The sequence below is a fragment of the Coregonus clupeaformis genome, chromosome 18 (assembly GCF_020615455.1).
Source record: "Coregonus clupeaformis isolate EN_2021a chromosome 18, ASM2061545v1, whole genome shotgun sequence".
Taxonomy (NCBI): Eukaryota; Metazoa; Chordata; class Actinopteri; order Salmoniformes; family Salmonidae; genus Coregonus; species Coregonus clupeaformis.
This window is the reverse complement of record NC_059209.1, coordinates 18441231-18508082: the sequence shown is the minus strand read 5'-3', so window position 1 is coordinate 18508082 and position 66852 is coordinate 18441231. Positions and strand designations below refer to the sequence as shown.

General features: G+C 42.9%; 1 protein-coding gene and 1 pseudogene across 1 annotated transcript; one reads left to right on the top strand and one right to left on the bottom strand.

The window, feature by feature from the left end:
* Window positions 1–13443: 13443 nt before the first annotated feature.
* Window positions 13444–51873, top strand: LOC121550699 (glycine dehydrogenase (decarboxylating), mitochondrial). The gene is made up of 25 exons (XM_041863058.2): window positions 13444–14250; window positions 14426–14504; window positions 18606–18741; window positions 19399–19563; window positions 19759–19836; window positions 19938–20085; window positions 20383–20579; window positions 22131–22227; window positions 23575–23680; window positions 23847–23986; window positions 24438–24518; window positions 24679–24776; window positions 25115–25199; window positions 25350–25391; window positions 25756–25898; window positions 26352–26427; window positions 32626–32751; window positions 33002–33151; window positions 48439–48551; window positions 48853–48994; window positions 49203–49314; window positions 49424–49519; window positions 49803–49975; window positions 50312–50392; window positions 50608–51873. The coding sequence occupies exons 1-25, from the start codon at window positions 13966–13968 to the stop codon at window positions 50746–50748; spliced, it is 3090 nt and encodes a 1029-aa protein (XP_041718992.2). The 5' UTR covers window positions 13444–13965; the 3' UTR covers window positions 50749–51873.
* An 11633-nt stretch (window positions 51874–63506) lies between these two features.
* LOC123493120 lies at window positions 63507–65009 on the bottom strand (annotated as a pseudogene).
* Between the last annotated feature and the right edge of the window lie 1843 nt (window positions 65010–66852).

Here is a 66852-nt window from a genome sequence, read left to right as displayed (position 1 = left end):
AAACAAAAAAACATGCGTTTTCAATTTTTGTTTTTTGTTCCATCATCTTTGAAATGCAAGAGAAAGGCCACAATACAATATTGCAGTTTAGGCGCAATTTAGATTTTGGCCACTAGATTGCAGAAGTGTGTGTGCAAAGTTTCAGATTGATCCAGTGAAGCATTGCAATACTGGACTATTTTTTATCAAGTCTGCCCAAATGTGCCGAATTGGTCAATTGATATATTTTCAAGTACATAACTATAGAGAACATACAAAAATGATATGGTAATACAAAATGTAAGTTTACACACTCCCAGGAATGTCATACATGATGGATCATTAGCTTATACACTAACTTTCACACATCTAGATGGCCTTGCGGGGTGGGTGTGGAGCCAGAGACAGCAGGGGTTCAAACTGTAAAACCCAGTTCCTACATTTTAATACAAAAATTGATTTTATCAAACAAAACAATGCTACATTTTATCTCTTGGAGCCTTAGGATGACAAATCAGAACAAGATTACTGAATGTAAGTACATTATTTACCTTCAGAGGTGAATGTATCAAACCAGTTGCCGTGATACGTTTTCTGTTGTTGTGCACTCCTCAAATAATAGCATGGTCTTTTTCACTGTAATAGCTACTGTAAATTGGACAGCGCAGTTAGATTAACAAGAATTTAAGCTTTCTGCCCATATAAGACATGTCTATGTCCTGGAAAGTTTTCTGTTACTTACAACGGTCATGCTAATCACATTAGCACACGTTAGCTCAACCATCTCGTATACGGGACACCGATCCCGTAGAGGTTAACCAACAATGCAGTTTTAAGAAAGAATACCCTAAAAAAGTAAGAAATTAAAGTAACAAATAATTGGCCTTGTGTTTTAGGTTATTGTCCTGCTTAAAGGTGAATTTGTCTCCCAGTGTCTATTGGAAAGCAGACTGAACCAGGTTTTCCTCTAGGATTTTGCCTGTGCTTAGCTCTATTCAGTTTCTTTTTATCCTAAAAAAAACTCCCTAGTCCTTGCCAATGACAAGCATACCAATAACATGATGCAGCCACCATCATGCTTGAAAATATGAAGTGGTTCTCAGTGTTGTGTTGGATTTGCCCCAAACATAACGCTTTGTATTCAGGACATAAAGTTAATTTCTTTGCCCCATTTCTTTGCAGTTTTACTTTAGTGCCTTATTGTAAACAGGATGCATGTTTTGGAATAGTTTTATTCTGTAAAGGCTTTCTTCTTTTCACTCTGTAATTTAGATTAGTATTGTGGAGTAACAACAATGATCCATCCTCAGTTTTCTCTTATCCCAGCCATTCAACTCTGTAACTGTTTTAAAGTCACCATTGGCCTCATGGTGAAATCCCTGAGCGGTTTCCTTCCTCTCCGGCAACTGAGTTAGGAAGGACGCCTGCATCTTTGTAGTGACTGGGAGTATTGATACACCATCCAAAGTGTAATTAATAACTTAACCATGCTCAAAGGGATATTCAAAGTCTGCTTTTCTTTACTCATCTACCAATAGTGCCCTTTTTGCGTGGCATTGGAAAACCTCTCTAGTATTTGTGGTTGACTCTATTTGAAATTCACTGTTCGACTGAGGGACCTTACAGATAGTTGTATGTGTGGAGTACAGAGATGAGGTAGTCATTAAAAAAGCATGTTAAACACTTATTGCACACAGACTTATGTGACTTGCTAAGCAACATTTACTCCTGAATTTATACTGAACAAAAATATAAATGCAACATGTAAAGTGTTGGTCCTATGTTTTCATGAGCTGAAATAAAAGATCCCAGAATTTTCCATACGCACAACATTTACATTTTAGTCATTTAGCGGACGCTCTTATCCAGAGCGACTTAGTTAGTGAGTGCATACATTTTCATACTGGCCCCCCGTGGGAATCGAACCCACAACCCTGGCGTTGCAAGCGCCATGCTCTACCAACTGAGCTACACGGGGCCCTGCACAAAAAGCTAATTTCTCTCAAATGTTGTGCACTCATTTCTTTACAGCACTGTTAGTGAGCATTTCTCCTTTGCCAAGATAATCCATCCACATGAAAGGTGTGGCATATCAAGAAGATGATTAAACAGCATGAAGCAAGGATTACACAGGTGCACCTTGTGCTGGGGACAATAAAAGGGCACTCTAAAATGTGCAGTTGTGTCACACAACACAATGCCACAGATGTCTCAAGTTTTGAGGGAGTATGCAATTGGCATGCTGACTGCAGGAATGTCCGTCAGAGCTGTTGCCAGAGAATGTAATGTTAATTTCTCTACAATAAGCTGATTTACCTAACTCCGTAGAGACCAAATGAATTTCCAGACTTAGCCATCCCTGAGACCAGGTGTGGTAATGCATAAGTCTAAAGTTTAGTAATGACGTTAGGTACAGTGGGAGTTTTTGTAAATGCATGAACACACAGCAATGTATCAACCTATGTTACATCAAAGAGGGCCAAACAACTTTCTGGTAGAGAATGCAGTGATGAGTACTAAAACATTTGCCCGTAATGAAGCGCAGCGCGCTATGATAAGCTGCATAGAAGCATTTCGCTACACTCGCAATAACATCTGTTAAATATGTGTATGTGACCAATAACATTTAATTTGATATAATGGCTTTAATGAAGTGGAAGCTGCGTTCATATAGATGATGTCGCCATAGTCTAGGACCGATAGGAACGTTGACTGAATAATCTGCTTTCTACTCTTTAGCGATAGGTGTGACCTATTTGTATAGAATTAGCACAAAAAAATGCTCAGCTTCCTAACTAACTCAATATGCTTTTCAAAAGACAGCTTTACATCTATCCAGATGCAAAGATATTTGTAAGCAGGGACACGATCAATATGGACACCATCCAAAGTACACATGTTTAAATCATCAGTTCTTTTTATGCGCTCTAGAGAACATATACATAGATTTACCTGCATTCAATACTAATTTCAGGTCAATAAAGTTATTCTGTAATACAATGAAGGCAGACTGTAGTTCAGATAGAACCTGGCCAACCGTGGGGGCAATAGCATATACAACAGTATCATCGGCATACAAGTGCAGGTTACAATTTTTTACAGACAACTCCATATTATTGATTGTTAAAAAGTTCAGGACCCAGAAAAACTGATTTAACACCATCAGTAGATACACATTGAGTTCTATAGATGGGTTAGCTGACAATGTCACGAAAGCAATGTGCATGCTTCAATGGGGCAGAAGTCCTTGAGTTGTTGTAATTCTGGATGACCAGATGGCTACCAACAATGACAAGAAATTGCCATGTGGGGAATCGTAAGTGACTCGTTTCATCTTGATCTTGATACCATGTCTTGTTTTGACTGATTTCATATCAATGCTAATATAGCAAAAATGTGCTTGCTAGCTAACCAACAACTCTAACGATGTATTTGAGAGACAAGTGCTCATTGTGCAAATGTATTTGTTTTCTATAGACATTGGAGGCAATATAGTTTACATATTGTCAACAATCTATGCCAACAACGTCTGTTTTGGCCCATTTGTTGATAAACAAGCAACCTGTCTGTCAAGTAATTTTCAGCTTCCAGGAATTGTGTACAAATCCTTGCGACATGGGGCTGTGCATTGTCATGCTGAAACATGAGGTGATGGCGGCGGATGAATGGCACGACAATGGGCCTCAGGATCTCATCACGGTATCTCTTTGCATTCAAATTGCCATCAATAAAATGCAATTGTGTTCGTAGCTTATGCCTGCCCATACCATAACCCCACCATGGGGCACTCTGTTCAGACACGTTGTTTGCCGTCTGCCCGGTACAGTTGAAACCGGGATTCATCCGTGAAGAGCACACTTCTCCAGTGTGCCAGTGGCCATCGACGGTAAGCATTTGTCCACTGAATTCGGTTACAACGTCGAACTGCAGTCAGGTCAAGACCCTAGTGAGGAGACGGTTTCTGACAGTTGTGCAGAAATTCTTCGGTTGTCTCACAGTTTCATCAGCTGTCAGGGTGGCTGGTCTCAGACGATCCCGCAGGTGAAGAAGCCGGATGTGGAGGTCCTGGCCTGGCGTGGTTACACGTGGTCAGCGGTTGTTCCAAATTCTCTTAAACAACGTTTGGAAGCAGCTTATGGTAGAGAAATGAACATTCAATTCTATGGCAACAGCTCTGGTGGACATTCCTGCAGTCAGCATGCCAATTGCACACTCCCTCAAAACTTGAGACATCTGTAGTATTGTGTTGTGTGACAAAAGTGAACATTTTAGAGTGGTGGTTTATTGTCCCCAGTACAAGGTGCACCTGTGTAATGATCATTCTGTTAATCAACTTCTTGACATGCCACACCTGTCAGGCGGATGGATTATCTTGGCAAAGGAGAAATACTCATTAACAGCGACAAACAAATTTCTGCACAAAATTTGAGAGAAATACGTTTTTTATGCGTATGGGAAATTTCTGGGATCTTTTATTTCAGCTCATGAAACATGGGACTAACACTTTACATGATGCATTTATATTTTTGTTCAGTATGTGTGTGTATATACACTACCAGTCAAAGGTTTTAGAACACCTACTCATTCAAGGGTTTTTCTTTATTTTTACTATTTTCTACATTGTAGAATAATAGTGAAGACATCAAAACTATGAAATAACACATATGGAATCATGTAGTAACCAAAAAAGTGTTAAACAAATCAAAAATATATTTTATATTTGAGATTCTTCAAAGTAGCCACCCTTTGCCTTGATGACAGCTTTGCACAGTCTTGGCATTTTCTCAACCAGCTTCATGAGGTAGTCACCTTGGATGCATTTAAATTAACAGGTGTGCCTTGTTAATTTGTGGAATTTCTTTCCTTCTTAATGCGTTTAAGCCAATCAGTTGTGTTGTGACAAGGTAGGGGTGGTATACAGAAGATGGTATTTTACCAAATAGGGCTAAGTCCAAATAAGCAAAGAGAAACGACAGTCCATCATTACTTTAAGACATGAAGGTCAGTCAATACGGAACATTTCAAGAACTTTTACATTTACATTTTAGTCATTTAGCAGACGCTCTTATCCAGAGCGACTTACAGTTAGTGCATACATTTTTTTTTTCATACTGGCCCCCCATGGGAATCGAACCCACAACCCTGGCGTTGCAAACGCCATGCTCTACCAACTGAGCTACATCCCTGCCGGCCATTCCCTCCCCTACCCTGGACGACACTGGGCCAATTGTGCGCCGCCCCATGGGTCTCCCGGTCACGGCCGGCTACGACAGAGCCTGGATTCGAACCAGGATCTCTAGTGGCACAGCTAGCAGTGCGATGCAGTGCCTTAGACCACTGCGCCACTCTGGAGACTTTTAACATTTCTTCAAGTGCAGTTGCAAAAACCATCAAGCGCTATGATGAAACTGGCTCTCATGAGGACCGCCACAGGAAAGGAAGACCCAGAGTTACCTCTGCTGCAGAGGATAAGTTCATTAGAGTTACCAGCCTCAGAAATTGCAGCCCAAATAAATGCTTCAGAGTTCAAGTAACAGACACATCTCAACATCAACTGTTCAGAGGAGACTGCGTGAATCAGGCCTTCATGGTCGAATTGCTGCAAAGAAACCACTACTAAAGGACACCAATAATAAGAAGAGAATTGCTTGGGCCAAGAAACACAAGCAATGGACATTAGACCGGTGGAAATCTGTCCATAGGTCTGATGAGTCCAAATTTGATTTTGGTTCCAACCGCCGTGTCTTTGTGAGACGCAGAGTAGGTGAACGGATGATCTCTGCATGTGTTGTTCCCACCGTGAAGCATGGAGGAGGTGGCGTGGGGGTGCTTTGCTGGTGACACTGTCTGTGATTTATTTAGAATTCAAGGCACACTTAACCAGCATGGCTACCACAGCATTCTGCAGCGATACGCCATCCCACTCACCTGTGAGGAGAACCATCCTACTGCAGTTTGAACTAGCCCTGCCGTCACTATTAGACATTGAGACCCCATATGCATTTGCCTGTTCTCTTTTCTTTGTGGGTTTTGTCTTACAGTCTAGTGCATTTTAGAGGTGAAGAGCACCAACTACAGATACACATGCTTGTTAGAGCATCTTGAAGACTAATTTCAATATAGGATCAGTTTGACGAGGTGAAAAACATATAATATATATTGGCTAAGTGGTCAACGGAGTTACCTCTACAGTCAAGACAATTCGCATTTCATGCTGCATATTTCAAGTGCACTTGAAAACAAATATTTATCTTATTTCAGTCTTCACCACAGACAGCAGCTCAAGTTTTCAGGTGAGGCTGTGTTTACATCTTAGATGGATGCAGGCCATCAGTAAGCATTTCACCTGCGTTCAGTAAAAACTTAATAGAATGTTAAATTGAACAGAAACAGTGCTGTACTGAACGGCCAGTTGAAAAACAGGTAGGTTATGGCTTCAAAATGCACCTCTGCCCTTTTTAAATAGGTCAGTCATTGCTCAAGCCAAACCCCAGCACATCCACCGAATGGAGCAAACGTACCTCAAAATCACTCCAAGAACCTTTGGGGAAACGTCTCGTTCAGTACAAGCGAACTGAAAGCGATTTCACGGTTAGTCCACACTTGTTGTTTACAAAACATGTGAGGAATAAAATTTGATGGATGGGTGGGTGTATAACGTGAACGTCTAGCAACATTTGAATTCGAATATCATCACGGACAAAGTGAACGTCTAGCAACCACAGAACTCCCAACCTTTGGGTTGCTAGACGTTCACGTTATACGCCCACACATCCACCCCGACCAACCACCCTACTTAAATTTTTGCCTTATGTAATCATACCAAACATAACATATCATACTAATTTGAGTGTTCCGGATTTACGTTTACTATGCTACGTCTAGTCTATGAGACTGGGCTGTGTAATTTTGTCCTTGAAACATTTAAAGCAGTAATATATCAATTTTTGGGCAACTGGAACAAATTCACATAGACATGTGTGACGACCCTCCCACTCTGTCTGCCGTATTCTCTCTTTGTTCTTGTTTCCTTGTTAGGATGCCGGTGGGCGGAGTTGGGAGGGTCGTCAGCTACATGGGAAACACCTGGGCCGGGTGTGTCCCAGGATAAATGGACCTCTTCCACATTCATTAGGGAGACTCTCTCCAGGCAGTTACTTTGATCTTGGTTGTGATATTTTTGAGGCTTTTTTGGGTTGTTTGCTTTGGCACTTTTCAACACTTTTCCATATTACATTTATGCATGCAAACACTCACGTACACTACTGACTACCGATTACACACGCCATTGTTATTTGATTTAGTTTACTTTAATTAATAAATATATACTTTGAGTACTCCTTGTCTCCACGTGTCTCCCTTTTGTTACGAACTTGAGCCGGTTCGTGACAAGTGGGGGCTCGTCCGGGATTTTGAACTGGTTGTGTTTGGGAGAACGTGGAGTTAATGTCCAATTCTGTAGGGTTTTTCTTTGTAAATTTTGTTAGTTTGTTTGAGTTTGATAGGGCAGTATTGGTTGCCTTTGGGTTTTGTACTGCGTTGGAGAGAGTACATTGGTTAGTTTCCAGTCCCTGCCCAGCCTGGAAACTCTTGCTCTACTCGCTGTTGGGACATCGGGCTGAGGTGAGTACAATCGGCTGTGTACCTCAGTGGGAGATTGGGTAGGGTAGTGACATTTGCTACCCGGAGCTATAGCTTTTTCCCCTGATAGGCTTAGTGACGTGTTTTGTTTTGGGATACGTTGGGCATGGTTAAATGTTTGTTATTTTTGTGTGGTGTCAGTGGACTGAGCAGTTGTCTCGGGGGCACATCCGTGGCTTGGGGAAATCTACCAGCGTGCTGGGGGGTTTAATTCCTTGCCAGCGGGCTACAGTGCGTAATTACCCACCGCAAATCTGCACGAAGACTAGGGTTGAGTTATTGTAGGTTTTGGGGAAGCTCCATATCCCAGCTCTTTTCTGTGGTGCTCGGTGTGATTGTATTTCTCTTGTGTCTGGTGTGCTCAGCAGAGGGGTTGAGAAAGATTATTATGATATATATATATATTTAATTTTTTTTTCCCTGATTATGGCGTCTAATGTAGATGAGTTCATTCGCTTTCCATCAGAAGAACTGTTAGAATTATGTACTAAAGAACAGCTGTTGAAGGTTGCTGAACACTACAAGGTTGAAATTAGTGATAAACGCCTAAAAAATTCTATTAGGTTAATATTGAAGGCCAATTTGATGGAGAGTGGTATTCTGGATGTTACCACTGGGGCAGCCTCTGCTGAGGACACGTTGTCTCCCCGATATGTTACAATGACCGCTCCATCGGTTAGTCATAGTAGTCTTCTTTTTGAACAGCAGAAAGAACTGCTTCTGTTACAGCTAGAGCATGGACAAAGATCTAAAATGGAGTATGAACAAGCTAAAATGGAGCATGAACAAGCTAAAATGGAGCATGAACGAAATGGACAAAGAGCTAAAATGGAGCATGAACAAGCTAAAATGGAGCATGATCGTGTAAAATATGAAAGGGAATTGGAATTTAAACAGGATATGGAGCGTGCTAAAATCAAGCTGCAACAAGAGCGACTAGAGTTGGTTAGGGAAGGAAAGCTCTCAGGGGAGAGTTTGCTCTGGGAAGGTGACCCAGAGTTACCTAGGGGTCGTTCCTCTTTTGGTCGTAATCCAGACACATTTGATATTGTTGGGAATTTACAGTTGTTGCCCCAGTTTAATGAAAAGGACCCGGAGACATTCTTTTCGTTGTTTGAGCGTGTTGCTGACGCTAGGAGTTGGCCTGATTCTGATCGCACTTTGATGTTGCAGTGTGTGCTGACTGGTAAAGCGCAAGAAGCATATTCAGCTCTTAGTGTAGCAGACAGTGTTAGTTATGAGAAGGTTAAAACGGCTGTGTTACAGAGTTATGAATTGGTCCCTGAGGCTTACCGCCAACGATTTAGAACTTTAAAAGGGATGATCAGCAGACTCATGTTGAGTTTGCGCGAATATTATCTTCACAGTTCAATCGCTGGTGTTCCGCCTCTGCAGTTATGACTTTCCAAGGGCTGTGTGATCTGATTATGTTAGAACAATTTAAGGACACAATCCCTGATCGTATAGCGACGTACATTAACGAACGAAAAATAAAGACTGTCGCTGAAGCTGCGGTTTTGGCAGATGAATATGTGTTGACTCACACACATTTTTTTGCAGAACCCCGTATTCGGAGTGAGTGGGGGTGTTTGCAGAGATTTGGGCCTCGCTCGCCGAGATACTTCGGTTCCCGGGCAGAGTTTCATTCAACTGGGGTTGAGCCTGATACCCGTGGTAAAACTGACTTTGGTCAAGAGTGTCACTACTGTCGAGAATTAGGTCATTGGAAAAATGAATGTCCGATTCTTAGGTCTAGGGGTAAATTCAGTACAGGTGCTTATGGTAAATCGAGGCCTATAGCGTTAGCAGCGCCTGTTCCACATCAGTTCACTCCTGACGCATTGTCTCATGCCCAGAGCCATGTGAAGGGCTATATTGATCCCAGTATTTACCTTTTGTTACGGAGGGTTTTGTGTCTATGGTAGGAAGTAAGAACCTAGTGCCAGTAAAGATCCTAAGAGATACAGGTGCCTCTGAATCATTTGTGTTGGAATCTGTGTTACCCTTCTCTGCGGAGACTGATTCGGGGAATAGTGTTCTAATTAGGGGAATAGGTTTGAACACTCTGTCAGTTCCATTGCATAAACTGATGTTGGATTGTGGACTGGTGAAAGGTGAGGTTGTTGTGGGGGTGCGTCCTTCATTGCCTATTGAGGGTGTTGACGTGATCCTTGGAAATAACTTGGCTGGGGAGCGTGTGTGGCCTATCGTGTTTCCATCTTTAGCGGTTTCTACTAAGCCTTCAATTGTAGGGATTCCTGATGAGAGTGCGCAGAATTTCCCAGAGGTGTTTTCTGCGTGTGCAGTGACGCGTTCTATGATCCCTGATGACTTGGTCACGGAACTGGCTAACGAGAATACCATAAAGAAGTCTGTTACTGTTTTCCCTGTTATCCCGTTATCCGTATCCCGCTCCGATTTAATCGAGGCGCAACGGGCTGACCCTACATTAGAAGAGTTGCGGGACCAAATTGTGCCTGTAGAACAGTTGGGAGATGTCGCACAGGGCTATTTTCTCCAAGAGGAGGTCCTGATGAGGAAGTGGATGTCTCATGGTAGTTGTTTTCTGGGGGAGGCGATTAGTCAGGTTGTGGTACCAGTTAGGCTTCGTGAGTTGGTGCTGACAACTTCTCACAACGACGTTGCTGGGCATATGGGTGTGAGAAAAACCTACAATCGCATATTACGACATTTTTTTGGCCAAGATTAAAGAGGGATGTTTCTGATTTCATCAAAACTTGTCACACCTGTCAATTAACTGGTAAACCTAATCAAGCTATTAAGCCGGTACCACTGTTCCCTATTCCTGTACTCAGTAAACCTTTTGAGTATTTGATTATTGACTGTGTTGGTCCTCTGCCTCGTTCTAGAAAGGGTAGTAATTATTTGTTGACTGTGATGTGTCAGACCACTAGGTTTCCTGTTGCCTACCCTCTCCGGTCTATCACGACTAAGGCTGTGTTAAAAGCTTTGACTCAGTTTCTCTCACTGTTTGGAATCCCTAAGGTCATTCAAAGTGATCAAGGATCTAATTTCACCTCTAATCTCTTTGGACAGGTTCTCCAACAACTCCATATTAAACACAACTTGTCTAGCGCTTATCATGCCCAAAGTCAAGGAGCACTGGAACGTTTCCATCAAACACTTAAGTCTTTGTTGATGAGCGGAAAGAGAGGGTTGGTTTGATTCGGAGATTTCCAGGGTTGTTTTCGGATACACCTTCATTTCCTCTTCCTCGGATGGAGGACTGCGTTGGTCAAGTCGGCGCAGCTACGTTTGTGAGCAAATTTGACCTGTTAAAGGGGTATTGGCAGGTGCCACTGATGAGTAGGGCACGTGAAATCTCTGCCTTTATTACACCTTTTGGTCTGTACTCGTATTCGGTTATGAGTTTCGGACTGCGTAATGCGCCTGCCACTTTTCAGCGATTTATGAACAGGGTTGTCTCTGGTCTGGCCGGTTGCGCTGTTTATCTGGACGATGTAGTGATATATGCAGATGCTTGGGAGGAGCATCTGTCCCGTATTCAGGCCTTGTTCGGACGTCTGGCTGCGGGTCGCCTCACGATGAATTTGGCTGAATGTGAGTTTGCTCAGGCGACTGTTGTATACCTTGGAAAGGTGGTTGGGCAGGGTGACGTGCGCCCTGTTCATGAATATTGATGTGACCGACCATTGTTTGATTTTGTCATGTTCTATCTTTCCTGTTTGTCCCCTCCTAGTCTTGTGTTCTTCTTTCCTCTTAAAGGTTGCTTCCTGTGTAAAGGTTGCTGAGGTCTGGAGAGGAGGATGATGGGTGGGGCAAGTGGAGGTGTGAACATGTACAATTTGTCGGTTTGGGACGCAGGGGCTGGTACGTTGGTCCGGGGTCCTTGTTGGTCCCCGGTCTTATGGGGGGGGGGTGTGACGACCCTCCCACTCTGTCTGCCGTATTCTCTCTTTGTTCTTGTTTCCTTGTTAGGATGCCGGTGGGCGGAGTTGGGAGGGTCGTCAGCTACATGGGAAACACCTGGGCCGGGTGTGTCCCAGGATAAATGGACCTCTTCCACATTCATTAGGGAGACTCTCTCCAGGCAGTTACTTTGATCTTGGTTGTGATATTTTTGAGGCTTTTTTGGGTTTTTTGCTTTGGCGCTTTTTTTAACACTTTTCCATATTACATTTATGCATGCAAACACTCACGTACACTACTGACTACCGATTACACACGCCATTGTTATTTGATTTAGTTTACTTTAATTAATAAATATATACTTTGAGTACTCCTTGTCTCCACGTGTCTCCCTTTTGTTACGAACTTGAGCCGGTTCGTGACACATGTGAGTTATGGATTTGTCATTGAAAGCAAGTCTAAGAAGCGGTAGATCTGTTCTATGTGCACGTTCTATGCTTCCCGTCAAGTTTCTGAAAATACAATATTTTTGGTATATTTCACAGCGGTTTAGATGGTACAATGATTCTCTACACTATACATTGCTTGTTTTGTCCAGTGGCTTCAAAACCTCTAAATGGCCAATACACAGCATCAGCAATCCAGGGCTTTGCCAAAACATTTTTAAAAATATTACTTTAGTGCCTTGTTGCAATCAGGATGCATGTTTTGGAATATTTGTATTCTGTACAGACGCCTTCTTTTCACTCTGTCAATTAGGTTAGTATTGTGGAGTAACTACAATGTTGTTGATCCATCCTCAGTGTTCTCCTATCCCAGCCATTAAACTCTGTTTTAAAGTCATCATTGGCCTCATGGTGAAATCCCTGAGTGGTTTCCTTCCTCACTGGCAAATCAGTTAGGAAGGACACGTGTATCTTTGTAGTGACTGGATGTATTGATACACCATCCAAAGTGTAATTAATAACTTCACCATGCTCAAAGGGATATTCAATGTCTTCGTTTTTTTCATTTTTAGCCATCTACCCTTCTTTGCGGGGCATTGGAAAACCTCCCTGGTCTTTGTGGTTGAATCTGTGTTTGAAATGCACTGCTCGACTGATGGACTGTACAGATAATTGTATGTGTGGGCTACAGAGATGAAGTAGCCATTCAAAAATCATGTTAAACACTATTATTGCACACAAAGTGAGTCCATGCAACTTATGTGACTTGTTAAGCAAATGTTCACTCCTGAACTTATTTAGGCTTGCCATAACAAAGGGGTTGAATACTTATTGACACAAGACAAAATTCGAAAAATATAATTCCACTTTGTCATTCAGGGGTATTGTGCATAGGCCAGACACACAATCGCAAATTAATCAATTTTAAATTCAGGCTGTAACACAATTTTTTTTGGAAAAAGTCAAGGGGTGTGTATACTTTCTGAAGGCACTGTATATACTGTACATCATTGGTATGTACCAGAGTACTGATTGGTTTCAAGTTTAGCAGTTTGGCAAATTTGTGTTGAAATTTACTTTTATGAGAATGTGCAAGAATTGAAGGTGCCAACAAATTTGATATAATGTTTTCCTGTCATATACAAAAAAATCAACTCCTCCCTCGACGGGAATCGATCAACTTCAATATTTCCGACCCACCACCTAGGAGTGTTCGTTGGTGTCTTCCTGGTTGTGAATGTAGCTAGCGCTAGCCAGTGCCATTGTGCTAGCTAGCTAGCCAGTAGCCTTCTTTATTCGAAATGGAGTATCAGTTATTTTGCAAAGATCACAACCAAATATAATCTTAGCCACTGTTCAAGCAAGAATCAAAACAGCTTTGTAAGTGTATGAGCACCCCAAAAAGTTATTTTATTGAGAAGTAATAAAAAGGTACATCTAGGCTATGTTGAATGGGCGCAGGTGGCGATGGCTTTCTTACTGCCGCCAAGAGTCGCGCATCTCTCAACTGCGCGAGATACCTCATGGATTTGCCATTCAGCGTGTCCATATAGCGGCCTCTCCCGTGTAAACGCAGCGGTATACGCAGGTTGCAACCTGGTAGGCACAGAGTTGGTATAGGCACAGATGGTGGATAGATGTCCCACTCAGGCCGTTTACGATTGAAAAAAAAAGGTATACTAAACGGGGTGGCTCTACCATAGGCACCAATGCATTAGCAACTGGGTCTGACCTGCTTTCATTGATTGTATATGAACCAGAAAAATTAAGGAGTTGGATGTCTCGCTTCCTCTTCCGTCTCTGGGCTCAGTGCAGCCTGGCATCGTCAGCGACCTTTCTCTTATCGATTGGTTAGTTCTTGTGGAATGGGCAGGCGTATAAATTAAACAGTTTCAAGTAGTTGGCAGAGACTTTGGGAGGAAGCACACAAGTGTCTGAGGGATTCAGTTGAAATCGGCCGCTTGAAGGATTTCTTTATTTTTTACGTTATCGTTTTAGTGAGTTAAAAATGCAAAGCTGTGCAAAGTCGTGGGGGATCCTATTCGCCAAGTCTGTGAATCCCCATGCACCTTGCAGACACATGTGTGGTATAAACCGTATCTTTGGGAAACTACAGAATAGAATCCAAACCCGTAATGCGTTTGTAACCGTCCGGGGTCTACGGACGTCTGCAGTCTATGCTGCTTCCAGACAGATAGACAGAATACTGCCGAGACACGATGATTTTGCAGAGAGGCACATTGGTCCAGGTGAAAGGGAGAAAAGGGAGATGCTGGATGTTCTTGGACTTGAGGTAAGATTTAAAGACATTTGGATAAAGAGAGAAATTATAGGACAGAAATTAAGCTAATGTGTCGATCTAATGCATGGAAGGCACTCTTGCATGTTTCTTATCATAAACGGTAAACGTGCAACTATGTATACAAGTTCAGTGCGTTTTGACTTGTATAGCATGCATTGCTTTTCAGTCGATCGCCCAGTTGATAGAAGATACAGTTCCAGAATCCATCCGTATTCAAAGAAGTATGAAAATGGATGATCCTCTTTGTAAGTTTATCTTGTTTCCCAAATCTTTGACAGCACGTGTTATTGTTGATGTTTGTGTTCTCAATCGATATATTGCCCCATCAATGTTATAAAATGCTGAATTTGCTAGCCTATGGTTTTTCTTTCCAAGTGCGTTATAATGTATTGATGTTGATTTTCCGGACAATTGAGTCTTGATTTATTATTTATTAATTAATCTTGCACATGTCCCTCTTTTTATGTTTTGTCAATATTTTACTGGTCTCTGAATTGTATTCTACAATGGGTGTAAATCAAGCCAAACGAGTGGCTGAAATCTAGGTTGCACTCCTATTGTGTGCCATTGTGAAGCGCTCTTCACCGTTAAGTCTTCCTTTGAACATATTTGGAGTTGTTTTTGCGAAACTCAACGAGCAGCACCAATCTCCAGTTGGGAAGCCGATGCTAATAGGATGGCAATTGGAGTGTGAAGTTCAGCCTTGAGCTCCTGTCCCAACTCCAGTTCAATCTGGTTATAACATTACATCACAGTTGAATTAAATGTACAAAGGACCGTCATGAGATTCCTTAATATGATCATTTGATGAGTTAGGAATGTATTTAATTTTTCTTACTTGACATTTAATAAGAGACAGACGGATTTCAGTTGATTGCGCAAATAGTGAGACCTTTGAAACGTTTTACTATCAATAATGGTTTGTCTACAGCAGGCCAACACTTATGAGGCTTATTTCATTGGCAAACCTCACTGCATAATTCCATTAGAGACAGACGTATCAGATCACTTGCTAGAGATTTGCAAGACTATCAAACACATACTATTCTGGACAAGTACAGTACATTGTATTACTACTTTACCTTGTTTTGTGTAATGAATTACATTTATTTAAACGATAGTTCTAAAGCAACCGACAATATGGATATAATATAATTAATTAAACAAAAGCCATTTGAAAACACAAGCATTACACGCAAAGTAAATAAAAGCAATAGTATTGCTTATGACAATTATTTGTAATAACATGGAAGATGATTAATATTTTGCCAATATTTTCACTAAATTGATGATGCACTGTTTCCATTTGATAGTGATCCATATCTCAACCATAACCAATGTCATACAAACTACTACATTGTTTTTGGAGGTCAATGTCATGTAGTGAAACTGGCTCAACTGTCAAAATTCCTAGGATTGTTGTTACATCATTTTCTGTTTTAAATTAGTCATTGTTTTCACTATCCTGATACTTTTGTGTGTGTGTATGTATGTGGACACCCCTTCAAATGAGTGGATTCGGCTATTTCAGCCACACCCGTTGCTGACAGGTGTATAAAATCGATCACACAGCCATGCAATCTCCATAGACAAACATTAGCAGTAGAATGGCCTTACTGAAGAGCTCAGTGACTTTCAACGTTGCACAGTCATAGGATGCCACCTTTCCAACAAGTCAGTTTGTCAAATTTCTGCCCTGCTAGAGCTGCCCCAGTCAACTGTAGGTGCTGTTATTGGGAAGTGGAAACATCTAGGAGCAACAACGGCTCAGCCACGAAGTGGTAGGCCGCACAAGCTCACAGAACGGGGCCGCGAGTGCTGAAGCGCGTAGAGCGTAAAAATCGTCTGTCCTCTGTCTGTCCTCACTACCGAGTTCCAAACTGCCTCTGGAAGCAACGTCAGCACAATTACTGTTCGTGGGGAGCATCATGAAATGGGTTTCCATGGCCGAGCAGCCCCACACAAGCCTAAGATCACCATGCGCAATGCCAAGCGTCGGCTGGAGTGGGGTAAAGCTTGCCACCATTGGACTCTGGAGCAGTGGAAACGCGTTCTCTGGAGTGATGAATCACGCTTCACCATCTGGAAGTCGACGGACGAATATGGGTTTGGCGGATGCCAGGAGAACGCTACCTGCCCCAATGCATAGTGCCAACTGTAAAGTTTGGTGGAGGAGGAATAATGGTCTTGGGCTGTTTTTCATGGTTCGGGCTAGGCCCCTTAGTTCCAGTGAAGGGAAATCTTAACGCTACAGCATACAATGACATTCTAGACGATTCTGTGCTTCCAACTTTGTGGCAACAGTTTGGGGAAGACCCTTTCCTGTTTCAGCATGACAATGCCCCCATGCACAAAGCGAGGTCCATAAAGAAATGGTTTGTCGAGATCGGTGTGGAAGAACTTGACTGTCGAACACCTTTTGGGATGAATTGGAACGTCGACTGTGAGCCAGGCCTAATCGCCCAACATCAGTACCCGACCACACTAATGCTCTTGTGGCTGAATGGAAGCAAGTCCCCGCAGCATTGTTCCAACATCTATTGGAAAGCCTTCCCAGGAGAGTGGAGGCTGTTATAGCAGCAAAGAGGGGACCAACTCCATTTTAATGCCCATGATTCTGGAATGAGCTGTTCGACGAGCAGGTGTCCACATACTTTTGGTCATGTAGTATATTACAAAAGTGCTCAACTTGGGGAGAGGAATTTGTCCTTCAGTTGGTAATGAAGAGTTGCCTAGTGTACTCTGAAATAGCACTGTACTACTAGTCACATGCTAGAACATAACACTATCTGCCATTTGCTTCTTGCAAAATGATTGACTGAATATTGCTTGGAGCTTATTCTAGATTGGGTAATAAGGTCAGTGGGGCGGGCGGGGGGGTTAATACCACCTTCGGTCACTCTTTTCTGCCCCTGTCGAGTTCTGTTATGTAGCAAGCCATGCATGAAGGAACAAACTGATGGCCTACTGGTTTTTGCTTGGAGAAGCTTGGTTTGCAAAGCCAGCAAGTGATTCTCTCCTCAACAAATACATAGTTCTGAATCAGGCTTTTCTGTTGCTTTGAGGATCTTTGCAGCCATGGTAAAACTATCCTCTCTGATGAAATGTACAAATCCACAGTACGGCCCCCCACACTAAACCACTGGCCTCTACTACTGATGATGCTTCCATTTGTTTTGTTATTAATGTTAGATATTTCGAAACACCATCTTGTGCTGCTGAGTTATAAAGCATCACATTTTTAAATGCAGGATTGATTTACAGTAAAACGTCTTGTGGCACCTAAATTCAAACAGCAAATGTTCACCTCTTTGTGTGGTGGTGTATCACAGAAGAAATGCTCATCCTGAATATGAGAGTAGTTTGGGCACTCGGTTCAGAGGGTTGTATTGTCCATTCCTTGCTGAGGGAGTTGCTAAGCAGCAATGGAATGGCCGAGGAATTCCAGTGTCTCTGTGTGTATTAACTGATCTCCCCTACAGCACTGGGGAATTAGGCTAGATAACTAGCCATTGGGAAAGGGACCATATGTTGCACATCTCCTGAGTGGCGCAGTGGTCTAAGGCACTGCATGCCACTAGAGATCCTGGTTCGAATCCAGGCTCTGTCGTAGCCGGCCGCGACCGGAGAACTATGGGGAGGCGCACAATTGGCCCAGCGTCGTCCAGGGTAGGGGAGGGAATGGCTGGCAGGGATGTAGCTCAGTTGGTAGAGCATGGTGTTTGCAACGCCAGGGTTGTGGGTTCGATTCCCACGGGGGGCCAGTATGAAAAATAAAATAAAAATAATGTATGCACTCACTTAACTGTAAGTCGCTCTGGAGAAGAGCGTCTGCTAAATGACGACAACATTTTTTAAAATAATAATTGTCCCCTCCAATGCATAGAAACATGACCAAATGGAAATGCATTGTACATGTACAGAAATGTTGTATACAGTTCACACTAACATGACATGCAGAGATGTGGAGTACACATCCAATCACATAAAGCTGTTAAGTTTAAATTCCTATCCACTCCATTTTGACAGCGAGTCTGAATCTATATGATATCACTGCCCATTTGTTTGGGTGGGTTGTTCAGAAAATGGTTGGGTATAATCATTTTCAGGTTGGTTTCATGCAAGCCCCATCCTAATTGAGTCAGGATGATCCGGAATCGTAATGCAGTCACCTGCCTAGATGGGAGAAAAGATGCCATCAATCTTGTGCTGTTTTGCAGTTGAAATTAAGAGATTTTTTATTAAAATCAAACCAATACGGAAACATACATCAGAAATTCCATTTATTGAAATGCATTTTTTCTCTCAAATGCATGTGATACCAATTGTGATGTCTATTTCTGCAGGCGAGAATGAAGTCTTAGAGCATCTCCAAAAGATTGCATCAAAGAACAAGGTGTGGAGGTCTTATATCGGAATGGGCTACTACAACTGCTCAGTGCCTCCAGTTATACAGAGAAACCTTCTAGAGAATTCAGGATGGTAAGGGCCACTGACACACCCTGGCGCCGCCGACGAAGATGGCGGCTAGCTCTTAGGAAACTTTGCAGTATTTTGTTTAATATTGCTTGTCCATATATGTATATATTCTTAAATTCCATTCCTTACTAGTTTTGTGTGTATTGGGTATATGTTGTGAAATTGTTAGATATTACTGCACTGTCGAAGCTAGAAGCACAAGCATTTCGCTACACCCGGTATAACATCTGCTAAACACGTGTATGTGACAAATAAAATGTGATTTGATGATCATCTTCTAGCCAAGTTGTCCCTATTAGTAGGGCAAGCTATATTTGATTGTGTACTCAAGGTGTGTATATGTATGGGCTTCTGTTAGTCATTTAAAGCTCTAATTGCTACATTGAAGAAGATCTTGCCGCTAATCAGAAATCTTGTGACTTGAAGCTCAAGTTTGCACTGGATTAAATTAAATGCTCATGTGGGATCTTGTGATCCGTCTTTGTCCAACTTAAAACGAGACCGCTCTTAATCACAACACTTTGATTTCACATTTTACTCATGCAGTTTTCTCTATCTTCGTAAACTTCCACTCACGTCACCCTAGTATCTTGATTCCTTGAAAACCAGCTTGTTTTTCTGTGTATCTGTAATGATTTCTCTGTGTCCTGTTCTCATCAGGGTGACGCAGTACACCCCCTATCAGCCCGAGGTGGCTCAGGGTCGCCTGGAGAGTCTGCTCAACTACCAGACCATGATCTGTGACATCACAGGCATGGCTGTAGCCAACGCCTCTCTGCTGGATGAGGCAACAGCTGCCGCCGAGGCCATGCAGCTCTGCCATAGGTGAGGCGAGAATAAACTCAAGTGGGAAATAGTGGTTGACCATTAAAGGATAGTTAATTTAGTATAGCTCATCTATAGGGTCTAGTTAGAGTCTATAAAAAGGGCCCAGGGCTTTTCCTGGTCAGGCCACTTAGTCAGAAAAAACTCCTGGCCCTACAGGTGTGTTCATAATCTTTTGTTATATTCTCCTCACAGACAGAACAAGAGAAGGACATTCTACATCGACCCACGTTGCCACCCTCAGACGATCGCTGTAGTGCAGACCAGAGCCAAGTATGGGCATCCTTTCAATGCTTCAGAAACAAGGTTAGAACTGTGTACCAAAAGCAGCATCCTCACAATCGGTGCTCTGCTCTGTGATTGTTGACTAACAGCTACATCGGGGTGAAGACGGTGCTAAAGCTGCCTCATGAGATGGACTTCAGTGGGAAGGATGTGAGCGGGGTGCTGTTCCAGTACCCAGACACCGACGGCAGAGTGGAGGACTTCACCGCGCTGGTGGACCGTGCTCACAAGGGAGGGGTAAGAGAGCCGCCACGTCGGACGTTATTGGTAGTAATGGTTTATTAACCTAGGCTGATATCTTAAAGTAAATTGGGGTGGGGGTTTGGTAGTCTTATTTGGATTTGTCGCTCTTGGTTTGGTAGGAAAGGATCCCTTCTTGCTACACCACATATATTCACAGTAGACTTTGATGCACGTCTTTGGTTGATCAGTTGCAGTTGAACAGTGGGCACGTGAGAAAGTGTAGGATGTGGTGATCCCAGTTTGGTACCTCAGTGAAGTGTATGGAAGACTCACCGTCTCTCATCCCTGTAGGCTCTGGCTTGCTGTGCCACTGACCTGCTGGCCCTGTGTGTGCTGCGCCCCCCTGGAGAGTTTGGGGTGGACATCGCCCTGGGCAGCTCCCAGAGGTTCGGGGTACCGCTTTGCTACGGTGGTCCTCACGCTGCCTTCTTCTCTGTCAAAGAAAACCTGGTCAGGATGATGCCTGGCAGGATGGTGGGAGTGACAAGGTGAGAGCCCTTGATATTCACATTGGTCCTGTTCAGAATGGAAGTCAGATCTCTTGAAGTTGTTCAGTGTTGGGCAATATAAACAGCATATTGAGATTGACCTTATATCATACTTGCTCACAGTCTAAAAGACTGAAGTATGCAGAACACATACAGTACCAGTCAAAAGTTTGGACACACCTACACATTCAAGGGTTTTTCTTTATTTTTACTATTTTCTACCTTGTAGAATAACAGTGAAGACATCAAAACTATGAAATAACACAAATGGAATCATGTAGTAACCAAAAAACTGTTAAACAAATCAAAATATATTTTACATTTTGAGATTCTTCAAAGTACCCACCCTTTGCCTTGATGACAGCTTTGCACGCGCTTGGTATTCTCTCAACCAGCTTCATGCGGTAGTCACCTGGAATGCTTTTCCAACAGTCTTGAAGGAGTTCCCACCAATGCTGAGCACTTGTTGGCTGCTTTTCCTTCACTCTGCGGTCCAACTCATCCCAAACCATCTCAATTGGGTTGAGGTCGGTGATTGTGGAGGCCAGGTCATCTGATGCAGCACTCTCCTTCTTGATCATATAGCCTTTACACAGCCTGGAGTTGTGTTTTGGGTCATTGTCCTGTTGAAAAACAAATTATAGTCCCACTAAGCGCAAACCAGATGGGATGGCGTATCGCCCAAGCAAGTCTCTTCTTCTTATTGGTGTCCTTTAGTAGTGGTTTCTTTGCAGCAATTCGACCATTAATGCCTAATTCTTGCAGTCTCCTCTGAACAGTTGATGTTGAGATGTCTGTTACTTGAACTCTATGAAGCATTTATTTGAGCTGCAATCTGAGGTGCAGTTAATTGCCAATTTCTGAGGCTGGTATCTCTAATGAACTTATCCTCTGCAGCAGAGGTAACTCTGGGTCTTCCTTTCCTGTGGCGTTCCTCATGAGAGCCAGTTTCATTATAGCGCTTGATGGTTTTTTGCGACTGCACTTGATGACACTTTCTTGAAATGTTCCGGATTGACCTTCATGTCTTAAAGTAATGATGGACTGTCGTTTCTCTTTGCTTATTTGAGCTGTTCTTGCCTTAATATGGACTTGGTCTTTTACCAAATAAGGCTATCTTCTGTATACCAACCCTACCTTGTCACAGCACAATTTATTGACTCAAACACATTAAGAAGGAAATAAATTCCACAAATTAACTTAACAATGCACACCTGTTAATTGAAATGCATTCCAGGTGACTACCTCATGAAGCTGGTTGAGAGAATGCCAAGCGTGTGCAAAGCTGTCATCAAGGCAAAGGGTGGCCACTTTGAAGAATCTCAAATATAAAATATATTTTGATTTGTTTAACACCTTTTTGGTTACTACATGATTCCATATGTGTTATTTCATAGTTTTGATGTCTTCACTATTATTCTACAATGTAGAAAATGGTACAAATAAAGAAAAACCCTTGAATGAGTAAGTGTGTCCAAACTTTTGACTGGTACTGTACATTAAGACAATATCTTGATGTACATTTGTTTAATGTCCCTTTTTCACCTGCAGGGATGCAGCTGGTAAGGAGGTGTACCGCCTGGCCCTGCAGACCAGAGAGCAGCACATCCGCAGAGACAAGGCCACAAGCAACATCTGCACTGCACAGGTACTGTACACCCAACACCGACACACTGAGCCTCCACCCAACACCGACACGCTGAGCCTCCACCCAACACCGACACGCTGAGCCTCCACCCAACACCGACACGCTGAGCCTCCACCCAACACCGACACACTGAGCCTCCACCCAACACCGACACGCTGAGCCTCCACCCAACACCGACACGCTGAGCCTCCACCCAACACCGACACACTGAGCCTCCACCCAACACCGACACGCTGAGCCTCCACCCAACACCGACACGCTGAGCCTCCACCCAACACCGACACGCTGAGCCTCCACCCAACACCGACACGCTGAGCCTCCACCCAACACCGACACGCTGAGCCTCCACCCAACACCGGCACGCTGAGCCTCCACCCAACACCGGCACGCTGAGCCTCCACCCAACACCGACACGCTGAGCCTCCACCCAACACCGACACGCTGAGCCTCCACCCAACACCGACACGCTGAGCCTCCACCCAACACCGACACGCTGAGCCTCCACCCAACACCGACACGCTGAGCCTCCACCCAACACCGACACGCTGAGCCTCCACCCAACACCGACACGCTGAGCCTCCACCCAACACCGACACGCTGAGCCTCCACCCAACACCGACACGCTGAGCCTCCACCCAACACCGGCACGCTGAGCCTCCACCCAACACCGGCACGCTGAGCCTCCACCCAACACCGGCACGCTGAGCCTCCACCCAACACCCGACACGCTGAGCCTCCACCCAACACCGACACGCTGAGCCTCCACCCAACACCGACACGCTGAGCCTCCACCCAACACCGACACGCTGAGCCTCCACCCAACACCGACACGCTGAGCCTCCACCCAACACCGACACGCTGAGCCTCCACCCAACACCGGCACGCTGAGCCTCCACCCAACACCGGCACGCTGAGCCTCCACCCAACACCGGCACGCTGAGCCTCCACCCAACACTGACACGCTGAGCCTCCACCCAACACCGACACGCTGAGCCTCCACCCAACACCGACACGCTGAGCCTCCACCCAACACCGACACGCTGAGCCTCCACCCAACACCGACACGCTGAGCCTCCACCCAACACCGGCACGCTGAGCCTCCACCCAACACCGGCACGCTGAGCCTCCACCCAACACCGGCACGCTGAGCCTCCACCCAACACCGACACACTGAGCCTCCATCCAATACCGACACACTTAGCCCCAGAATAGCCTAACTGTATTCAACTCTTATGAAGGTCTTATGAAGTTATCTTGTGTAAAATAAAAAATAAACTAGATGTAGTGGTTGTCTGCATATTTTTTAAGAACTTTATCTCACCTTCAAACTGTATCTGTGTCTTTCAGGCTCTGCTGGCCAACATGGCAGCCATGTTTGGAGTGTATCATGGACCCCAGGGCTTAAAGCACATTGCTGAGAGGACACACAATGCTGCACTGATCCTCGCTGAGGGTATGTCCTCCACATATTCATTTTAAGTCTTATATCAATCAACCGTGACCAAATTCAATCACAAGCATGTATTGAGAAAGAAATAGTAACATTGCTTCTCTTTTAAATGAATTATGAATGATACTGAGTTCTTAGAAATCCTTTTCTCTCACTCCCTTTGTATCAGGTCTGAAGCGGGCCGGACACAGGCTCCACAGCGAGATGTTCTTTGACACACTGAAGGTTAGCTGCAGTGTGGCAGCCAAGGACATCCTGGAGAGGGCTGTCCAGAGAGAGCTCAACCTGCGTGTTTACGGCGAGGGAGTGGTGAGTTGTACCAAATACGGTTTAGGAACAGATTACATACACGTCCATTCAGTGTTCCTACTGTAAGCAGGTCAACAAAGGTACAACAAAACACTCATCACACTTCAGTCCATGCTCCCATGTGCTTTATTGACAATGTTTGACCCTTAGAATACCTTGTCGAAATTTTTTTAAATAAAGCACGCGGAAGCATAGATTGCTGAGTACAAGATACTCTTACTTTGAGTCCTCCCTATAGATAAAACCAGGGGCTAGTTCCGGATGGTGCAGTGTTACAGAACGTTCAGATATAAAGGTATTGTAGAGTCATTTGAGCTCTACTCATTAAATATCTATCTGCAGCATTGTAGAATTAGCACCCCTCTGAATAAGCCACATGTGGCCATGTTCATTTATGCTTTAGATACACACACATTACTTTCACTCTGAAATGATTTCTGTGTTTACCTAGTTAGGTGTGTCTCTGGATGAGACGGTGACAGAGAGGTACTTGGACGATCTGCTCTGGGTCTTTGGATGTGAATCCTCAGCGGTACGTTTGATTTCAATATTCCATATAGGAGTATGCATAAACTCAGCATTGACCCTATTGCTATCTTGAGAGTGAGTGCAAAGATGCATCTTGAAGCCATGGGACAAATACTTTGATTTCAGCTATCGCATATATAATTCCATTAAATCTCAATTTACAGGAGCTCATTGCTGAAAAGATGGGTGAAAGGGTGAAAGGCATTATGGGTAGTCCTTTCAAGAGGACCAGCAAGTACCTCACCCACACAATCTTCAACAGGTTGGTCTGTTTGTAGCGACCTCAAATTACAATACTGGCCTGGGCGTGATAAGGATGAAGCTTGATATGCCATAATTGTTATGATGACTTGTGTTCTCAGTGATGATAGCATTATCAGTATGACACCAGAATGGTGAGACATTAGCTGACCTTCCATGTTGATTAGTTCTCTCTGTTGTCCCAAACTGCACCTGATAGAATAATTCCTTGCACTGGTAACGTAAGGTTGTTACACATATACTGTAAGTGATAATATAGGGTTTTAGAAGTGAAATGACACATTAGGCCTAAAACGTATCTTATAATCTTGATTCACTCTGATTCTTCATCCCGTGCAGTTACCACTCCGAGACCAACATTGTGCGCTATATGAAACGCCTGGAGAACAAGGACATCTCTCTGGTTCACAGCATGATCCCACTGGTGAGTCTTATGGGAAAGCAAAGAAGAAATGTTTTACTTTAGACATGGTGCTTTTCACATGATCCGAATACTACACAAAAAAACAGCAAACCACTGTAAAGATTAGTGGGCCGTCACCATTTTTAATGTCCATTTTGTTTTCCATGTCAGGGTTCCTGCACAATGAAGCTGAACAGTTCTTCAGAGCTCATGGTGAGTTAATATCAGGGTTGGGGTAAATAATTGACGGCAGTCAATTCAGGACATAAACTGAAATTCCAGTTCAATTATTTAAAAAAGGGCATGTATTTTCAATGATTTCTCAATAAACCTAAAAGTAAAAGCTATTTATTTCAAACGTTTTTGAATTTTAAAATCAAATCACTGCCTGAATTGACTGCCTTCAATTCGAATTGACAACAACCCTGGTTAATATCTCTCATTGTACAAAACATTAAGAACACCTTCCTAATATTGAGTTGCAGTCTGGGTTTTTTATGGTGGTGTTGTGAAGAACACTTTAGGTTACCTTGATATGACTATTTCTCCCATTGTTCCCTCTTTCCAACTCTTTTAGCCCATCACCTGGAATGAGTTTGCCAACCTCCACCCCTTCTGTCCCCTGGACCAGGCTGAGGGTTATCAGCAGCTCTTCAGGCAGCTGGAGAAGGACCTCTGTGAGGTGACTGGCTATGACAAGATCTCCTTCCAACCCAACAGGTAAGCCCCTCACTGACACAAACATTCAGTGTAGGGGGGGATTCATGACCAACTGGGATTTCAGTTTCCCACACTCATCTGAGTGTGATTTACCAAACCACCTCCGTTACACATACCCAACTGTCAATGGATTCAATTCAGGTCATTGTACTTGATCATTTAACTATCAAAGGTAGCTTTGTGGCTGATATCTCTATGGTTCCAAGTCCCCCCCCACTTATCAGTATTATTTGGGCTGATGTATAGCACACCGTGCTACATTGGCCTAGATGGAAAGATAGTGGTCTGGTTGTTCAACTCTTAGTCCATGCTTTCCTTTTACAGTTACTGTAAAGCCCATTGACTAACCTTTGAACTTGGCACGTTTGATTATAATGAGACAGGACTTCACTGGGAGCATGTGTCTGAGCATGTGGCTGGTACATTAACAGACTGTATGACCTTGTCTTTTAGTGGTGCTCAGGGAGAATATGCTGGCCTCGCTGCCATCAAAGCCTACCTGAACTCTAAAGGAGATGCCCATAGAACAGTAAGTATGGTTCTAATGAAACAAAACACTTTTTGCTAGCACACATACTAGGCCCTGCAGTGTCATGCAGTATGTCCACCCTTGGTTAATTGTTATCACAAAAAAATGTATATTATAAAATTACAGTATTCTTTTGGGGAGTAGATTGTCAGAAATGTGGGGGTGTATGTACTATAAAATATTACCCTAATGAATTTTCTGCCTGAATGTTTGCTGCAGTCAGCCATTTCACTGTGAACAACCTGTAATAAAGGTGTTACATGGTATTGCACACTGGATACTTAGACCTACCTACAATAATTTATCAGTGCATGGAGAGCCATAAATATACTTGTTTTAGGTACAGACAGCTTATAGGTATGATGACAAAGATAATCATCCACTCGTTTGCCGACAGACATTGTATTGGAAAAGCCTTCTGAAGAATAGCACGTTTTGGATACTTATACAGGAACTGTTTGAAAATCCCCAAGTAGCCTAGCGGCAGGTAGCCTAGCGGTTAAGAGCTTTGAGCCTTTGAAAGGTTGCTGGTTCGAATTTCTAAACTGCCTAGGTGAAACATCTGTCGATGTGCCCTTGAGCAAGGCACTTAACCCTAATTGCTCCTGTAAGCCGCTCTGGATAAGAGCGTCTGCTAAATGACTAAAATGTAAGTATCACAACCGTGACTGGAGGTAAGACTGCTTGTTCAAGTAGCTTTCCGGTTTTGTAATTTGGCTTTTGTTTCAAGAGCTCACACCACTATCTAAGATGTGCTTGTAAGTGAGTTGTTAAAACTAATAACTCCCTTATATCTTAGGTAGTGATGTGAGCTTTTCAAACAGTCAATGTCCACAGTTGTGCCACACTACCTGGAGGTTACTTGATTTCAAGATCCCATACAGTGGGGGAAAAAAGACTGCTTGTTCAAGTAGCTTTCCGGTTTTGTAATTTGGCTTTTGTTTCAAGAGCTCACACCACTATCTAAGATGTGCTTGTAAGTGAGTTGTTAAAACTAATAACTCCCTTATATCTTAGGTAGTGATGTGAGCTTTTCAAACAGTCAATGTCCACAGAAAACGCCACACTACCTGGAGGTTACTTGATTTCAAGATCCCATACAGTGGGGGAAAAAAGATGAGAGAGGCCTGTAATTTTCATCATAGGTACACATCAACTATGACAGACAAATTGAGGAGAAAAAATCCAGAAAATCACATTGTAGGATTTTTAATGAATTTATTTGCAAATTATGGTGGAAAATAAGTATTTGGTCACCTACAAACAAGCAAGATTTCTGGCTCTCACAGACCTGTAACTTCTTCTTTAAGAGGCTCCTCTGTCCTCCACTTGTTACCTGTATTAATGGCACCTGTTTGAACTTGTTATCAGTATAAAAGTCACCTGTCCACAACCTCAAACAGTCACACTCCAAACTCCACCATGGCCAAGACCAAAGAGCTGTCAAAGGACACCAGAAACAAAATTGTAGACCTGCACCAGGCTGGGAAGACTGAATAGGCAATAGGTAAGCAGCTTGGTTTGAAGAAATCAACTGTGGGAGCAATTATTAGGAAATGGAAGACATACAAGACCACTGATAATCTCCCTTGATCTGGGTCTCCACGCAAGATCTCACCCCGTGGGGTCAAAATGATCACAAGAACGGTGAGCAAAAATCCCAGAACCACACGGGGGACCTAGTGAATGACCTGCAGAGAGCTGGGACCAAAGTAACAAAGCCTACCATCAGTAACACACTACGCCGCCAGGGACTCAAATCCTGCAGTGCCAGACGTGTCCCCCTGCTTAAGCCAGTACATGTCCAGGCCCGTCTGAAGTTTGCTAGAGTGCATTTGGATGATCCAGAAGAGGATTGGGAGAATGTCATATGGTCAGATGAAACCAAAATAGAACTTTTTGGTAAAAACTCAACTCGTCGTGTTTGGAGGACAAAGAATGCTGAGTTGCATCCAAAGAACACCATACCTACTGTGAAGCATGGGGGTGAAAACATCATGCTTTGGGGCTGTTTTTCTGCAAAGGGACCAGGACGACTGATCCGTGTAAAGGAAAGAATGAATGGGGCCATGTATCGTGAGATTTTGAGTGAAAACCTCCTTCCTTCAGCAAGGGCATTGAAGATGAAACGTGGCTGGGTCTTTCAGCATGACAATGATCCCAAACACACCACCCGGGCAACGAAGGAGTGGCTTCGTAAGAAGCATTTCAAGGTCCTGGAGTGGTCTAGCCAGTCTCCAGATCTCAACCCCATAGAAAATCTTTGGAGGGAGTTGAAAGTCCATGTTGCCCAGCGACAGCCCCAAAACATCACTGCTCTAGAGGATATCTGCATGGAGGAATGGGCCAAAATACCAGCAACAGTGTGTGAAAACCTTGTGAAGACTTACAGAAAACGTTTGACCTGTGTCATTGCCAACAAAGGGTATATAACAAAGTATTGAGAAACTTTTGTTATTGACCAAATACTTATTTTCCACCATAATTTGCAAATAAATTCATAAAAAATCCTACAATGTGATTTTCTGGATTTTTTTTCCTCATTTTGTCTGTCATAGTTGACGTGTACCTATGATGAAAATTACAGGCCTCTCATCTTTTTAAGTGGGAGAACTTGCACAATTGGTGGCTGACTAAATACTTTTTTCCCCCACTGTATTTGATGATTTTAAGTCTCTGGGAACAGCAAGTTATGGGTAAAACTGATTGAGCGTGGCTTTTTTCCCCGTCAGGGGGGAAATGTAAACGTTACCCAACAAACACACAGGTATTAGTGACCTTGTGACAATGTTGCAAAATGTATAAATAAGTCACCTAATAAGGGATAAAATCAATTGATGACCTACAGTTGAAGTCGGAAGTTTACATACTTAGGTTGGAGTCAAAACTTGTTTTTCAACCACTCCACAAATTTCTTGTTAACAAACTATAGTTTTGGCAAGTCAGTTAGGACATCTACTTTGTGCATGACACAGGTAATTTATCCAACAATTGTTTAGACAGATTATTTCACTTATAATTCACTGTATCACAATTCCAGTGGGTCAGAAGTTACATACACTAAGTTGACTGTGCCTTTAAACAGCTTGGAAAATTCCAGAAAATGATGTCATGGCTTTAGAAGTTTCTGATAGGCTAATTGACATAATTTGAGTCAATTGGAGGTGTACCTGTGGATGTATTTCAAGGCCTACCTTCAAACTCAGTGCCTCTTAGCTTGACATCATGGGAAAATCAAAAGAAATCAGCCAAGACCCCAGAAAAAAAATATGTAGACCTCCACAAGTCTGGTTCATCCTTGGGAGCAAATTCCAAACGCCTGAAGGTACCACGTTCATCTGTACAAACAATAGTACGCAAGTACACTGATCAAAAAAATAAAGGGAACACTTGAACAACACAATGTAAGTCAATCACACTTCTGTGAAATCAAACTGTCCACTTAAGAAGCAACACTGATTGACAATACATTTCACATGCTGTTGTGCAAATGGAATAGACAACAGGTGGAAATTATAGGCAATTAGCAAGACACCCCCAATAAAGGACTGGTTTTGCAGGTGGTGACCACAGACCACTTCTCAGTTCCTATGCTTCCTGGCTGATATTTTGGTCACTTTTGAATGCTGGCGGTGTTTTCGCTCTAGTGGTAGCATGAGATGGAGTCTACAACCCACACAAGTGGCTCAGGTAGTGCAGCTCATCCAGGATGGCACATCAATGCGAGCTGTGGCAAGAAGGTTTGCTGTGTCTGTCAGCGTAGTGTCCAGAGCATGGAGGCGCTACCAGGAGACAGGCCAGTACATCAGGAGACATGGAGGAGGCCGTAGGAGGGCAACAACCCAGCAGCAGGACTGCTACCTCTGCCTTTGTCCAAGTAGGAGCAGGAGGAGCACTGCCAGAGTCCTGCAAAATGACCTCCAGCAGGCCACAAATGTGCATGTGTCTGCTCAAACGGTCAGAAACAGACTCCATGAGGGTGGTATGAGGGCCCGACGTCCACAGGTGGGGGTTGTGCTTACAGCCCAACACCGTGCAGGACGTTTGGCATTTGCCAGAGAACACCAAGATTGGAAAAATCGCCACTGGCACCCTGTGCTCTTCACAGATGAAAGCAGGTTCACACTGAGCACATGTGACAGACGTAACAGAGTCTGGAGACGCCGTGGAGAACGTTCTGCTGCCTGCAACATCCTCCAGCATGACCGGTTTGGCGGTGGGTCAGTCATGGTGTGGGGTGGCATTTCTTTGGGGGGCCATACAGCCCTCCATGTGCTCGCCAGAGGTAGCCTGACTGCCATTAGGTACCGAGATGAGATCCTCAGACCCCTTGTGAGACCATATGCTGGTGCGGTTGGCCCTGGGTTCCTCCTAATGCAAGACAATGCTAGACCTCATGTGGCTGGAGTGTGTCAGCAGTTCCTGCAAGAGGAAGGCATTGATGCTATGGACCGCCTGTTCCCCAGACCTGAATCCAAATGAGCACATCTGGGACATCATGTCTCGCTCCATCCACCAACGCCACGTTGCACCACAGACTGTCCAGGAGTTGGCGGATGCTTTAGTCCAGGTCTGGGAGGAGATCCCTCAGGAGGCCACACACACTACTGAGCCTCATTTTGACTTGTTTTAAGGACATTACATCAAAGTTGGATCAGCCTGTAGTGTGGTTTTCCACTTTAATTTTGAGGGTGACTCCAAATACAGACCTCCATGGGTTGATACATTTGACTTCCATTGATAATTTGTGTGTGATTTTGTTGTCAGCACATTCAACTATGTAAAGAAAAAAGTATTTAATAAGATTATTTAATTCATTCAGATCTAGGATGTGTTATTTTAGTGTTCCCTTTATTTTTTTGAGCAGTGTATAAACACCATGGGACCACGCAGCCGTCATACCACTCAGGAAGGAGACGGGTTCTGTCTTCTTGCAAGCCGAAGAACAATACCCCAACCGTGAAGCACGGGGGTGGCAGCATCATGCTGTGGGGGTGCTTTGCTGCAGGAGGGACTGATGCACTTCACAAAATAGATGGCATCATGAGGATGGAAAATTATGTGGATATATTGAAGCAACATCTCAAGACATCAGTCAGGAAGTTAAAGCTTGGTCGCAAATGGGTCTACCAAATGGACAATGACCCCAAGCATACTTCCAAAGTTGTTTCAAAATGATTTAAGGACAATAAAGTCAAGGTATTGGAGTGGCCATCACAAAGCCCTGACCTCAAGTCTACAGAAAATGTGTGGGCAGAACTGAAAAAGTGTGTGCGAGCAAGGAGGCCTACAAACCTGACTCAGTTACACCAGCCCTGTCAGGAGGAATGGGCCAAAATTCACCTAACTTATTGAGGGAAGCTTGTAGAAGGCTACCCGGAATGTTTGACACAAGTTTAACAATTTAAAGGCAATGCTACCAAATACTAATTGAGTGTATATATACTTCTGACCCACTGGGAATGTGATGAAAGAAATAAAAGCTGAAAGAAATAATTCTCTCTACTATTATTCTGACATTTCACATTCTTAAAATAAAGTGGTGCTCCTAACTGACCTAAGACAGGGTATTTTTACTAGGATAAAATGTCAGGAATTGTGAAAAACTGAGTTTAAATGTATTTGGCTAAGGTGTATGTAAACCTCCGACTTCAACTGTGTGTGTGTGTGTGTATATGTATATATGTGTATATATATATAAATTTTTTTTTTAACATACTTAACCCCTTAATTTTTGTACCCACAAAACTAACACAATTCTTCCATTCATTTGTATGGGTTACATTTAGACGAGTCCCGTGACACTTGTCGGGGTCGTAAAGAAAAAAGTGAATAGCCCAAACGGTTCGGATGCTACAGACGTTTGCGTGAGAACACAGATTTTCAGGATGTCTCCTGGTCTGACAAACAGCGCTGTAGCTCTGACACTTTCCACCGCAAATGGGGAAGGATGACATAGGCAGGGGATTTTTACTAGGATTAAATGTCAGGAATTGTGAAACTGAGTTTAAATGTATTTGGCTAAGGTGTATGTAAACTTCTGACTTCAACTCTATTTTGCATTGATGTCACTTGGAGATTTGCACAAAGAAATGTTAGGACTCTAATGCTGTAATGGTTGACTTGCTTAGGCCTAATTAGCTATTTTACTTTGTGATGGTCTGATTAACTCTCATTGATATTATTTATTTTGCTCAGGTTTGTCTGATCCCCAAGTCGGCCCATGGCACCAACCCGGCCAGTGCCCAGATGGCTGGCATGAAGGTGCAGGTGGTGGAGGTGGACAAGGATGGCAACATTGACATGGCAAACCTCAAGGCACTGGTAAGAGCTGGTTGGAGTGATTCTGATAATAAGCTCACTGTTACAGAAGAGCCTTTCAATATAACCAATGATCTTGAGTATCCCTTCAAATGCTTTTTAATCTAGGCACAAAGAATAATTGAGAAACATGATGGCCAGACAGTCGGTGGTCACTATCTACCGGTCGCGCAACCAGCAGTGAATTAGCCCCCTTAAAAGTGGACTCTCGCGTTGCCGAGTCACACAGGCTAATCCATTATTCCTCTCTTAGGTGGACAAACACAAGGCTAACCTGGCAGCCATGATGATAACGTACCCCTCCACCTTTGGTGTGTTTGAGGAGAGCATCGGTGATGTGTGCAATCTCATCCACCAGAACGGAGGACAGGTCTACCTGGACGGCGCTAATATGAACGCACAGGTGAGAGAAGAGTATATGCTTGTCACCTTGCTGATAAGGTTTTTGTGTGGATATACTGCATAGACCATTAAAGTTGAACAGTGTGTTTATATAAGCTAACTCTGTTGTGTAGTAAAACTTTGACTATTTTTGCACACAAAAAAAAAATACATTTATATATATCAAATTGGGTTGCTTATCCAGGTGTTAACTGAATCATGGACCCATCTATCACATGAGACTATTTTGAATGAATTGAGTTATTGTAGTTGAGTTAATTGAGATACATACATACATACATACATACAGTGGGGGAAAAAAGTATTTAGTCAAATCAAATCAAATCAAATTTTATTGGTCACATGCGCCAAATACAACAGGTGCAGACATTACAGTGAAATGCTTACTTACAGCCCTTAACCAACAGTGCATTTATTTTAAACAAAAAAGTAAAAATAAAACAACAACAAAAAAAAAGTGTTGAGAAAAAAAAGAGCAGAAGCAAAATAAAGTGACAGTAGGGAGGCTTATATACAGGGGGTACCGTTGCAGAGTCAATGTGCGAGGGCACCGGCTAGTTGAGGTAGTTGAGGTAATATGTACATGTGGGTAGAGTTAAAGTGACTATGCATAAATACTTAACAGAGTAGCAGCAGCGTAAAAAGGATGGGGTGGGGGGCAGTGCAAATAGTCCGGGTAGCCATGATTAGCTGTTCAGGAGTCTTATGGCTTGGGGGAAGAAGCTGTTGAGAAGTCTTTTGGACCTAGACTTGGCACTCCGGTACCGCTTTGCCGTGCGGTAGCAGAGAGAACAGTCTATGACTAGGGTGGCTGGAGTCTTTGACAATTTTGAGGGCCTTCCTCTGACACCGCCTGGTATAGAGGTCCTGGATGGCAGGAAGCTTTGCCCCAGTGATGTACTGGGCCGTACGCACTACCCTCTGTAGTGCCTTGCGGTCGGAGGCCAAGCAGTTGCCATACCAGGCGGTGATGCAACCAGTCAGGATGCTCTCGATGGTGCAGCTGTAGAATTTTTTGAGGATCTGAGGACCCATGCCAAATCTTTTTAGTCTCCTGAGGGGGAATAGGCTTTGTCGTGCCCTCTTCACATCGTGCCCTCTTCGCTTTGTCGTGACTCTAGTCAGCCACCAATTGTGCAAGTTCTCCCACAAGTTCTCCCACTTAAAAAGATGAGAGAGGCCTGTAATTTTCATCATAGGTATACGTCAACTATGACAGACAAAATGAGAAAAAAAATATCCAGAAAATCACATTGTAGGATTTTTAATGAATTTATTTGCAAATTATGGTGGAAAATAAGTATTTGGTCACCTACAAACAAGCAAGATTTCTGGCTCTCACAGACCTGTAACTTCTTCTTTAAGAGGCTCCTCTGTCCTCTACTCGTTACCTGTATTAATGGCACCTGTTTGAACTTGTTATCAGTATAAAAGACACCTGTCCACAACCTCAAACAGTCACACTCCAAACTCCACTATGGCCAAGACCAAAGAGCTGTCAAAGGACACCAGAAACAAAATTGTAGACCTGCACCAGGCTGGGAAGACTGAATCTGCAATAGGTAAGCAGCTTGGTTTGAAGAAATAAACTGTGGGAGCAATTATTAGGAAATGGAAGACATACAAGACCACTGATAATCTCCCTCGATCTGGGGCTCCACGCAAGATCTCACCCCGTGGGGTCAAAATGATCACAAGAACGGTGAGCAAAAATCCCAGAACCACACGGGGGGACCTAGTGAATGACCTGCAGAGAGCTGGGACCAAAGTAACAAAGCCTACCATCAGTAACACACTACGCCGCCAGGGACTCAAATCCTGCAGTGCCAGACGTGTCCCCCTGCTTAAGCCAGTACATGTCCAGGCCCGTCTGAAGTTTGCTAGAGTGCATTTGGATGATCCAGAAGAGGATTGGGAGAATGTCATATGGTCAGATGAAACCAAAATAGAACTTTTTGGTAAGAACTCAACTCGTCGTGTTTGGAGGACAAAGAATGCTGAGTTGCATCCAAAGAACACCATACCTACTGTGAAGCATGGGGGTGGAAACATCATGCTTTGGGGCTGTTTTTCTGCAAAGGGACCAGGACGACTGATCCGTGTAAAGGAAAGAATGAATGGGGCCATGTATCGTGAGATTTTGAGTGAAAACCTCCTTCCATCAGCAAGGGCATTGAAGATGAAACGTGGCTGGGTCTTTCAGCATGACAATGATCCCAAACACACCGCCCGGGCAACGAAGGAGTGGCTTCGTAAGAAGCATTTCAAGGTCCTGGAGTAGCCTAGCCAGTCTCCAGATCTCAACCCCATAGAAAATCTTTGGAGGGAGTTGAAAGTCTGTGTTGCCCTGCGACAGCCCCAAAACATCACTGCTCTAGAGGAGATCTGCATGGAGGAATGGGCCAAAATACCAGCAACAATGTGTGAAAACCTTGTGAAGACTTACAGAAAACGTTTGACCTGTGTCATTGCCAACAAAGGGTATATAACAAAGTATTGAGAAACTTTTGTTATTGACCAAATACTTATTTTCCACCATAATTTGCAAATAAATTCATAAAAAATCCTACAATGTGATTTTCTGGATTTTTTTTCTCATTTTGTCTGTCATAGTTGACGTGTACCTATGATGAAAATTACAGGCCTCTCTCATCTTTTTAAGTGGGAGAACTTGCACAATTGGTGGCTGACTAAATACTTGTTTTCCCCACTGTGTGTGTGCATATATATATATATATATATAACACACACACACAACTGTTCAAAAGTTTGGGGTCACTTAGAAATGGCCTTGTTTTCGAAATAAAAGCAATTGTTTTGTCCATTAAAATAACATCAAATTGATCAGAAATACAGTGTAGACATTGTTCATGTTGTAAATGGCTATTGCTGATTTTTAATGGAATATCTACAGTTGAAGTCGAAAGTTTACATACACCTTAGCCAAATACATTTAAACTCAGTTTTTCACAATTCCTGACATTTAATCCTAGTCACAATTCCCTGTCTTAGGTCAGTTAGGACTCGGAGCACCACTTTATTTTAAGAATGTGAAATGTCAGAATAATGGTAGAGAGAATTATTTATTTCAGCTTTTATTTCTTTCATCACATTCTTAGTGGGTCAGAAGTTTACATACACTCAATTAGTATTTGGTAGCATTGCCTTTAAATTGTTTAACTTGGGTCAAACGTTCCGGGTAGCCTTCCACAAGTTCCCCACAATAAATTGGGTGAATTTTGGCCCATTCCTCCTGACAGAGCTGGTGTAACTGAGTCAGGTTTGTAGGCCTCCTTGCTCGCACATGCTTTTTCAGTTCTGCCCACACATTTTCTATAGGATTGAGGTCAGGGCTTTGTGATGGCCACTCCAATACCTTGACTTTGTTGTCCTTAAGCCATTTTGCCACAACTTTGGAAGTATGATTGGGGGCATTGTCCATTTGGAAGACCCATTTGCGACCAAGCTTTAACTTCCTGACTGCTGTCTTGAGATGTTGCTTCAATATATCCACATAATTTTCCTTCCTCATGATGCCATCTATTTTGTGAAGTGCATCAGTCCCTCCTGCAGCAAAGCACCCCCACAGCATGATGCTGGCACCCCGTTTCATCAGACCAGAGGACATTTCTCCAAAAAGTACAGTCTTTGTCCCCATGTGCAGTTGCAAACTGTACTCTGGCATTTTTATGGCGGTTTTGGAGCAGTGGCTTCTTCCTTGCTGAGCGGCCTTTCAGGTTATGTCAATATAGGACTCGTTTTACTGTGGATATAGATACTTTTGTACGTGTTTCCTCCAGCATCTTCACAAGGTCCTTTGCTGTTGTTCTGGGATTGATTTGCACTTTTCGCACCAAAGTACGTTCATCTCTACGAGACAGAACGCATCTCTTTCCTGAGCGGTATGACGGCTGCGTGGTCCCATGGTCTTTATACTTGCGTATTTATTGTTTGTACAGATGAACGTGGTACCGTCAGGTGTTTGGAAATTGCTCCCAAGGATGAACCAGACTTGTGGAGGTCTACAATTTTTTTTCTGAGGTCTTGGCTGATTTCTTTTCATTTTCCCATGATGTCAAGCAAAGAGGCCCTGAGTTTGAAGGTAGGCCTTGAAATACATCCACATGTACACCTCCAATTGACTCAAATGATGTCAATTAGCCTATCAGAAGCTTCTAAAGCCATGACATCATTTTCTGGAATTTTCCAAGCTGTTTAAAGGCACAGTCAACTTAGTGTATGTAAACTTCTGACCCACTGGAATTGTGATACAGTGAAAAAATCTGTCTGTAAACAATTGTTGGAAAAATTACTTGTGTCATGACTTGCCATAACTATAGTTGACAAGAAATGTGTGGAGTGGTTGAATAACAAGTTTTAATGACTCCAACCTAAGTGTATGTAAACTTCAGACTTCAACAGTACATAGGCGTACTGAGGCCCATTATCAGCAACCATCAGTCCTGTGTTCCAATGGCACGTTGTGTTTGCTAATACAAGTTTATCATTTTAAAAGGCTAATTGATAATTAGAAAACCCTTTTGCAATTAAGTTAGCACAGCTTAAAACTGTTGTGCTGATTAAAGAAGCAATAAAACGGGTCTTCTTGAGACTCATTGAGTATCTAGAGCAACAGCAATTGTGGGTTCGATTTACAGAATCAAAATGGCCAGAAACAAATAACTTTATTCTGAAACTCGTCAGTCTATTCTTGTTCTGAAAAATGAAGGCTATTCCATGCGAGAAATTGCCAAGAAACTGAAGATCTCATACAATGCTGTGTACTACTCCCAGCGCAAACTGTCTCTAACCAGAATAGAAAGTGGAGTGGGAGGCCCCAGTGCACAACTGAGCAAGAGGACAAATACATTAGTGTCTAGTTTGAGAAACCGACGCCTCACAGGTCCTCAACTGGCAGCTTCATTAAATAGTACCTGCAAAACACCAGTCTGAACGTCAACAGTGAAGAGGCAACTCCGGGATGCTGACCTTCTAGGCAGAGTTGCAAAGAAAAAGCCATATCTCAGACTGGCCAATAAAAAGAAAAGATTAAGATGGACAAAGGAACACAGACACTGGACAGAGGAAGATTGGAAAAAAGTGTTATGGACAGACGAATCAAAGTTTTGAGGTGTTCAGATCACAAAGAAGAACATTTGTAAGACGCAGACCAAATGAAAAAATGCTGGAGGAGTGCTTGATGCCATCTGTCAAGCAAGGTGGAGGCAATGTGATGGTCTGGGGGTGCTTTGGTGGTGGTAAAGTGGGAGATGTGTACAGGGTAAAAGGGATCTTGAAGAAGGAAGGCTATCACTCCATTTTGCAACACCATGCCATACCCTGTGGACGGCACTTGATTGGAGCCAATTTCCTCCTACAACAGGACAATGACCCAAAGCACAGCACCAAACTGCAATAACTATTTAGGGAAGAAGCAGTCAGCTGGTATTCTGTCTATAATGGAGTGGCCAGAACAGTCACCGGATCTTTAACCCTATTGAGCTGTTGTAGGAGCAGCTTGACCGTATGGTACGTAAGAAGTGCCCATCAAGCCAATCCAACTTGTGGGAGGTGCTTCAGGAAGCATGGGGTAAAATCTCTTCAGATTACCTCAACAAATTGACAACTAGAATGCCAGAGGTCTGCAAGGCTGTAATTGCTGCAAATGGAGGATTCTTTGACGATTGTTTGAAGGACACAATTATTATTTCTATTAAAAATCATTATTTCTAACCTTGTTAATGACTACATTTCCTATGCATTTTGCTATATTTCCTATTCAAACTCATTTCATGTGTGTGTATATATATATATATATATATATATATATATACACACACACACACACACACACACACACACACACAGTGACTTGCGAAAGTATTCACCCCCCCTTGGCATTTTCCCTATTTTGTTGCCTTACAACCTGGAATTAAAATGTATTTTTTTTTGGGGGGGTTGTATCATTTGATTTACACAACATGCACTTTGAAGATGCAAAATATTTTTTACTGTGAAACAAACAAACAAAGAAACTTGAGCATGCATAACTATTTACCCCCCCAAAGTCAATACTTTGTAGAGCCACCTTTTGCAGCAATTACAGCTGCAAGTCTCTTGGGGTATGTCTCTATAAGCTTGGCACATCTAGCCACTGGGATTTTTGCCCATTCTTCAAGGCAAAACTGCTCCAGCTCTTTCAAGTTGGATGGGTTCTGCTGGTGTACAGCAATATTTAAGTCATACCACAGATTCTCAATTGGATTGAGGTCTGGGCTTTGACTAGGCCATTCCTAGACATTTTAAATGTTTCCCCTTAAACCACTCGAGTGTTGCTTTAGCAGTATGCTTAGGGTCATTGTCCTGCTGGAAGGTGAACCTCCGTCCCAGTCTCAAATCTCTGGAAGACTGAAACCGGTTTCCCTCAAGAATTTCCCTGTATTTAGTGCCATCCATCATTCCTTCAATTCTGACCAGTTTCCCAGTCCCTGCCAATGAAAAACATCCCCACAGCATGATGCTGCTACCACCATGCTTCACTGTGGGGATGGTGTTCTCGGGGTGATGAGAGTTGTTGGGTTTGCGCCAGACATAGCATTTCCTTAATAGCCAAAAAGCTCAATTTTTAGTCTCATCTGACCATAGTACCTTCTTCCATATGTTTGGGGAGTCTCCCACATGCCTTTTGGCGAACACCAAACGTGTTTGCTTATTCTTTTCTTTAAGCAATGGCTTTTTCTGGCCACTCTTCCGTAAAGCCCAGCTCTGTGGAGTGTACGGCTTAAAGTGGTCCTATGGACAGATACTCCAATCTCTGCTGTGGAGCTTTGCAGCTCTTTCAGGGTTATCTTTGGTCTCTTTGTTGCCTCTGATTAATGCCCTTCTTACCTGGTCCGTGAGTTTTGGTGGGCGGCCCTCTTTTGGCAGGTTTGTTGTGGTGCCATATTCTTTCAATTTTTTAAATAATGGATTTAATGGTGATCCGTGGGGTGTTCAAAGTTTCTGATATTTTTTTATAACCAAACCCTGATCTGTACTTCTCCACAACTTTGTCCCTGACCTGTTTGGAGAGCTCCTTGGTCTTCATGGTGCCGCTTGCTTAGTGGTGTTGCAGACTCTGGGGCCTTTCAGAACAGGTGTGTATGTATGTGTGTGTGTGGTATGTATGTATGTATGTATGTATGTATGTATGTGTATGTGTATATATATATATATATATATATATATATATACTGAGATCATGTGACACTTAGATTGCACACAGGTGGACTTTATTTAAGTAATTATGTGACTTCTGAAGGTAATTGGTTGCACCAGATCTTATTTAGTGGCTTCATAGCAAAGGGGGTGAATACATATGCATGCACCACTTTTCCGTTATTTATTTCTTTTGAAAGTTTTGATTTGATTTTAATTCACCAATTTCGACTTTTGTGTGTGTCCATTACATGAAATCCAAATAAAAATCCATTTAAATTACATGGTGTAATGCAACAAAATAGGAAAAACGCCAAGGGGGATGAATACTTTTGCAAGGCACAGTAATACATACAGTACCAGTCAAAGGTTTGGACATACCTACTCATTCCAGGGTTTTTCTTTATTTTTACTATTTTCTACATTGTAGAATAATAGTGAAGACCTCAACACTGAAATAACACATGGAATCATGTAGTAACTTAAGAAGTGTTATCGTGTTATCCTGAACATATTGTTTTTTCTGCCGGAATCACTGAACCATTAACACCGGATTCATCGCTACTAGCTAGCTGCAACCAACTGGACGTTTTGTGGTTGGCTAATCAGCCCTGAGTTAGCCTTGCGCCAGGCCCATCTCCCGGCTATCTACCTCTCTGTCAACCGAACGGGACCTCCTAGTGTCGACACGGAGCCCCGCCGATCCAACATGACTGGTCTGCCGACGAAATCATCTGATGTGGTTACAACAGGCTTCCCGTTACGACGTCGACCACGAAGATCCATCTGCTAGCCCCGGCCCACTAACACACGCTAGCCATGGCCTCTTGCTAGCTAGTGCTGTAGCAGCCCCCGCACTACCTCCAAACTATCCTATTGCTGTTCACCGGACCTTATGATAACTCAGCTATACAGCTGATGCCTGCTGGACTGTTCCATTTTACGGTACCGCATCCTGTTTATGTTTAGCCTCAGCCCAAACTTTGTCGCCATTACCAGCTGTTGTCTTAGCTCTCTCGAATTACACCTGTGATTGCTTTATGCCTCTCTCCCATGTCAATATGCCTTGCTTATTGCTGTTTCGCTTATTTCTTATTGTACTATTTCACTGTAGATCCCCCAGCCCAACTAAACCTGCCTTAGATAGCTCCTTTGTCCCACCCCCCATACACGCGGAGACCGACTCAATCGGTGCCTCCAGTGATGCTATCTCCTTCATTGTTACCCAACGCTTAGGTTTACCTCCACTGTACTCATATCCTTCCATATCCTTGTCTGTACATAATGCCCTGACTCTATTCTACAACGCCCGGAAACCTGCCCCTTTTATTCTCTGTACCCAACGCACTAGAAGACCAGTTCTTAAAGCCTTTAGCCGTATCCTTATTCTAGTCCTCCTCTGTTCCTCTGGTGATGTAGAGGTTAACCCAGGCCCTGTAGCCCCCAGTATCACTCCTATTCCCCAGGCGTTATCATTTGTTGACTTCTGTAATCGTAAAAGCCTTGGTTTCTTGCACGTTAATATCCGAAGCCTACTCCCTAAGTTTGAGTTATTCACTGCGTTAGCACACGCCGCCAACCCTGATGTTCTAGCAGTGTCTGAATCCTGGCTTAGGAAGGCCACCAAAAATTCAGAAATGTCCATCCCCAACTACAACATTTTCCGTCTCGATAGAACTGCCAAAGGGGGTGGGGTTGCAATCTACTGTAGAGAGAGCCTGCAGAGCTCTATCGTACTATCCAGGTCTATGCCCAAACAGTTTGAGCTTCTACTTCTAAAAATCCACCTTTCCAGAAATAAGTCTCTCACTGTTGCCGCTTGCTACAGACCCCCCTCAGCCCCGAGCTGTGCCCTGGACACCATATGTGAACTGATTGCCCCCCATCTATCCTCAGAGTTCGTACTGCTTGGTGACCTAAACTGGGATATGCTAAACACCCCGGCCAACCTACAATCTAAACTAGATGCCCTCAATCTCACACAAATTATCAACGAACCTACCAGGTACAACCCTAAATCTGTAAACATGTGCACCCTCATAGATATCATCCTGACAAATTTACCCTCTAAATACACCTCCGCTGTCTTCAACCAGGATCTCAGTGATCACTGCCTTATTGCCTGCGTCCGTAATGGGTCCGCGATCAAACGACTACCCCTCATCACTGTCAAGCGCTCCCTAAAACACTTTAGCGAGCAGGCCTTTCTAATTGACCTGGCCCGGGAATCCTGGATGGATATTGACCTCATTCCGTCAGTAGAGGATGCCTGGTTGTTCTTTAAAAGTGCTTTCCTCTCAATCTTAAATAAGCATGCCCCATTCAAAAAAATTCAGAACTAAGAACAGATATAGCCCCTGGTTCTCCTCAGACTTGACTGCCCTTGACCAGCACAAAAACATCCTGTGGCGTACTGCATTAGCATCGAACAGCCCCCGTGATATGCAACTTTTTAGGGAAGTCAGGAACCAATATACACAATCAGTTTGGAAAGCAAAGGCTAGCTTTTTCAAACAGAAATTTGCATCCTGTATCACTAACTCCAAAATGTTTTGGGACACTGTAAAGTCCATGGAAAATAAGAGCACCTCCTCCCAGCTGCCCACTGCACTGAGGCTAGGAAACCACCGATAAATCTACAATAATCGAGAATTTCAACAAGCATTTTGCTACGGCTGGCCATGCTTTCCACCTGGCTACCACTACCCCAGCCACCAACTCTGCACCCTCCGCTGCAACTTGCCCATGCCCCCCCCACTTCTCCTTCACACAAATTCAGACAGCTGATGTTCTGAAAGAGCTAAAAAATCTGGACCCCTACAAATCAGCTGGGCTAGACAATCTGGACCCTTTCTAAAATTAGCCGCCGAAATTGTCGCAACCCCTATTACTAGCCTGTTCAACCTCTCTTTTGTAACGTCTGAGATCCCCAGAGATTGGAAAGCTGCCGCGGTCATCCCCCTCTTCAAAGGGGGTGACACTCTAGATCCTAACTGTTATAGACCTATATCCATCCTGCCCTGCCTTTCGAAAGTATTTGAAAGCCAAGTTAACAAACCGATCACCGACCATTTCGAATCCCACCGTACCTTCTCCGCTATGCAATCCGGTTTCCGAGCTGGTCATGGGCGCACCTCAGCCACGCTCAAGGTCCTAAACGATATTATAAACACGATCGATAAAAGACAGTACTGCGCAGCCGTCTTCATCGACCTGGCCAAGGCTTTCGACTCTGTCAACCACCGCATTCTTATTAGCAGACTAAATAGCCTTGGTTTCTCTGACTGCCTCGCCTGGTTCACCAACTACTTCTCAGATAGAGTTCAATGTGTCAAATCGGAGGGCCTGTTGTCTGGACCTCTGGCCGTCTCTATGGGCGTGCCACAGGGTTCAATTCTCGGGCCGACTCTATTCTCTGTGTATATCAATGATGTCGCTCTTGCTGTTGGTGACGCTTGGATCGACCTCTATGCGGACAACACCATTTTGTATACATCTGGCCCTTCATTGGACATTGTGTTAACAAACCTCCAAACGAGCTTTAATGCCATACACCACTCCTTCCGTAGCCTCCAACTGCTCTTAAACACTAGTAAAACTAAATGCATGCTCTTCAACCGAACGCTGCTTGCACCCGCCCACCCGACTAGAATCACTACTCTCGGCGGGTCTGACCTAGAGTATGTGGACAACTACAAATACCTAGGTGTCTGGTTAGACTGTAAACTCTCCTTCCAGACTCACATTAAGCATCTCCAATCAAAAGTTAGATCTAGAATTGGATTCCTATTTCGCAACAAAGCCTCCTTCACTCATGCTGCCAAACATGCCCTCGTAAAACTGACTATCCTATCGATCCTTGACTTCGGCGATGTCATTTACAAAATAGCCTCCAACACCCTACTCAGCAAATTGGATGTAGTCTATCACAGTGCCATCCGTTTTGTCACCAAAGCCCCATATACTACCCACCATTGTGACCTGTACGCTCTTGTTGGCTGGCCCTCACTACATATTCGTCGCCAAACCCACTGGCTCCAGGTCATCTATAAATCACTGCTAGGCAAATCCCTGTCTTATCTTAGCTCACTGGTCACCATAGCAACACCCACCCGTAGTCTGCGCTCCAGCAGGTATATCTCACTGGTCATCCCCAAAGCCAACACCTCCTTTGGCCGCCATTCCTTCCAGTTCTCTGCTGCCAATGACTGAAACGAACTGCAAAAATCTCTGAAGCTGGAGACTCTTATCTCCCTCACTAACTTTAAGCATCAGTTGTCAGAGCAGCTTACCGATCACTGCACCTGTACACAGCCTTTCTGAAATTAGCCCACCCTAACTACCTCATCCCCATATTGTTATTTATTTTACTAATTTGCACCCCAGTATCTCTATTTGCACATCATCTTTTGCACATCTATCATTCCAGTATTATACGAAATTGTAACTATTTTGCACTATGGCCTATTTATTGCCTTACCTCCATAACTTACTACATTCGCACACACTGTATATATATTTTCTGTTTGTATTTTTGACTTTATGTTTTGTTTACCCCATATGTAACTCTGTGTTGTTGTTTTTATCGCACTGCTTTGCTTTATCTTGGCCAGGTCGCAGTTGTAAATGAGAACTTGTTCTCAACTGGCTTACCTGGTTAAATAAAAAATAAATAAATACAAATAAACTAATCAAAATAGATTTGAGATTCTTCAAAGGAGCCACCCTTTTTCCTTGATGACAGCTTTGCACACTCTTGGCATTCTCTCAACCAGCTTCATGAGGTAGTCACCTGAAATGCATGTCAATTAACAGGTGTGCCTTGTTAAAAGTTAATTTGTGGAATTTCTTTCCTTCTTAATGCGTTTGAGCCAATCAGTTGTGTTGTGACAAGGTTGGGGTGGTATACAGAAGATAGCCCTATTTGGTAAAATACCATATTATTGCAAGAAGAGCTCAAATAAGCAAAGAGAAACAACCGTCCATCATTACTTTAAGTCATGAAGGTCAGTCAATTCGGAAAATGTAAGAGCTTTGAAAGTTTCTTCAAGTACAGTCGCAAAAACCATCAAGCGCTATGATGAAACTGGCTCTCATGAAGACCGCCACAGGAAAGGAAGACCCAAAGTTACCTCTGCTGCAGAGGATACGTTTGTTAGAGTTACCAGCCTCAGAAATTGCAGCCCAAATAAATGCTTCACAGAGTTCAAGTAACAGACACATCTCAACATCAACTGTTCAGAGGAGACTGCGTGAATCAGGCCTTCATGGTCGAATTGCAGCAAAGAAACCACTACTAAAGGACACCAATAAGAAGAAGAGACTTGCTTGGGCCAAGAAACACGAGCAATGGACATTAGACCCGTGGAAATCTGTCCTTTGGTCTGATGAGTCCAAATTTGAGATTTTTGATGAACAGATTATCTCTGCATGTGTGGTTTCCACCGTGAAGCATGGAGGAGGAGGTGTCATGGTGTGGGGGTGCTTTGCTGGTGACACTGTCAGTGATTTTATTTAGAATTTAAGGCACACTTAACCAGCATGGCTACTACAGCATTCTGCAGCGGTACCCCATCCCATCTGGTTTGGGCTTAGTTGGACTATAATTTGTTTTTCAACAGGACAATGACCCAATACACCTCCAGGCTGTGTAAGGGCTATTTTACCAAGAAGCATGGCGATGGAGTGCTGCATCAGATGACCTGGCCTCCACAATCACCGACCTCAGCCCAATTGAGATGGTTTGGGATGAGTCGGAAGGCAGAGTGAAGGAAAAGCAGCCAACAAGTGCTCAGCATATGTGGGAACTATTGGAAAAGCATTCCAGGTGAAGCTGGTTGAGAGAATGTCAAGAGTGTACAAAGCTGTCAAGGCAAAGGGTGGCTATTTGAAGAATCTCAAATATAAAATATATTTAGATTTGTTTAACACCTTTTTTGGTTACTACATGATTCCATATGTGTTATTTCATCGTTTTGATGTCTTCACTATTATTCTACAATGTAGAAAATAGTAAAAATAAAGAAACCCTTGAATGAGTAGGAGTGTCCAAACTTTTGACTGGTAATATACATACATACATACATACATACATACATACATACATACATACATACATACATACATACATACATACATACATACATACATACAGTGCCTTCGGAAAGTATTCAGACCCATTGACTTGTTTCACATTTTGTTACGTTACAGCTTTATTCTAAAATTGATTGAATTGTTTTTTTCCCCTCATCAATCTACACACAATACCCCATAATGACAAAGCAAAAACAGGTATTTCAAAATTTTAGCCAATTTATAAAAAATATGACATTTACATAAGTATTCAGTACTTTGTTGAAGCACCTTTGGCAACGATTACAGCCTCAAGTCTTCTTTGGTATGACGCTACAAGCTTGGCACACCTGTATTTGGGAGTTTCTCCCATTCTTCTCTGCAGATCCTCTCAAGCTCTGTCCGGTTGGATGGGGAGCGTTGCTGCACAGCTATTTTCAGGTCTCTCCGGAGATGTTCAATCGGGTTCAAGTCCGGACTCTGGTTGGGCAACTCAATGACATTCAGAGACTTGTCCCGAAGCCACTCCTGCGTTGTCTTGGCTGTGTGCTTAGGGTCATTGTCCTGTTGGAAGGTGAACCTTGCCCCAGTCTGAGGTCTTGAGTGCTCTGGAGCAGGTTTTCATCAAGGATCTCTCTATACTTTGCTCCATTCATCTTTCCCTCGATCCTGACTAGTCTCCCAGTCCCTGCCGCTGAAAAACATCCCCACAGCATGATGCTGCCACCACCATGCTTCACCGTAGGGATAGTGCCAGGTTTCCTCCAGACGTGACGCTTGGCATTCAGGCCAAAGAGTTCAATCTTGGTTTCATCAGACCAGAGAATCTTGTTTCTCATGGTCTGAGAGTCTTTAGGTGCCCTTTGGCAAACTCCAAGCGGGCTGTTATTGTGAAGTAGAAACGTCTAGGAGCAACAATGGCTCAGCCGCGAAGTGGTAGGCCACACAAGCTCACAGAACGGGACTGCCGAGTGCTGAAGTGCGTAAAAATCATCTGTCCTCGGTTGCAACACTCACTACCGAGTTCCAAACTGCCTCTACAAGCACAATAACTGTTCGTCGGGAGCTTCATGAAATGGGTTTCCGTGACCGAGCAGCCACAAATAAGCCTAAGCTCACCATGCGCAATGCCAAGCGTCGGCTGGAGTGGTGTAAAGCTTGCCGCCATTGGACTCTGGAGCAGTGGAAACGCATTCTCTGGAGTGATGAATCACGCTTCACCATCTGGCAGTCCGATGGACAAATCTTGGTTTGGCGGATGCCAGGAGCGCGCTACCTGCCCCAATGCATAGTGCCAACTGTAAAGTTTGGTGGAGGTGGAAAAATGGTTTGGGCTTAGTTCGAGTGAAGGGAAATCTTAACGCTACAGCATACAATGACATTCTATATGATTCTGTGCTTCCAACTTTTTGGCAACAGTTTGGGAAAGGTCCTTTTTCATGTTTCAGCATGACAATGCCCCCATGTACAAAGCGAGGTCCATACAGAAATGGTTTGTCGAGATCGGTGTGGAAGAACTTGACTGGCCTGCACAGAGCCCTGACCTCAACCCAATAGAACACCTTTGAGATGAATTGGAATGCCGACTGCGACCCAGGCCTAATCGCCCAACATCAGTGCCCGACCTCACTAATGCTCTTGTGACTGAATGGAAGCAAGTCCCGCAGCAATGTTCCAACATCTAGTGAAAAGCCTTCCCAGAAGAGTGGAGGTTGTTCTAGCAGCAAAGGGGGGACCATATATTAATGGCCATGATTTTGGAATTAGATGTTCAACGAGCAGGTGTCCACACACTTTTGGTCATGTAGTATAGTGTATGTTATTTATTTGTAGCATTTGAACATAACATTTTTACAAGGCTCTCCTGGAGTGCATGGGAGTGCTCAAGTATGATGCATTTTACCCTCCACCGGTACTGTAGCGCCCGCTTCTGCAGAAAAGAGGAAATGTGACTTTGGAGAATTGCCTTTCTATCACCCTGTAATCTCCTCTCTCTCCTGCCTGCTCTGCTCTCTACAGGTGGGCTTGTGTCGTCCTGGTGACTACGGATCTGACGTGTCTCACTTGAACCTCCACAAGACCTTCTGTATCCCCCACGGGGGCGGAGGACCAGGGATGGGACCTATCGGAGTGTAAGTGACCATAACGGGATTGTTTCCCTCAAATGCACATTTAATGGACTAAGTACAAAAACTGAACCTGCCCAAAGGAAATATAACTGGCCAAATCCATTATAAATAGGCCGTTTTGTCCTGGTCAGGTCACATAATATATGTATGCCATTTAGTAGACACTTTTATCCGAAGCGACTCAGTAATGCGTGCATACATGGTAAGGAAACACTCCTGGCACAAAGTTTTGGTGCAAAATATGACTTAAAAGTGAATAATTAATTACTATTGATGACTTAATGGAGTTGTGCATGGTAAACAGGAAGGAGCACCTTGCCCCGTTCCTGCCCTGCCACCCAGTGGTCAGCATGTCAGCAGGCAACATGTCCAGCTCCCTGGGCACCATCAGTGCTGCCCCATGGGGCTCCAGTGCCATTCTGCCCATCTCTTGGGCTTACATCAAGGTCAGTACCAGTGGACTGTATCGATCCTATGGTTCAGTGCCATGAAATGTAAATAAGGATGATGATAGATTTGTTAGAATAGTGCTATTCATGATACTTAAAGGTCTTTATAGGCAAATGCAGGGGGGAAAAAAACATGCAACTGAAGCAACAACGTAGCAGTTTAGTACATGAGTTGATATAGCCCCTGTTGTATCCTACTGTGTAGATGATGGGAGCCAAGGGGCTTGTTCATGCCACAGAGGTGGCTATCCTTAATGCCAACTACATGGCCAAGAGATTAGAGAGCCACTACAAGATCCTCTTCAAAGGCAGGAAAGGTGAGTGGTGGAGGTCCTATTCACCCAAGTATGGTGCCCTGTGTCCATCAGTAATCAGCTGACACTAGCAAATGTTGATTTAATTAACACAGATTTCTTTGGGCCACAGGTTTTTGTGCCCATGAATTTATTTTGGATGTGAGGCCATTCAAGAAGAGCGCCAACATTGAAGCGGTGGATGTGGCTAAAAGGCTCCAGGATTATGGTGAGCTGGAACATGGATATTCACAACACTGCATTTACGGATAGTTGGGTACTGCTTAAAAGTCAACAGGGTCTACTTCTGTCTCTTTCTGTATCTTAAGTTTAAAAAAAAATATATATATATATATATATGCAAACAGACATTACACAAATACACATTTATCCCCACATCCCACCCACAGGACCTGCTTAATTAAGTACATATATTTAAATAATCATATTTTTTTTATTGAATTTAACTGTGAGCCATCTTCTTATCCCCCTGTGTGTCTGACCCTGGCCAGGTTTCCATGCCCCCACTATGTCGTGGCCCGTGGCAGGAACCCTGATGATCGAGCCCACGGAGTCAGAGGACAAGGCAGAGATGGACCGCTTCTGTGATGCGTTGATGGGAATCAGACAGGAAATAGCCGACATTGAGGAAGGCAGGATGGATGCCCGCGTTAACCCACTGAAGGTGCACTGCATTGGCCTGACTGATAGATAGACACAACTTACAATCTGTGTGTGTTAAACCATGCAATCAGCTACATACAGTGGTCTATAAACTCATTATAGCAATTTTTCTCAATTAAATAGGTGTGAGTGATAGCCTCCCATATTTCAACATAAGTTATAACAACTGATTGTGATAAGACATACCGATCCGGTGTTATGGACAACCTTTTATTAGAGTATTATTGAGCATAAAAAAATCTGTGCTTTAGTGATGGCACCTAAATGTAGCAAGAGTTGCTGTATGTTGCCAGAGCAGCTAAAATAGGTGTTCACTTGGGTCTGTCTGTGTCCACAGATGGCCCCTCACTCCCTGGCGAGCATCACCTCCTCCACCTGGGACAGGCCCTACTCCAGGGAGTACGCTGCTTTCCCCCTGGTGAGTCTTCCCTCTGGAAAACATCACAACACACACTACCAACTCCACTTCCCCCTGAGCTAAAAATGGCCTTGTTTGTGATTCATGTGAATATCAACATGTTTACAATTGATTTACCAAAATCGTTGTACACAGATTATTTTACTCTCTCTGTATTATTGTTAACAAATTGTATGCATGGTAAACTCAAATGTTTCTCATTTTAAAACTTCCAGCCATTTGTGAGGCCCGAGACCAAGTTTTGGCCATCCATCTCCAGGATCGACGACATATACGGTGACCAGCACCTGGTCTGCACTTGCCCCCCTATGGACGTGTATGAGTCACCATATGAGGAGAAGAGAGCTTCCTCATGACACTAGTGCCTCCGTTATACCAGCCGTCATCATCATTCATCACACTTCCAAATTGTGAAAATCCATGAAAGAGTTGTGTATCGTTTTTCTGTATTTCCATGATGTGCCCTCGGTGCCTCAGCTCTCTGTCTATATTCTATGTTGTACAAATAGTTACCTTAAATCTCCCTTCACACTGTTTTATTCTCTAAAGTACCGGATCGGACAAAAAAAACGTAGATCTCAACTTGTGTAGGGTTGTTGTTAATATTTGCCATCTGTTTCATGTATGAACATTTTAAAATGTGTATTTTGACACGTGTTTGCCTAATTACTTATACTAATGTTAGTCTTGATGTTAAGATACTTTTAGGGGATAAAGAAAGTTAATGATCTTTAAATTACCTGTTAGGAAAAATAGTTGTAATAAACATTGATTGTCTGGATCTTTTCTTGTTCAGTTTTGGAAGTAGACTAGACACATTTGAGGTAATACTGCCAGCTAGATCTGACTGTTGGAACACAAGCACCTATTCTGTCTCACATGGTTTGTTCTGTGAGACACAATACTAATACATCTGGACATTGAGATGTTTCTTATCTCCAGATTAACATTATATAATTGGGTGAAAAAGAATAAGTGAAGATTACAGTTCTCGTGAATGTCCTGTGTTCAGTCTTTGACACTAACTAATTACAGTTCAAAAGAATGAATGTCCCGTTCAGTCTGCCTACAGACATGGCATGAGAACCTCAGGGAAGTTCCTTCATTTTATTAATATGGTTAATCCTATTAGGTGATAATCTTTTCGCTTTGCCTCAGAAAATCAATTTTGTGTGATTTATGACTGAAAACATAAGCACAATCAATGGAACTGTTGTGTGTGCATGACTTTAGTTTACAGTAATACTGACACTTACTGTATGCAAGACGCTATGGCATGTTTCCATTACATAAGACACACACCCTATCTTTACCATGTCTGCTTTTAAACTCCCCACACTGTGGTAAAGTTTCGGGGATTGACATTAAGGGTTGCCCTACTGCCTGGGGCAAGTGAGCGGTCCTGCAAGTTGAGCCTGCTCTGAGGTTGCCCCATTGGGCAAAGAATCCCAGTAGCCTAAAATTATCATTCTGGTTCCTCCCCATTGTTTAAGTGAAAGACAATTTATGGCAGAAAGTCAAGTTGAGCCTGCTGAGATTATATATATATTTTTACTGATAACCAAAATATGAAGAATTCCAGAACTTCTCTTTCTTATTCCTCCCCTATGTGAAGGTGAAAGGCAGGCAATATGGCACTTCTGTGTGTAAATAGCTCATTTACATTTTCGGGCAAGTGATCATAATCTTCAGGCAACCCAAAAATACTGCTGAACTTGCCCGATGGGCAAGTTCCTTTCAGACTTTGTCAATACCTGTATGTACAGTGTCTTCAGAAACTATTCACACCCCTAGACTTTTTCCACATTTTGTTGTGTTACAGACAACATTTTAAATTGATTACATTTATATTGTTTTGTTACTGGCCTGCACACAATACCACATAATGTGAAAGTGGAATTATGTTTTTTTGAAAGTTTTACAAATTAATTAAAAATGAAAACCTGAAATGTCTTGAGTCAATAAGTACAGCACATTCAGAAAGTATTCAGACCCCTTGCCTTTTTCCACATTTTGTTACATTACAGCCTTATTCTAAAATTGATTAAATAGTTTTTTTCCCTCGTCAATCTACACACAATACCCCATAATTGCAAAGCAAAAACAGGCTTTTAGAAATTTTAGCAAATGTATTAAAAATAATACACTGAAATATGACATTTACATATGTTTTCAGACACTTTACTCAGTACTTTGTTGAAGCACCTTTGGCAGCGATTACAGCCTCGAGTCTTCTCTTGACGCTAGAAGCTTGGCACACCTGTATTTGGGGAGTTTCTCCCATTCTTCTCTGAAGATCCTCTCAAGATCTGTCAGGTTGGATGGGGAGCGTCGCTGCACAGCTATTTTCAGGTATCTCCAGAGATGTTCGATCGGGTTCAAGTCTGGGTTCTGGCTGGGCCACTCAAGGACATTGAGACTTGTCCTGATGCCACTCATGCGTTGTCTTGGCTGTTTGCTTAGGGTCGTTGTCCTGTTGGAAGGTGAACCTTCGCCCCAGTCTGAGGTCCTGAGCGCTCTGGAGCAGGTTTTCATCAAGGATCTCTCTGTACTTTGCTCCGTTCATCTTTCCCTCGATCCTGACTAGTCTCCCAGTCCCTGCCTCTGAAAGACATCCCCACAGCATGATGCAGCCACCACCATGCTTCACCATAGGGATGGTGCCAGATTTCCTCCAGATGTGACTCTTGGCATTCAGGCCAAAGAGTTCAATCTTGGTTTCATCAGACCAAAGAATCTTGTTTCTCATGGTCTGAGAGTCCTTTAGGTGCCTTTTGGCAAACTCCAAGCGAGCTGTCGTGCTTTTTACTGAGGAATGGCTTTTGTCTGGCCACTCTACCATAAAGGCCTGATTGGTGTAGTGCTGCAGAGATGGTTGTCTTTCTGAAAGGTTCTCCCATCCCAGTCCGCCTGGCCTTGCTGCTATTCCAGTTTCAACTGTTCTGCCTGCGGCTACGAAACCCCTACCTGTCCCAGACCTGCTGTTTTCAACTCTAAATGATCGGCTATGAAAAGCCAACTGAGAGACCTGAGCCCTAGGACCATACGTCGGGACTACCGGCCGTGGTGACTCCTTGCTGTCCCCAGTCCGCCTGGCCTTGCTGCTATTCCAGTTTAAACTGTTCTGCCTGCGGTTATGGAACCCCTACCTGTCCCAGACCTGCTGTTTTAAACTCTAATGATCGGCTATGAAAAGCCAACTGAGATTTATTCCTGATTATTATTTGACCATGCTTGTCACTTATGAACATTTTTGAACATCTTGGCATGGTTCTGTTATAATCTCCACCCGGCACAGCCAGAAGAGGACTGGCCACCCCTCATAGCCTGGTTCCTCTCTAGGTTTCTTCCTAGGTTTTGCCTTTCTAGGGAGTTTTTCCTAGCCACCGTGCTTCTACACCTGCATTACTAGCTGTTTGGGGTTTTAGGCTGGGTTTCTGTACAGCACTTCGAGATATTAGCTGATGTAAGAAGGGCTATATAAAATAAAATTGATTGATTGATTGATTGATCTCCACAGAGGAACTCTGAAGCTCTGTCAGAGTGACCATCGGGTTCTTGGTCACCTCCCTGACCAAGGCCCTTCTCCCCCGATTGCTCAGTTTGGCCGGGTGGCCACTTCTAGGAAGTCTTGGTGATTCCAAACTTCTTCCATTTAAGAATGATGGAGGCCACTGTGTTCTTGGGGACCTTCAATGCTGCAGATATTTTTAGGTAACCGTCCCCAGACCTGTGCCACGACACAATCCTGTCTCGGAGCTCTACAGACAATCCCTTCGACCTCATGGCTTGGTTGTTGCTCTGACATGCGCTGTCAACTGTGGGACCTTATATAAACAGGTGTGTGCCTTTCCAAATCATGTCCAATCAATTGAATTGACTGCCGGTGGACTCCAATCAAGTTGTAGAAACATCTCAAGGATGATCAATGGAAACAGGATGCACCTGAGCTCAATTTAGAGTCATAGCAAAGGGTCTGAATACTTAAGTAAATAATGTTTTTTTTAAAATGTTTTCACTTTGTCATTATGGGGTATTGTGTGTAGATTGAGGAAATAAATTAATTGTATCAATTTTAGAATAAGGCTGTAACGTAACAAAATGTGGAAAAAGTCAAGGGGTCTTAATACTTTCCCGAATGCACTGTATTCAACCCCTTTGTTATGGCAAGCCTAAAGTTCAGGAGTGAAAATGTGCTTAACAAGTCACATAATAAGTTGCATGGACCTACTCTGTGTGCAATAATAGTCTTTAACATTATTGTTGAATGACTACCTCATCTCTGTACCCCGGACATACAACTATCTTTAAGGTCCCTCAGTCGAGCAGTGAATTTCAAAGACCAGGGAGGTTTTCCAATGCCTCGCAAAGAAGGGCACCTATTGGTAGATACAAAAAATAAAAAAAGCAGACATTGAATATCCCTTTGAGCATGGTAAAGTTATTAATTAGACTTTGGATGGTGTATCAATACACCCAGTCACTACAAAGATACAGGTGTGATTCCTAACTCAGTTGCTGAAGAGGATGGAAACCACTCAGGGATTTCACTGAGGCCAATGTTGACTTTAAACAAGTTGCAGAGTTTAATGGCTGTGCTAGGAGACAACTGAGGATGTATCAACAACATTGTAGTTACTCCACAATACTAACCTAATTGACAGAATGAAAATATGGGAACAGAATATAATTCCAAAACATGCATTCTGTTTGCAACAAGGAACTAAAGTAATTCTGAGTACCACTCTCCATATTTTCAAGCATAGTGGTGACTGCATCATGTTATCGGTATGCTTGTAATCGTTAAGGCTGGGGAGTTTTTCCAGATAAAAAAATAAATGTAATGGAGCTAAGCACAGGCAAAATCCTAGAAGAAAACCTGGTACAGTCTGCTTTCCACCAGACACTGGGAGATAAATTCACCTTTCAGCAGGACAATAACCTGGATCTACAAAGCCAAATCTACACTGGAGTTTCTTTCCAAAAAGACAGTGAATGTTCCTGAGTGGCCGAGTTACAGTTTTGACTTAAATCTGCTTGAAAATCTATGGCAAGACCTGAAAATGATTGTCTAGCAATGATCAACAACCAATTTGACATAGTTTGAAGAATTGTGAAAATAATAATGGGCAAATTTTGCACAATCCAGGTGTGGAAACCTCGTAGAGACTTACCCAGAAAGACTCACAGCTGAAATCACTGCCAAAGGTTATTCTAACATGTATTGACTCAGGGGGTTGAATACTTATCTAATCAAGATATATTAGTGTTTAATTTCCATAAATTCTTCACAAATGCTAGAATTTTTTTCCACTTTGACAGAGTATTTTGTGTAGATTGTTGACAAAAAAAATGCCAATTAAATCCAGTTTAATCGCACTTTGTAACACAATACAATTTTGAAAAAGTCAAGGGGTGTGAATACTTCCTGATGGCACTGAACGTTGTCTGGTGGTCCATGTTCCAGGGTTAGTGCTGTGTTGCAAGTCAATGTATGTAGATTGGTTAGACCCAAAATAGACAGCTTGTAAGATCTACAGCCTGTATGTATGTATGTTTGATTAAATTACACATTGACTTGTGATTATTGAGGTTGTTTTTTCAATTCATTCACCACCAAGTATGAATACCATTTTCAAAGGGTGTATGAGCCTCAATTTGAGAAGCTTGCAAATTTGAGTGTTAGGTCTGTTCACACCATTGTTCTCACAAATGACTATCAAATGCATTGGCCTTGGTCTGGTTAGAGTGTGATAGTGAAATTACAGTAGCAAATCAACTTAAGGAGCAGGGGAGAGCGATTGTTCCCTTGACAAATCTGGCCTCATGCCTATTGGGATAAATGGTGCTGGTTTGTGCCATGGTAGAGCCAGCACACATTCAGCAATTTTATTCATTCTGGGGAGAATTCCGACCCGAGTTAAGCGCACATAAATGGAACGTAGTTCCCTTTTTATGCACTTTTCTCTCTACGCATATTCTGACCTTGAACTTAAGCACGGGAATAGCATGCTATTCACCCGCTATTCGTTTGGGGTGGAGATCAAATAAATGAAGGCGTGTCTACAGATACGCCATATTCTGACCTTGACTTAATTCCCTCATAATTCCACTACCTTTATGCGCGATGAGATGATGAATAAGGTCGAGCAACCTGTCAGTTCCAAGTGGAACAACATATGCTTTCTCCATGCACTGTAATTTGCAAATTGATAAGAGCTATTGGTAAGAGCTAGGTAAATGATTAAGACGTTTGGATAAGGGGATTGTAAATATAAATGTATATTTTACCTTACGGTCACTGGAGACAAATGTGAAACAAGTCATATGGCAGCAAACTGAATCATATCAACATACAGTGCATTCAACAGTATTTAGACACGTTTACTTTTTCCACATTTTGTTACGTTACAGCCTTATTCTGAAATTGATTAAATTGTATTTTTTCCTCATCAATCTACACACAATACCCCATAATGACAAAGCAAAAACAGGTCTTTAGAAATAATTCACATTTGTTAAAAATAAAAAGCTGAAATATCACATTTACATAAGTATTCAGACCCTTTACTCAGTACCATGTTGAAGCACCTTTGGCAGCAAGTCTTCTTGGGTATGACACTACAAGCTTGGCACACCTGTATTTGGGGAGTTTCTCTCATTCTTCTCTGCAGAGCCTCTCAAGCTCTGTCAGGTTGGATGGGGAGCGTCGCTGCACAGCTTTTTTCAGGTCTCTCCAGAGATGTTTGATCGGGTTCAAGTCTGGGCTCTGGCTGGGCCACTCAAGGACAATCAGAGACTTATCCCGAAGCCCCTCCTGCATTGTCTTGGCTGTGTGCTTAGGGTTGATGTCCTGTTGGAAGGTGAACCTTCACCCCAGTCTGAGGTCCTGAGCACTCTAGAGCAGGTTTTCATCAAGGATCTCTCTGTACTTTGCTCCGTTAATTTTTCCCTCGATCCTGACTAGTCTCCCAGTCCCTGCCGCTGAAAAACATCCCCACAGCATGATGCTGCCACCACCATGCTTCACCATAGGGATGTTGCCAGGTTTCCTCCAGATGTGACACTTGGCATTCAGGCCAAAGAGTTCAATCTTGGTTTCATCAGACCAGAGAATCTTGTTTCACATGGTCTGAGAGTCCTTTAGGTGCCTATTGGCAAACTCCAAGCAAACTGTCATGTGCCTTTTACTGAGGAGTGACTTCCGTCTGGCCACTCTACCATAAAGGCCTGATTGGTGGAGTGCTGCAGAGATGGTTGTCCTTCTGAGAGATTCTCCCATCTCCACAGAGGAACTCTGGAGCTCTGTCAGAATGACCATCGGGTTCTTGTCACCTCCCTGACCAAGGCCCTTCTCCCCCGATTGCTCAGTTTGGCCGGGTGGCCAGCTCTAGGAAGAGTCTTCCAAACTTCTTCCATTTAAGAATGATGGGGCCACTGTGTTCTTGGGGACCTTCAATGCTACAGAAATGTTTTGGTACCCTTCCACAGATATGTATCGACACAATCCTGTCTCGGAGCTCTACGGACAATTCCTTTGACTTCATGGCTTAGTTTTTGCTCTGACATGCACTGTCAACTGTGGGACCTTATATAGACAGGTGTCTGCCTTTCCAAATCATGTCCAATCAATTACATTTAACACAGGTGGACTCCAATCAAGTTGTAGAAACATCTCAAGGATGATCAATGGAAAAAAGATGCACCTGAGATCAATTTCGAGTTTCATAGCATAGGGTCTGAATACTTATGTAAATAAGGTATTTCTGTTTTATATTTTTTATAAATTTACAAACATAAAAAAAAACTGTTTTCGCTTCGTCCTTATGGGGTATTGTGTGTAGACTGATGAGGAACAAATTTATATAATCAATTTTAGAATAAGGCTGTAACATAACAAAACATGGAAAAAGTCAAGGGGTCTGAATACTTTCCGAATGCACTGTATCACCTTTTCCACAGGGAAGTTTATGAAATGCTGGCCTCATAACCTCGGATTAAATTTGGAGACCGAAGCTATAGGCTTCTGTAACCATACATACATGACAGTATAGTCCCAAACCTACTGAGTTGATTTATGATTTCCAGAATGTTCTAATTATATACCCAGACTTTTCACTGTATTTTTTGCAATTTGTATAGTGTTAAATATTATCCACTATCGGTAGCCACTGTCGGTTACACCCACATAAATGTATAACTTTCACTGACTTTAGTGTTAGTTTCCTTACATTTTGCATAATTCAATTACATCGTTAGTTTACCTTTCTATCCACTGTCATGTTCATGGGTTTGTTCCTGAGGATCGCTAGCAATAGTGGATCATATTAGGCTAACATTACAAGTTGTGCAATAATTTGAGGCATGTAGCCTATTCTCACCTTCCAATATTTCATGGATTGAACAATTGAATATGGCAACTTTCAGGAGGACTCAAACCACTGTATTTTTGATTCACCAATATATTTTGTGGTAAAGGCTCTCCAAACCTGTTTTTTTTATTATTCATAAATACTTTCCTAACCCTAAATAATATACAGAGTATTTTTAAATCTACCAATTCATGCTGAAAAGGAGACAAATATGTGTGTATTTAGGCTTACATTGCTTTATTTAATTGATACCTAATATTCTGAACCATTCACTCCATATATTCTAGTCTGTCAAGAAAATACAAATTAAAGACACACCCAATTTAAAGGGATGGCTTCTGATAAATGTACTTTAAAACCTATTGAGTTAAAACTCCAATAGAAAATATGTTGGCCAGCAAGTGGGAGGGTTTTCAGCGATTTAATTACATTGATTCAGGACGTGCCTGCAAAGCCCGTTACGCACCAGCATAAGTGAAGTCTGAATACCAACTACTGAGAAGTGCTTAAGAAAAGCATACATTTCCTTAGTCTGAATCGGGCCCTCAGTGAATTGCAAAACGTTGGCAAACACAAAACCCACTTCGATGGGCATAAAAATACATACAAATGTTTTCAGAACTTTATTTTCATAAAAATAGTGCAAAAGTACCCTTCTATTTTTCCAGATGGAGGCCACTACTCTTCGGCTAATCATCATAAGTATATTTCCCAACCAGAAGCCATGGATTACAGGCAACATCCGCACTGAGCTAAAGGCTAGAGCTACCGATTTCAAGGAGCAGGTCACTAATCCGTACACTTATAAGAAATCCTGCGACGCCCTCAGATGAACCATCAAACAGGCAAAGCGTCAATACAGGACTAAGATCAAATCCTACTACACCGGCTCTGATGCTCGTCGGATGTGGCAGGACTTGCAAGCTATCACGGATTACGAAGGGAAACCCAGCCGAGAGCCGCCCAGTGACACGAGCCTACCAGATGAGCTAAATGCCTTCTATGCTCGCTTCGAGGCAAGCAACACTGATCCATGCGTGAGAGCACCAGCTGTTCCGGACGAACAGTGCTTAATTTGTAAATCGGGAGGTGCCGGAACAAAAAGTGAGCGCGAGAGGGGGTGACCTGGGGAGCTCTGAGTTACTGGAATGCATTTGCGTGGTGGCATGGAGCAGTAGTGGAGGCAGTTACAGAAGTTGCACCCATGGGGAACATTTTAGTAGCCTAGGGTCTGGGAAAAATGTGGCCTTTTATAAACACATTTCATGCAATTCTACATCATTTTACATGACTGGAGACTTTGCCAGAGTCTTTTTTAATACCGCACAAATAATCAAAATGACAGGCTAATTTGAAACTGAGAAACTGATAATCTGAGATCCGCACGCAAAGATTTAGATTGATTTTTTACAAATAAAAAAGTATTTTCGGAAGAAGCATTTGACTCGCCTCCTGAAGTGCCACCGTACACAGCACAGCCATTGGTTTACATCAGCAAGAGCAGGGCAGGCCAGGGCTTATGATCAGAAACGTCGGACCTCTGTGATTGTTATTCTGTCTCTCACTTTTCAAATAAACCTACCATTAAAATTATATACTCAGTGGGCAAATGTACAAAATCAACAGGGGATGAAATACTTTTTTCCCCTCACTGTATATATAATATACAGTGCCCTCCACAATTATTGGCACCCCTGTTTAAGATGTGGTCGAGGACTTCCAAAAATTCTCCTTTTTTTTTAAACAACATAGAACCCAAATGCAAAAAAAGAGAAAAATCCAACCTTTTATTTAAGTACATTACTTTGGTGTAAAAAAAAATAATCACACATTTAGAAAAAAATTAACTTGAAATCATGTGTCCCACAATTATTGGCACCCCTGATGTTAATACTTTGTACAACCCCCCTTTTGCCAACAAGACAGCACTTAATCTCCTCCTATAACATTTCACAAGATTGGAGAACACAGAGAGAGGGATCTTTGACCATTCTTCTTTGCACAATCTTTCTAGATCATCTAGTGTCCTGGGTCCTCTCTTATGCACTCTCCTCTTTAGCTCGCCCCACAGGTTTTCGATTGGGTTGAGGTCTGGGGACAGAGATGGCCATGGGAGGACCTTGAGTTTGTGACTGCTGAACCATTTTTGTGTAGATTTTGCCACATGTTTTGGATCATTATCCTGCTGAAAGACCCAATGACGACCCATCTTCAGCTTTCTGGCAGAGGCCATCAGGTTTTTATTTAAAATGTCCTGGTAGTTCAAAGCGTTCATAATGCCATGCACCCTAACAAGGTTCCCAGGGCCTTTGGAAGAGAAACAGGCCCACAGCATCACAGATCCTCCACCATACTTCACGGTGGGCATGAGGTGCTTTTCGGCATACTCATCTTTTGTTTTACGCCAGACCCACTTAGAGTGTTTGTTGCCAAAAGCTCAATCTTAGTCTCATCTGACCAAAGCACACGATCCCAGTTGAAGTCCCAGTGCCGCTTAGCAAACTCCAGACGTTTACGTTTGTGAGTGTTAGTGAGAAAAGGCTTTTCCTTGCATGCCTCCCAAACAGCTTGTTGGCATGTAGAGAGCGTCTGATGGTTGTTTTGGAGACTTTGTGACCCCAAGATGCCACTCTTTGATGCAATTCTGTGACAGTGAGCTTAGGACTTTTTTTACTTCTCTTACCATCCTCCTCACTGTGCGTTGTGGCAAGATAAACTTGGGACCTCTTCCAGCCTTGTTTGTCACTGTTCCAGTTGTTTTAAACTTCTTAATGATTCCTCTGACTGTAGATACGGGCAAGTTAAGGCGAGTGGCTATTTTCTTGTAGCCATTGCCTGACTTATGAAGGTCGACACAAATCTGCCTTACTTGAATGGTGTGTTCTCTTGTCTTTGCCATGTTGACAAATGGGTAAGAGAATTAGGCCTCTGTGTCACGTCATATTTATACGCCAGGGAAACAGGAAGTCATGAATTACTAATTAAAAGTTCCTAGATACCCTGACCAACTTTAGCAACTACAGAAAAATATATTTAAAAAAAAATCAATTAAAATTTTCAGCGGAATTGTTAGGGGTGCCAATAATTGTGGGACACATGATTTCAAGTTTTTGTTTTTCTAAATGTGTGATTTTATTTTTACCACCAAAGTAATGTACTTAAATAAAAGGTTGGATTTTTCTCTTTTTTTGCATTTGGGTTCTATGTTGTTTAAAAAAAAGGAGAATTTTTGGAAGTCCTCGACCACATCTTAAACAGGGGGTGCCAATAATAGTGGAGGGCACTGATATATATATATATATATATATATATATATATATATATATATATATATATATATATATATATATATATATATAAGCAACTAATTCTTAAAAACACTGAGCACTATGACATTTAATCGATTACAAATTACATGACCCTCCATTGGACTAGATTATACTAAACCCTCCTGAATTAAATTAAAAAAGCATGACCCTTCCCCATTTTCCTCCAGGTAGCAATTGTGTAAATTTCAACCTCTCCCTTAAATATATTTGTTTTCCTCACCCATCTACACACAATACCCCATAATGACAAAGTGAAAACATGTTTTTTGAATTTCTCGCAAATGTATTGAAAATGAAACAAATTTACATAAGTATTCACACCCCTGATTCAATACATGTTAGAATCACCTTTGGCAGCGATTACAGCTGTGAGTCTTTCTGGGTAAGTCTCTAAGAGCTTTGCACAACTGGATTGTACAATATTTGCACATTATTCTTTTTTAAATTCTTCAAGCTCTGTCAAGTTGGTTGTTGATCATTGCTAGACTGCCATTTTCAAGTCTAGCCATAGATTTTCAAGCCAATTTAAGTCAAAACTGTAAGTAGGCCACTCAGGAACATTGAATGTCATCTTGGTAAGCAACTCCAGTGTATATTTGGCCTTGTGTTTTAGGTAATTGTCCTGCTGAAAGGAGATTTTGTCTCCCAGTGTCTGTTGGAAAGCAGACTGAACCAGGTTTTCCTCTAGGATTTTGCTTGTGCTTAGCTCTATTCCGTTTATTTTTATTTAAAAAATCGCCCTAATCCATACCGATGACAAACATACCCATAACATGATGTAGCCACCACCATGCTTATAAATATTAAGAGTGGTACTCAGTGATGTGTTGTGTTGGATTTGCCCCAAACATAACGCTTTGTATTCAGGACATAAAGTTAATTTTTTTCGCCACATTTTTGGCAATTTACTTTAGTAATCCATTTTAAATTCAGGCTGTAACACAACAGAATGTGGAAAAAGTCAAGCGGTGTGAATACTTTCTGAAGGCACTGTACGTACAACAAGTATGGTCATTTCTAAACGGTTCACCCGATATGGATGAAAATACCCTCAAATTAAAGCTGACAGTCTGCATTTTGACCTCATAGTCATGCTGGAGTACATAGGTGTATATATATATATATATATATATATATATATATATATATATATATATATATGTATATGTATGTGTGTGTGTATATATATACAGTAGCCAAAAATATTAAAAAATATATACACTGTCCCAATACTTTTGGAGCTTACTGTGTGTACACCAGCAACTTTAAAATAGTGACTGACCAGGTATAACATCAACACCCTCTGTTACTTACTGTAACTCATGTGAAGCAGCTTAATATGGATAAAACCCTGACTACACACTACAAGCTCTGACTCGAGCAATCCCAAGAGCTCATAAACTGCAAACACAGTTACTGCAATATCATCTGAAACAGATTCATATTATTTGCAGTAGCTCTCACAACAACCTCCTTCACCTCCTTAACTCCCATCTTGTAAGTGCAGAGCTGGGTGGCCTCTGGGTCTGTTTCACTGGGAGCTGCCTTCCTCCTCTCGACAAGCCAGTTTACCAGCGCCACAAACACACCAGATATGATGAGAACCAATCCAGACAGGTAGAAGCCTGCACCGAAGACATTGGCCCGGTCACCCAGCCAACCTGTGCCAAGGAAAGAAGGAGGAGAAATGAGACCACACAAACAAGTGGCCCGGATGAATAAACCAATAGTTTCACTGAATGAAAGCTTAGTTCATTCAAAGTGCAAATGAGTGCAACCCCTTAGTTATTTAGATAGTTCACGTTAACATTGTAATTTTGCCCCAATTCTCACCTGCAGCAGGTGGACCAATGAAGACCCTGGTGCTTCTGAAGAGCATGAAGAGTCCCAGGCCACTGTCGAACCCCTCCAGTCTCACTACGTCTACGATGGACGTCACATGGACGACCACCACGAAGCCAAACAGAAAACCATAGAGCGAGGAGAAGACCAGGAGGATCCAGTAGTCCTTTCTAATGGGCAGCAGCAGTAGGTTCCTGGCCAGCCAACCACAGGCCAGACGACCAAACAGATCAGCCAATGCCAGCACAGACAGGATGGACGCCAACCAGTAGTTCTTCAATCTCAGGCTGGTGGCATAGGGAACCAGGAACAGTGGTTGGATTAAATTCCTGCAGCAGCGAAAATGGTGAACAGGGTGTAGAGCAGCAGTTCTGGTTTCCTTAGCAACGTCCACTGGAAGCTTCTTTTTTGGTGTCGGGTCAGCAGCAGCTTTGGAGTCCTGGTTGTTGAAACCGTTTTTAAATAAATAAAAATTTTCACTCGAGAACTGTGTTTGCTTCACAAGTAGAGGGATCCCTCAACCCTACATTGCAGAATGCCGACGCTGAGGTATATCCATGGAAGTCTGAGGTCGAGAGAAGCCAGGATCATCCCTGAAGCAGTGAGGAGCCCTCCCATCATGATGACTGCCCTCTGGTTACAGTGCATGCTCAGGACACTGGCGACTGGGGCTGAGGTGAGATGAGGAGACAAATCTTTACAGGAGCCAGAGTGGATCGTTCTAGTGGTTACTACTAGGTAATAGTTTCTCTTCTGGACACTACAACATAATGTCAACCTTAACTCTCTAAAACCATGCAATATAGAGTTATATACAGATTAAATAGAAGTTATACTGCAATACAAACAAGACATGTTGCACTCAGCCTCCCTTACCTCCCAAGTGAAACATGACTATCATAGTGGAGGTGATCTATGACGGGGTGCTGGTGAGGACTCCAAAGTGGTTCTGGATCTCTAGGAAGAAGAGGCCAAAGTTCTAGAGGACACCTGCAGTGAGGCCCATGATAAAGAAGACAGAGGTGACCATCCATAGCCCCCATCAGGGGGGCCACCAGCCTGGCTGGCCTTCATACTTGGGCTCTGCATCACAGCTCTACAGCATGCTAAGAACATGCTAAGAACATACATGTACAGTAGGCATATACAGTATGTCCACTACTGCAATATAATTAATAATGGTATATAAAATCAAGCCTAATATACAGTGTCTATAGAAAGTCACCACCCCCTTTCAAAATGTTCCCCTTTTGTTGCGTTACAGCCTGAAATGAAAACACATAAAATCAAACTTTTTCTTTATTTACACACAGTAACCCACAATATCCAAGTGAGAAAGAAAAATCTGAAAAGATCTGAAAATTAATTAAAATTATAACAGTAAAATACCCTATTTTGATAAGTCAACACCCCCTGAGTTAATAATTTACTTGGTGGAACCACCTTTTGCTTGAAATACAGCCATGAGTCTCTTTGAATACATCTCTACTAACTTTGCACACCCAGACTGTGCAATATTTGCCCATGCTTCCTTGCAGAATTGTTCAAGCTCAAATTGCATGGTGACCGCTCATGGACTGCACTCTTCAAGTCATTCCACAGATTCTCAACGGGATTTAGGTTGGGGCTCTGACTAGGCCACTCAAGGACATTCACCTTCTTGTCCTTCAGCCACTGTACGGTTGCTTTGGCGGTGTGCTTTGGGTCATTGTCATGTTGAAACGTGAACCATCTTCCCATTTTCAACTTCCTGGCAGAGGGCTGCAGGTTCTCCTGCAGAATCTGTCAGTATTTTGCACTGTCCATTTTCCCTTCTATCCTGACAAGTGCAGTCCCTGCTGAAGAGAAACACCCCCACAACAGGATGCTGCCACCGCCATGCTTTACTGTAGGCATGGTGTTCTTTGGGTGGAAAGATGTATTGGGTTTTCGGCAGACATATCGTTTTGCTTTCAGGCCAAAAACTTCAATTTTTGTGTCATCTGACCACAGCACCTTTTGCCACTTGGCCTCGGAATCTACAATGTGCTTTTTGGCAAAGCTCAAACGAGATGTGGCTCCCATAGAGGCCAGATTTTTGGAGCGCTTGTGATATTGTGGTCACATGCACACATTGACCAGTCTTTGCCATAAAGGCCTGAAGCTCCTTGGTAGCCTCTCTGATCAGTCTCCTCCTTGCCCGGACATCCAGTTTGGAGGGACGGCCTGATCTATGCAGGGTCTGGGTGGTGCCATACCCCTTCCACTTCTTAATAATGGTCTTAACTGTGCTCCGAGGGATAGATAAAGCTTTAGAAATATTTTTATATCCATCCCGACTTGTGCCTTTCCACAACTTTATCTCGTGGATCGTTTGAAAGTACCTTTCTGCCCATAGTGGATTTTTTGCTTTGAATTGCACTAAACAGTGGAGTCCTCTATGAACAACTGCTTTTATTCTGAACTAATCAGTCACTACAATTGATCACAGATGGAAGCCAATTAGCTTGATTTGTGATCTGGAAGGTGGTTGATTATACCTCAGCAAGTTTGCAATTGCAATTCTATGGGGCGGTGCTCATTTATCCAAATAGGGTATTTTACTGTTTTACTTTTAATACATGTTCAGATTTTTAAAATATTTTTTTTCCCGCTTGGATATTGTGGGTTACTGTGTGTAAATAAAACCGGAAAAAGTCTAATTTGATGTGTTTTCATTTCAGGCTGTAAGGCAACAAAAGGTGAACATTTTGAAAGGGGGTGGTGAATTTCTATACCCACTGTAGGTACAGTGAGTATGAAACACTCTTTCTTAGAGCCTCAGTCTGCCTGAATGTATTCTGAGCATATACAGTTGAAGTCGGAAGTTTACATACACTTAGGTTGGAGTCATTAAAACTTGTTTTTCAACCACTCCACAAATTTCTTGTTAACAAAC

Coding starts and splice junctions, on each gene's coding strand:
- LOC121550699 (XM_041863058.2), top strand. CDS start 13,966: ATGCAAAGCTGTGCAAAGTCGTGGGGGATCCTATTCGCCAAGTCTGTG. Junction 25,200..25,349: donor TTCACAGCATGATCCCACTG/GTGAGTCTTATG, acceptor TTTCCATGTCAG/GGTTCCTGCACAATGAAGCT. Junction 25,899..26,351: donor ATCTCCTTCCAACCCAACAG/GTAAGCCCCTCA, acceptor CTTGTCTTTTAG/TGGTGCTCAGGGAGAATATG.